The sequence below is a fragment of the Oryza glaberrima genome, chromosome 10 (genome assembly GCF_000147395.1).
Source record: "Oryza glaberrima chromosome 10, OglaRS2, whole genome shotgun sequence".
Taxonomy (NCBI): domain Eukaryota; kingdom Viridiplantae; phylum Streptophyta; class Magnoliopsida; order Poales; family Poaceae; genus Oryza; species Oryza glaberrima.
Window position 1 is genome coordinate 9,818,512 of NC_068335.1, and position 72,089 is coordinate 9,890,600.

General features: G+C 43.3%; 4 protein-coding genes and 1 pseudogene across 4 annotated transcripts; 2 read left to right on the forward strand and 3 right to left on the reverse strand.

Annotated features, from left to right (window-relative positions):
- Nucleotides 1–6,490: 6,490 nt before the first annotated feature.
- LOC127785821 (G-type lectin S-receptor-like serine/threonine-protein kinase At2g19130) lies at nucleotides 6,491–8,905 on the reverse strand. Its single transcript, XM_052313203.1, has one exon. It carries the CDS (start codon nucleotides 8,903–8,905, stop codon nucleotides 6,491–6,493), a length of 2,415 nt encoding a protein of 804 aa, XP_052169163.1.
- Nucleotides 8,906–22,546: 13,641 nt separating this feature from the next.
- Nucleotides 22,547–25,876, forward strand: LOC127785755 (uncharacterized; annotated as a pseudogene).
- Nucleotides 25,877–42,229: 16,353 nt separating this feature from the next.
- Nucleotides 42,230–46,074, forward strand: LOC127786418 (uncharacterized). The gene is made up of 6 exons (XM_052313827.1): nucleotides 42,230–42,508; nucleotides 42,615–42,771; nucleotides 43,388–44,041; nucleotides 44,152–44,338; nucleotides 44,840–44,930; nucleotides 45,319–46,074. The coding sequence occupies exons 1-5, from the start codon at nucleotides 42,432–42,434 to the stop codon at nucleotides 44,866–44,868; spliced, it is 1,104 nt and encodes a 367-aa protein (XP_052169787.1). The 5' UTR covers nucleotides 42,230–42,431; the 3' UTR covers nucleotides 44,869–44,930; nucleotides 45,319–46,074.
- Nucleotides 46,075–46,282: 208 nt separating this feature from the next.
- LOC127786419 (CASP-like protein 5A2) lies at nucleotides 46,283–49,100 on the reverse strand. Its single transcript, XM_052313828.1, has 3 exons — nucleotides 48,601–49,100; nucleotides 46,918–47,050; nucleotides 46,283–46,811 (listed from the first exon to the last, which is right to left on the reverse strand). The coding sequence occupies exons 1-3, from the start codon at nucleotides 48,885–48,887 to the stop codon at nucleotides 46,620–46,622; spliced, it is 612 nt and encodes a 203-aa protein (XP_052169788.1). The 5' UTR covers nucleotides 48,888–49,100; the 3' UTR covers nucleotides 46,283–46,619.
- A 3,086-nt stretch (nucleotides 49,101–52,186) lies between these two features.
- Nucleotides 52,187–59,342, reverse strand: LOC127785776 (probable mixed-linked glucan synthase 7). Its single transcript, XM_052313171.1, has 2 exons — nucleotides 59,145–59,342; nucleotides 52,187–54,665 (listed from the first exon to the last, which is right to left on the reverse strand). The coding sequence occupies exons 1-2, from the start codon at nucleotides 59,321–59,323 to the stop codon at nucleotides 52,358–52,360; spliced, it is 2,487 nt and encodes an 828-aa protein (XP_052169131.1). The 5' UTR covers nucleotides 59,324–59,342; the 3' UTR covers nucleotides 52,187–52,357.
- Between the last annotated feature and the right edge of the window lie 12,747 nt (nucleotides 59,343–72,089).

Here is a 72,089-nt window from a genome sequence, read left to right on the forward strand (position 1 = left end):
CCCCTCCCTCCTTTTTGGCTGTGATATATATATATATATATATATATATATATATATATATATATATATATATATATATATAATAAGTCTATTTTACGTCTCTACTCTTTGGGCCATGCCATATAATAAGTTTATTTTCCCTCCCTATTCTTTGTGACGTGCTTTACATATGTTTGAGAATAAGTCTGTTTCGCATCCCTAAACTTTGGGCCGGGCCATGTCGTCCCAACGTGCCGAGGAAGCAGCCCAAGCATGGCACGGCTGTTGGGCCGAGCCGGCATGGGCACGACCGGAGTCGGACCATGCCGTGCTTGGGCCGGGCCAAATTTATCGGGCCTTGGGCGGGCCATATGGCCATTGTTGGGATTTCTTAACGACATTACTAGAAATATAATTCCCAGCAATGGCGCAGAAATACTTCTGGTATATTATGGTTACAGAGTATATCTGCAAGCGCACGGATATACCATTGTACCATTTCACCCGAGAGTATTCCAAGGGTATCGTATTTATTTTATCCCGTGGGAAGATCATGTAGAGAGCGATTGACTAATAGTTTATATATTCCTTGTGATAATCATATTCTAAGCAGGGGTTAAGATAATCCAAGGGTAGAGTGACACACAAGCATTAACAACTCATTCTCATAATAAATGATCTAAGCTAGGTGGAAAGAAAAGAGAAAGAGAATCTATTCCTATACCTCTAATATACATAATATACATATATTCTAGTTAACTGATATACTAGCAAATACCCTCTATCCGATGCCCTCCTGGTGCTTCGAGAAGCTACCCCTGACTGCCGAATTCCTTACGACAGCACGTCATGACCATACAACCGGGGCTAAATACGGAGGAATACCCTCCCCAGGGAATTAACTTAGGATTATATATAGGCGCGGAGGAATACCCGTACTGAGCTGTCACCATCAGCGGCCCACCTCTCATCCGCAATATATAACCCCAAATAATGATATCCCGTAATCTAGACACCACGCCTAAACTACCAGATACTACTCTAATATCATCGTCATGACATAGAGTAATTGCATATGCAAACATTATACCCGCACCAAAGCATCTCCCAGATAAGCTAGCCGTATATTCAGTATAACATGAACATAATGTAAAGTAGGTACTCATATACTTAGAAAGTATTTCAATACCATAAATGTATATAGAAGAGTATTCTAATAAAAGTACAAAGCTTACAAAAGAGGAAAGGAAAGCTGCTAAAGCCATACCCGAACTCTTCTGAAGGCTTCCAAACTCCTGATTCCTGTTCAATTTCTATTCCACCAGCTAGATACTACTAAACTAAACTTGAGAGAAATGAGAGAGCTCTTGCTTGAGGTGTGTGTTGAGTGAAGAGAGTGAGCTCCTTATATAGAGGTAGTTATGACGGTTGTGGAAGGGGAATTGTCCAAAGTGCCCTCCAACCGTCATTGGGATGCAATCCTAGACATCCACGCCAAAACCTGGATCCAACGGCGCTAGGATTGGTTCGGCCGAACCAGGTTCGGCCGAACCTGGGGCTGGCCCAATCTAGCCCAATTTTGGCTGGTGGCTTCCTCCATTGCTTCACTCCGCAGACTTGTGAATTTTGGCCCAATTCATCGTGTCAGTTCTGAGTTCTTGGTCTATTCATACACAAGTCTGGTTCTCGACATCGTCCGATTGATTTATCGCCTGAATTGATGTCGATTCTCCTCCACTTTAGTGTCATTCCCTGCAAGAGGTTAGTATACCTAATACTAGTGGAAGTTTATTATTCTAATAGATATATGCATTGCAATCATCACTAGTTCTCCTCTATTTTGGTAATATTGACGGTCAAAACTGATCGATAACGACCGTCAACGGCCATCTATAGTTTAAGGTATGTATGGTGCAAGTTTGTTACATTGCAAATACTTTTCATCTATAGTAAAAAAGACTTTCACTAATTGAATAATCAAAATTTTAATCTTTGGTCAATATGATATAGCAAAATACCCATTCATCAATATATGGAATAGACATCCGATCGATTTGCGAGGCTATGGAATGGTGTATATAAGGTATTCTTCGTGTGATGACGCATGAGGTGAGCGCAATCGGGTTCAATGTTATATATGATTTCTGACTTTTTTTTGCCATTGTTTTGTTAGTCTTATTTCAGTTTGTCTTTTAAATTGGTTGAGTTTTTATCAATTATAAAAATTGTCTTCACCTATTGCTACACGCATGCATTTTTGCTAGTGAATACTAATAGGTGAAGAGCCATGATCGTTAGTCATGTCGGCCATGCCCTATGACATGATCGTGGCATCCCAATTCAGGAAGCCCGGCACGTCGTTGGGTGGTAGTGGTCACGAGTCTTCTTCTAAAACATTGGGGGCACTACATGATGAATTGTTGTGCTTACTTCATGGGGTTCGGTGGTGGATGATTTCTTTGGTAGATTCAAGATGATAAAGATGAGCTTGGTGCAACACTTAGGTCACTGTCAGTAGACTGGTGAGAAAAGAAGTCATAGAATACATGCAGACAAAGGTTAATGAATGCATGGACAGCGGCAATTGGGGAGGACTCACACAAAGCTAAATAGTAGGGCGTATTAGCAATAAATCATTTTATAGGGGGGAATCTTAAACTCAAGGAGATATTTGGGATGGATTTTGCATTTTTCCATTCTAGTTAACCATGGAGCTGTTACGCGCCGAGATGATGGTATGGCAGCGAGATGGTGTAAAAGGGGTGCCTAGACTAGAGAGGAGAATGGTTGAATGGGAAGTTGCGGAGTGGGTATCAGGATCGCTCACAATCGCCCTTTGGGACTAACAAGAGTTCTTTCCCACACTACAACATATTCGGCCTTCCTTGACGGATTGCCTTTGACAAATAGGGAATATGTCATTGATGTTTGATAAATATTAAAAGAAGTCGGCATAAAGTTCCGCCTCAACTGATTCTAGTGATGACTCAAGTGTGATCGTAAAAATTGGTCACGGAGGCAAACGTGGTCATCACAAATACCGTGAAATTCATCATTAGAATCAGGGATATCACATGCGAAAAAGTATTGTGTCATAGGAGAATTGGTAGGCAAGATCCACATAGGCCCATAGCAAGCTAATCCCATTTGTAAGTATGAGATTGTACGGTGAAATTCATCATAGACTACCCAGGCCCCATAGCAAGCAGTTGGGCTAGCACGCGGTGATGAAGTTTTTTTTTCATAGAACTAACCAATAATAGTTGTAAGGAGGTCTCACATATAAGTATGCAAAAACCTTAGAGGAGACAGTTTGTCATGTGTTTATTTTGACTGTGTGTGTTTGTCCGATGTTTACTTGGTGAAATGTTTGCTAATTCATACACAACTGTGGAAGAATTGGCAGGCAACTGATTTTTGCAAGTTTGTTACAAGACTTATAGTGCGGACATGGTAAATAAAGGGTTTTACTAGAGTCCCTTCATATAAAATCTTTCTATCGTATAAGCATGTTGCATTTGGTGCACTTCTCAAGTTGTTAGCGAGAAGAACACAACGAACTGTCGCCACTGGGCTCTGTTTCACTTGCTCCTAGCCGAGTCTAGGATTCCAGGATCGACTATCCGTGTTGGATGGATTGAGCGGAGACCGGACGAATTAATGAAGGATGAAAAAAAATCAATGTGCCTCGCATGGCAGATCTGTCACATGTTTTGTTCCCTCGCATGGCATCGAGTCATTGGGATTGATCTAAAATGTATATAATGAAATCTCAATTGGAATCTCATGCCACTAATCGAGGTGGAAAAAACCTTATAGCGACGGAAGAGAGCGCTTGGTGACGATCAGAAAATTGCAAACTTTTTAAGTAGGTTAGATTTGATCAAACCAAAATTTGATCAAACCAAAAGAAATTTGATTAGAAAAAAAAAATAAAAGCGACGTATAATACAAAATAAAGGTATTATGTAGTTTTCTGCTACATTCATTTAAACTAGCCATAAATTTGATCATGTTTAAGATGGTTTATTAGTTTACCTTAGCTCTTAATAAGGTTTTGATATAAGTTATTTTGTTTATAAAGTATTTATACTTGGCTAGAAACCTCCGGAAATTTTCATATGGTTAGCCCATTTGTGATTTTGTTTTAATACATGCAATCTTTTGATCCAATGGCCATTATTTATCTGAACTCTTTATCTGACGGCTAATATATTTTTGATGATGTGGCGCATCCCGGTCCCAGAAAACTTGCTGCTTCTGACGGCTAATATATTTTTGATGATGTGGCACATCCTCGTACCAGAAAGCTTGCTGCTTTCCCTATATAAGATAAGATTCGTAGTTTTATTTTATTTATAATTGACAAAAATCTATTCCTACTCACAGATCTTGAGTGTTTTTTTTAATTATTTCCTAAATAAAATTCCCGGCCAACGGAGTCCGGAGCCGTCCAACAAGATTGTTCCTCACGCCGGCGTGCCCCCCGCCACCGCGCGCCATCGCCGTAGAGGCTACCACTGGGACTTCGAGGTCGCTCCTCTCTCCATCTGGGCCGCCGCCCCCTCTCGCGCACCGCGGCCTCTCTCCCTGCCCCTCGCCCTCGCCACCTCGCTGATGGCCTCCGGCTGTGCGGCGGCGGCGGGATGCTGGCTTCTCCCAGCCGATATCTAGGCCCTGATCCGAGAGGTGTGTTCCTCATCTGTAATGCCTAAAGTTTTCCTTCGCTTGTTGCTTGGAACCTCCCGTAGATAATTTGTGAGAACCATACACGACCTGGTAATTTTTGTTTAGGTCGGCATTGAACGAGCTTTAGATTTTGGGGAAGCTTTCTTAATTAGGTGAGGCTGGTTGTTTGCTAATGTTAATTTTGAGAGTGGATTGCGAGATACTTTAAATTTCGATGAGTCCACAAAAATGGGTATTTGTATTGGTCGAAATTAAAAATATTCTGTTTGGATAGAATCACAATTTGGAATCAAATATCAAAATTGAGTTCAAATTAATACGGTGCGTCCTACTCCTACTTATCGTACTTTGGACGCTAAGATGTGTTCTTTTGTGCTCTTTGGTGATAGATTTTGACATGGATCTATGAATATGGCCAGCAGCACTAAATTAAAAGGTGAGGAGAGGCTGGATAAGCCCAAAGGGTGCCCCCACGTCTCTCCGTTCTACAATGCCGCCGATCCTATTATCATCAATGGCAAAGGGATTGATCCCTTTGAGCTGAGTGAAGGTATGGATAAAAGAAGAGTGGCTTCAATTCTTCAAAGTTTCACTTGAGGCAACCGAGAGAAACCACGCTGCTTCACAAGGCAATGGCGATTCCAATACGGGCAGTAGCAGCCTCTGGATTCTAGATTCTGGAAATAAAAGAGGTATTGCTGACCATAATGTGAGTAAATGAACGAAATCTTTTATACTGCTGGTGTTATCTACTTGGTTCAGAGTTTCAGACAGGAAATTGCACCTAGTCCTAGGTAATGTGTGATTGTTTTGTTAGCTTTATGAAGACATCTTATGTCCAAATTGCTCTGACAGAGGGCATTCGTCATGCTATCTGGCCAGCCAGTAACATTTTCAATTAAAATATCTTGAGTTTGTTTTGCATAAGTTGTCTGCTATGTTAATTACCAATCATAATATAACATATCAGATCCTGCACGATGAAAGCTGGCCAGGAAATTTGCTTTGTACTTTGTACTCACTGTCTTATGTGGCAATTTTTCTCATTAAAATTGGCCAGTGTTCCCATTGATGGTGCCTCTGTAGAGTTCTACTAATACTCAGCAGTGCAGGATCTGAGTGATCCATTATGTAGTTATATCATCCATCGTAGCAGGAGTAATAATATCATCCTACAGTTATTTTGAATCATCACTTCACTCATATCATGATTAAAGATGAAACCCTTCACTTGCTTAGGGGCGATAGGTTGTGTCAGTATATATGTTGGAAAACATAAAAAAGTTAGTTATCCCATATAAGGAGGTCCAATCTACTCCAAATGGTTTTGTTTGGGCCTTGTAGAAAGGGTACAGCACTGGATTGAACTTTGCAGAATATGCAAAAACAGTAAGTCATATTAAGTTGTGCACATTCACTTGCAATTGCTATGTTAGTGCTCATCCTAGCCCGTAGAATGTGCTTATTTCCTTGGATCAGCAGTTAGGCTGCATATTTTTGTTAGTCTATATCCATTACTGCTTCACATGCATGTCATCTGTGCATATATCAGTATGACTTGCAGGTTGTCAGTACATTTCTCTATATTGGACTCAACAATGTACTCTCAACTGGGAAGGAAATCTTCCTGTGTTGTTAAAAGCATCTCAACTGACAAAATGACAGGTCTACGGTATGTATAACATGTCCTACTGTGTACAGACACAGAGATATGGATCTTATTATGAACACTGATGTTTCTTATTTTCTATGCCTAGTTTTCTTGAAATGAGACAGAAACTATAATTTTCTCATACTGGAAATTACAAATTAGCATACAAATTTACGGTAAATCTAAAGATGACAGTGGTGTTGAATGTGAGCCTCCTGTGATAGCATTCAGTAGTCTTGGCAATGGTGGCATTTTGAGTTCTAGTACACCCTCTAGGAATTGCACCACCTCGCCCATTGTTGGTCGATCAAACTCACTGTCTTGAATACACCAACATGCAATTTTGCAAACTCTTTCAGCCTCCTCGAGATTCACATCACCATGCAATTTTGCATCCACCAGATTTCCAATCCCTCCATTGATAAGCTGGCGGGCGACTTGCATTGGAAAATAGGCCGAATGGTCACCATCCTTGAAATATTCTTGACTTGAGTTCCTCCTTCCTGATAAGATTTCAAACAAAACCATTCCATAGCTGTAAACATCAACTTTAGCTGTAACAACTGTTCCGCTAATCCATTCAGGGGCAAGATATCCAATCGTTCCTCTCATTGTAGTCAGAGCATGACTAAATTCTCTCCCCAAAATCTTTGCCATTCCAAAATCAGCAATTTTAGGAACGAAAGATTCATTGAGAAGTATGTTCTCTGGCTTGATATCACAATGTATAATGCAATCTCGACAGCTATCATGCAAGTAGGCAAGGCCTCTAGCAACTCCAATAGCTATTTGGTATCTAAGATTCCAATCCAAAACTTTATCATTATCCTTAAATAGTTGCACATCAAGGGAGCCATTTGGCATGTATTCATACACAAGTAACTTCTTATCACCTTCACAACAAAGCCCAATCAATTTAACTAAATTGATGTGCTGGATCATTCCAATTGAATCCACTTCGGCTCTGAATTGTTTCTCCCCTTGGCATGTGCCGTCAAGCCTTTTCGCTGCAATGGGAGTTGACTCATTTAGGTATCCCTTAAATACAGAACCAAAACTGCCTCCTCCCAACTTTTCTGAAAAGTTTTTAGTTGCACGCTGCAGATCAATATATCGAAATGCAGTAATACCAATGCTGCCTTGATCATTTTCCGCTCCGCGAGCAAACAGTTTCCCTTTTCTCCTCCAAAACATCAGTAGAAGGATCATCAAACAGAAAGCAGCAGTGCTTGCACCAATGGCAACACCAATGATGACTCCACTCTTTTTCTTCCTTTCCGCACTTTGCACCTCATTTGCAGCAAGGCGAATGTAAAAGTTATCACCATTTCCGTCAGCAGAAGCATCAGACTGTTGCCTTACGTTATACAGCTCATCATGCCAAACAGAGCATCCACCTTTCCCATAGGAATATGCAGTACAGGAGCAGTTGCTCAAGCAAACATCTGAGCATTCATCTTTACTTGCAGCTTCCTGCACATGCATGGCATTACGGGGCAATATAATGTTTTGCACATAGTAGAACTTATCGCTGAAACCTGTCTTGTTCATAGTACTACCACAATTTAATGGAGTATTCCTCATACACCCTCCTGTTCGATCTTCTATCTCCCAATCCTTGGGTGATCTTATAGAGAAGCCCTTCATACAGTCGCAGAACGGATCATTGTTGTCATTGCAGACTGTAAAAGGTCCACAGATTGCGTAAACATCGCAATGAAGTAAGGGCATCCTGTAATTGATCAACCAATCCTGCAAGCTGTCCAACCATACACCTGCCAAACCTCGCCCATTGACATCTATTGCGGCATGCGTAATTGCCTTCTCATTGTTCAGAGTATATGTGAGGTAAACCTCTCTGTCATTGTTGACAAATGTGAAATTGGGTATGGTGGCACCAAACATCTCTGGTGCTGAGCCAAAAAATTGCCCATTCCAATCCCCACTGGACCAATATGTTACAGTTGAGTTCCATACCAAATGACCAACACCATTGATATCAAATTCCAAAGAGTACAAACCAGCAGCCTGGTCAATTGAATTCTTCCTAGAAACAAGGCGGCGGTTCAGGCCAGTCACCTTGTTCCAGCCGATCTTCGCATCGGCAAAAAGGCTATCTGTTGGGTAGTCGAAGCTCTGCCAGAAAACCATGGATGAGTTTGATGAACTCTGCAGCACAAGATTACCATCGTTCAACAGCACAACAACGGTGCCGTTGGTTGTGGTGTTAACACGGGTAGACCATATGATGGACTTGGTAGCCTGGTCCATGATGACCATGTTTCCGTCGCCGGATATTGTTAGCTCCGGTGAAGCGGGGTCCACCACTGGGTTTTCGCCATTGGCGGACCACAGTGGAGTTATCATGGGGAGCTTGTTGTACCATATGCAAAGGTAAGAGTTGCGGCTGGTGTAGGAGGAGTTCTTACTGTCCATCTTGAAGAAGCCGAGAGCGAACTTGCTGTTGTTGGAGATAAGCCTGTCACCGCCGGCCAGTGTTTGGCCGGGTGACACCGTGTCCGTAGTGGCATAGCTCGTCGGAGGGTGCAGGGAGAGTAGGAGGAGGAAGCCAAGAAGGACAGACATGATGGACAGGACAGTGAAGAAAGGGAAGGTTAGTGGAGGACTGGAATTTGTAAGGAATATGATCGATTCTGACGACTGTGATGCAATGTTTCGAAGCCAGACCAGTTCTGTGTTTTTTACTTAGACAATATCAGTTCTATGATCAGTTCTGTGATTTTTTAGACAATATCAGTTCTGTGTTCAGCTCTCAGAATCCAGGTCAACGTGATGGTGTGGGTGCACGTCCTAATCAGTCTGTATTAAGAACTGACAGTGGGTTAACCTCGATCTTAATAATCTTCTCATTGGTCAGACTTAAACAATGCATCGTTTTGACTGCGTAATAATATGTGCAAACTATTCAAGAAATATGTTTGACATCTCTTCCAGCAACTTCCAGTTGAGTTAATCTTTTAGAGAACCCCTTTTTTTTAAAACTTTGCAGTTCAGTGGAAGTTCTTTCACAACATCAATGCAATGGGCGCTGCTTGTTGGAGACTTCTTCTTCCATTTTTTGGACCAATATATCATGCTTTTATCTTCAAAGGGAAAACTTTATCCATGCCAAAGATTTAAGCACTGATGAGATCAATCTGATATTCTTTTTCCAACAGGAAATCAATCTCATGATGTTCACAGATTTGGGCAAAAGCATGACCACGCGATGCGATACAATGATGCCAACTTCAAATCATCAAATGGGTTTTGAATTTGGCACTATGAGAATGCTGCATAGTCCAGTACATGGCCGACAAAAAAGTAGTCCAGATATGCAAGAAGTGAAGACTGAAACTGAATTAGGGGGAGTCAACCAGACGAGTAAAAGAAAATGTTCAGCACAGGCTTCATATCAGAAAGAATGACGCGCATTGCATGTTTGCATGTGCGCCTGTGTGTGTTGACTGTTGACGCTGAGCCGCAAATCTATCTCGTGGTCACGCCGAGATCTGCAATTTTTGGAAGTACTAGCTGGTATAAAGCCAAGAGCATTTTTAAGAGTGGGAGGCAAAGGCATTTTCTAATTTGAAACCACTTTGGATTGCAATCGGAGAGCATACTGGAGTAGCTCTTTCTTTCTTTTTTAAATAGGCTAAAAAATACCCGTGCGTTGCAACGAGTGAAGGCTATTTTAATCTTGTTATTGTTATATGGTTTAGGTAGGATGAAATTTACTGTGTTAAAATCGCTTGGATATATATTTTGTTAGAAAATCATGAGTTGTAATTAGGAGTCCGATCGTCTTAAGTTGGCATACGAGCTTTTTTTAATGAGCTTTTTTTAATGAGATTTCTTATACGATTCCTTTTGTATTTACAAAAGTGAACGAACTTAAAAACGGGCTCAAATACTGATCTGTGTTTCCAAAAGCGAATGAATTTAAAAACTGACTCATACACGGATGGCGTACCAAAGTACCGGCAAAAATATCTTCAATTTTTATAATAGTAGAGATTAAGCTAATTGATTTTTACCGATCTGTCCTATATAAAAATTTAGTCCATATAATACAATTAATACTTAAGTTATCAAGTCATGATAAAATAAAATATGTTTAGTGATTTTTTTAAATTACTAGAAAAACTGCCCGTGCGTTGCAACAGGTGAAACTATTTTTTCACTGAAATTCACTGTGAGAATTCATTTAGATATATATTTTTGTAGAAAATCATGTTAAGTTAGGATGCGAGTTTTTTTTTAAAGAATTACTTATACGACTCCTTTTGTATTTTCAAAAGCGAACGAACTTAAAAACCGACTTATATTTGGATGTGTCAGGGTTACGGATAAGGTATACCCTCTACCTTTGGATGTACACTATACGGCAATACGGTACATCGGCGCGTGTACGGACGTTCTCTGTATACGTTAAGGAAATTCATCTCGAAGTCCACCAATGCAAAGGTTCCTACCCGTATAGGACTGGGTTGTCAATATATCGTGCAGAGTCCGATGTCTCCGAGTCCTACTTGGAGACCACCTGACCTGCGATATAAAAGGGACCCCCCGGGAGGACCTAAGGGATCGAATCTCATAGCCAACACAGCGACCACAGCCTACGAAGCCAGAGTTTGCAGGAGCCAAGTCGATCTCGTCGGTATCATCGAGTTCTGTTATTCCCTTTGTAATTTATGGTTCTCTCCATATAATCCCATATCAACTAGATTAGGGCTATTACTATTAAGATGCCTGAACCAGTATAATCTTTGTCTCTTGTTTCCTTGATGTCATACTACGTAGATCCTCGTACCAGCGTACCCCAATACCCTCTATATCCGGTCTACGGGTACCCACCGTCGACAGTGGCGCGCTAGGTAGGGGGACTTGGTGCTCAAGGTTCTACTACTATGACATCAAGCTTCGTCGACAACATCATCAACACCGGCCCCATTCAAGGAGTCCCTACTTCAACAATGCTGTTGTGGACTCAAGTCGGTGAAATCGTCTTCCCGGTTTACACCACGGTACCAATCTCGGCTGGTCCATCAATGACCGGTCCCATGTCGAAGGATCCTCTCGCCGTAGCGGAGAACGGAACATCGACGTCATACAAGCCTGAGAAGGTTCCTAGTACGGCCAAACCTTGTCCTTCCGACAAGAACCGCGAGCCGACAAGGACAACTTCCGAGGTAACAAAGTCCTGGTGTCCTATCCACAAGTCCAGGAAGCACAACTTGCAAGCTTGCTGGGTTTTTCTCAACGTACAAGCTGAAATTCATGCTTGCAAGGAGCGTGGAATCCAGCGTACTTCTCCAACTCATGATGTCTATTGTCCTATTCACAAGACGAAGAATCACGACTTCTCAAGCTGCAAGGTCTTTCTCCGCGCCATGAAAACGACGCTTCCTAAGGTCCAGCAGTCAGGAACCTCCCTTAAGGATACAGACAAGGAACAAGGAGCGACATTGACCTCGGATCGATTTGTTGGAGTAATCGACATCGATCCCCACGAGCCATCAGTCCTACACTTGCTCGAAGACTATGGCTCGTCATCTGACAGTACACCACGCGACGTGTTTGCCATCGATGGGACTAGCACGTCTGCACACGCTAACGCATAGGCGGAGAACCAGACGGTCACGCCGGCCCAACACCTTGGCACCGTCAATGCAATACTGAGAGAAGCTCCCTATGATCCCGTGCTTAACGATGATCTCGCACGATGGACAGAACGACTACGGGAATCGGTAGCTAATCTCAGTAATGCGTTCGAGGAGGGTGCAACCAGAGCACAACCAGAATGACCGACAGCTGACGGTGCCGACGGCGAACCACCGGAGCAGCGGACGTCGCCTAGACGAGCTACCCCTCCACCTCGCTGCACCGGCGATCTCCGCGACCATCTGAATGGCCGCCGAGAAGCACGACGCGCGCGAGACAACGAGAATCGTTCCTGACATTGTGTTTCTTCACGACATCGCGAGAACGAAGAGCAAGGAGGCCGCTCGAACGAAGACCAACACCACCATAATCGTCACAACCACCGCGACCGCGACAATCGCGAACAGCGGACACCAGACGATGCTGGTCGAGGCCGTCAACATGACGGTGATGATAATGGGGATCGGCGCCAGGACAACAATGGTGGACGACGACAGAATTCTCGAGAATCTGAACGTTGCCCTCAGAATCGCACACCGGAGCCGAGTGAATCATCGTCATCATCATCATCATCTTCATCTTCGTCATCCGATAGACATCCACGGAGGACACACGATCGCCGAAAACCCACCGCCCCCAGCGCCGGGTGTAGAGCTTTCAACCGTTCTCTACGTGATGTTCCATGGCCCAAGAGATTCCGACCTGGAGCAATAGAGAAGTACGATGGGAGCACTGACCCTGAAGAATTCCTCCAGGTCTACTCCACGGTACTATACGCTGCCGAGGCAGACGACAATGCGTTAGCAAACTATTTGCCAACGGCGTTGAAAGGTTCTGCGTGTTTGTGGCAGATGCACCTCCCACCCTACTCGATCTCTTCATGGGCAGATTTGTGGCAGCAGTTCGTCGCTAACTTCCAAGGAACTTACAAGCGCCACGCGATCGAAGACGATTTACACGTGTTAACATAGAATCCGGGCGAATCTTTGAGGGACTATGTTCGGCGCTTTAATGAGTGCAGAAATACGGTCCCCGATATCACCGATACTTCTGTGATTCGCGCTTTCAAAACCGGTGTCAGAGATCGCTATACTACCCAGGAGTTGGCAACAAGGCGAATCACAACTACTCGAAGGTTGTTCGAAGTTGTCGATCGATGCGCCCATGCAGACGACACACTGAGATGCAAGAACGACAAGCCAAAGGCAGGAGAAGAGAAGAAGCCAGCCAAGGACGCACCCAAATCAAGCAAGAAGAAAAGCGACAAGAGTAGGAAGAGGAAAGCTCAACCGGAAGTCCTCGCATCTAAATACGAGCGTCCACCCAAACACCCAGACCCACAAGGCAGTGATACGAAGAGAATATGGTGCCCCATACACAAGTCGGACAGACATTCTCTGGAGGAGTGCCTCATCTTCAAAAAGTCGCTGGAAAAGCAACTGGCTTTGGAGAAGGGCAAGCGAGTACGTGTAGTCGAGAAGGCCACTGAGGCAACCACTCAGGACTCAGACTCGGCGTACCTAGATTCCGATCTTCATGTCTCGCACATCTTCGGAGGTTCCACAACGTACTCTTCAAAGCGAGAATACAAAAAAGTGGAGCGTGAGGTTTGTTCAACATGGTATGGGGTTGCACCCAAGATGAAGTGGTCTGAACAGAAGATCGAGTTCTCAGATGAGGACCGCCCCAAGGCTGCTGTTATCCCAGGACGATATCCGATCGTGGTTGAACCCACTATTCGGAATATCAAGGTAGTGCGAGTCCTCGTCGATGGCGGCAGCTCCATCAACCTTCTCTTCGCCAGCACCTTGGACGCAATGGGGATTCCACGAAGCGTGTTGACACCTACCGATCAACCCTTCTATGGAATCACTCCTCAGTCTTCGTCCAAGCTATTGGGCAAGATCACGCTTCCTGTGACTTTCGGCCAAGCGAGCAACTTACGAACACAGCAGATAACATTTGATGTTGCTGAGTTTGACACAGCATACAACGCCATCATCGGAAGAACTGCACTCGCGAAGTTCATGGCCGCATCTCACTATGCGTATCAGGTACTCAAGATGCCCGGGCCGAAGGGAACAATCACTATTCAAGGGAACGCAAAGCTGGCGGTCCAATACGACAAGCGAAGCCTCGACATGGTCGAGCACACGCCCAGCCCACCCGCCACAGCCGAGCCACCCAAGAAAGTGATCAAAACGACTAAGACGTCGAAACCAGACGGCGCAATCAAAATCGTTCCACTCTCCAGTGCCAACCCCGACAAGACAGTCAAGATCGGGGCATCACTGAATGAGAAATAGGAACTCGCGCTCATCACCTTCCTCCACGACAATGCAAACATATTCGCTTGGCAGCCGTCCGACATGCCGGGGGTCCCTAAGAAGGTGATTGAGCACAAACTCATGGTGCGACCCGATGCCAAGCCAGTAAAGTAAAAACTGCGGAGATTTGCACTACATCGAAAACAGGCCATACGAGAAGAGCTCGATAAACTTCTCAAAGCTGGTTTCATCAGAGAGGTACTCCATCCAGAGTGGCTAGCTAACCCAGTCATGGTGCGGAAGGCCAACGGGAAGTGGAGGATGTGCGTCAACTTCACCGACCTCAACAAGGCGTGCCCCAAGGATCACTTCCCTCTCCCTCGAATAGACCAACTAGTGGACTCAACAGCTGGTTGCGAGCTGTTAAGCTTCCTTGACGCTTACTCTGGCTACCACTAAATCAGCATGGCAAAAGAGGACGAGGAGAAGACAGCATTCATCACGTCGTTCGGTGTATTCTGCTACGTTAAAATGCCGTTTGGACTGATAACCGCAGGAAATACCTTCCAGCGTACGATCCAAGGGGCACTTAGCGATCAGCTAGGTAACAATGTTGAGGCCTACGTCGATGACATTGTTGTCAAGACCAAGACAGGTGACTCATTCATTGATGATCTACGGGAAACCTTCGATAACCTCAGACGATATCGCCTCATGCTCAATCCTAAGAAGTGCACGTTCGGGGTACCGTCAGGCAAACTGCTCGGGTTCCTCGTCTCTGGCAGAGGAATAGAAGCAAACCCCGAGAAGATCAATGCAATCGAGAACATGAAGTCGCCCACAAGACTCAAGGAGGTACAGAAGCTCATCGGATGTATGGCGGCACTAAGTAGGTTCGTCGCTAGGATGGGAGAACGAGGACAACCTTTCTTCGCTCTGCTAAAAAAGCAAGACAAATTTGTATGGACACAGGCAGCCGAAGAGGCGTTCATCGCACTCAAGCGCTACCTGTCAAATCCCCCTGTACATGTTGCTCCCCAACCTAATGAAGAGTTATTTCTCTATATTGCCGCCACGCCCTACTCTGTGAGTACTGTCATTGTTGTTGAAAGAGAAAAGGTGCAGAGACCAGTCTATTACGTCAGCGAAGCTCTGCACGACGCGAAGACAAGGTACCCACAGATCCAAAAACTGCTCTACACGGTAATCATGACGTCAAGAAAGCTACGCCACTACTTCCAAGCCCACAGGGTCATAGTTATCTCCGCTTTCCCTCTTGGCGAAGTCGTGAGAAACAAAGACGTTGTCGTCCGCATTGCGAAATGGGTAGTCGAGCTAAGCCAGTTTGACGTCCACTTTGTACCACGAACAGCCATCAAGTCCTAGGTTCTCGCCGATTTCGTAGCCGATTAGACTATGCCTGAAAACAGGTTAGACAGTCAGACCGACAACGAAACATGGACAATGGCGTTCGATGGTGTGCTCAACTGCCAATGAGCAGGTGCGGGGTTCATCTTGACATCACCTTCGGGAGATCAGTTCAAGCATGCAATTCACCTTAACTTTGGGGCGACCAACAACTTAGCCGAGTACGAAGGGCTACTCGCTGGGATAAGAGCTGCAGCCGCACTTGGGGTCAAGCGACTAATCGTAAAAGGGGATTCCGAACTAGTCGCAAACCAGGTACACAAAGATTACAAATGCTCTAGCCTGAGTTGTCCAAGTATCTCGCAGAAGTCAGGAAGCTGGAAAAAAGATTTGATGGGATCGAGGTCCGACACGTATATCGCAAGAACAACATCGAGCCGGACGATCTAGCACGGCGTGCGTCCAGACGAGAGCCACTCGAACCCAGCACCTTTCTGGACATCCTGACAAAGCCATCAGTGAAAGAGGCAAACGACGAAGATAGCCCAGTCACCCCCAACATTAGCTCGGGGGCTACAGAGGCAGAGCGCGCCGTTGCCGACATCGAGACCACGGACGACTGGCGGACCCCACTCATTAAATTCATAAGCAGCGACGAGTTACCCGAGGACGATGCAGAAGCCGAGAAAATAACCCGTCAAGCAAAAATCTACTGTATGATCGGCAACAATCTATACAAGAAGGCGCCAAATGGGGTACTTCTCAAATGCGTCTCGTCCGACGACGGCAAACACCTCCTCCTCGACATACACGAAGGGGTTTATGGGTCACATGCCGCCGGTCGTACATTGGTCGGAAAAGCCTTTCGACAAGGATTTTTCTGGCCAACCGCCCTCAAAGACGCTTGCGACATGGTACAACGGTGTGAAGGTTGTCAATTTCATAGCAAACACACAAAGCTACCAGCGCAAGCACTGCAAACCATCCCTCTCACTTGGCCGTTCTCATGCTAGGGGCTTGACATACTCGGTCCATTCCTACGAGGACAGGGCGGCTACAAATTCCTATTCGTGGCAATCGACAAATTCAACAAATGGATCGAGGCAACACCCACGGGGGAAATCAAGGCCGACAACGCCATCAAATTCATCAAGGGGATATTTTGCAGATATGGATTGCCTCACCGCATCATAACGGATAACGGCTCCTAGTTCATCAGCGCCGATTTCCAGGATTACTGCGTCGGACTGGGAGTCAATATCTGCTTCGCCTCGGTTTCTCACCCTCAGAGTAACGGACAGGTCGAGAGGGCAAACGGCATAGTACTACAAGGGATCAAGACCCGTATCTACGACAGGCTCATGTCACATGACAAGAAGTGGGTCGAAGAACTCCCCTCGGTACTATGGGCCGTGCGCACCACACCGACAACGTCCAACAAGGAGACACCCTTCTTCCTCGTGTACGGTTCAGAAGCCATGCTCCCTACCGAGTTACGACATCAGAGTACACGAGTACAGAAGTACTCCGACGAGGATCAGGAGGAATAGCGAAACGATGACGTGAACCAACTCGAGGAACATCGAGAACGAGTGCCGTTAGGGCAGCTAGCTACCAACAGGCCCTCCACCGCTATCACGAGAAGCGCATCCGAGCATGCATACTTTTGATCGGCGACTACGTCCTCCAGCGAGTTCAAAGCCAAGCAGGGCGAAACAAACTCTCACCCAAATGGGAAGGACCGTACACGATCACACAAGTCTTGCGGCCAGGCGTATTCAAGATTGCAGACGGCAACGGTTGCGAGTTAGCAAATTCGTGGAACATTGACCAATTGCGTAAATTTTATGTATAAGTCAATAGTATCCATACTTGTAAGACACCTTACAACTTCAATAAAGCCTGTTTTAAGATGCAGATTTCAATCAAAGTGTCCCTTCCCGATGATCCCTTACCCAGGTGACACCTAGCGTTGAAACCTATCCACATGTCCCTTTGCGCCGTCTTGACAAGGCCTCCGAGGAACCTAAGGGAACTTCGGTTGGGGACGCCCAGAGCTGATAAGGCCTTGTCAGATCCTTCAGACACGAAAGACCATGTAAGATCTGGTCGTGTAAGAGTTCTCGCCGTGCGTATTAACCAAGCCATGTAATCGGAAATGGATTTTCCAACTTCACGGCTGGGGGCTAGGATCAGTGCTTATTCAACTAAGGCAAGTCAAAGGTCTAAGAGCCTTATCTTCCGAGAAGAATTCTCCGACGACAAGGCTGGGGGCTAGGGAGAGTGTATAACTCAAGTGAATGATCGAAGTCGCGAAGTGAGAAGACACTCGTACACACCACATCCAGAGTAAGAAAGCTTAGTTAGATAGACTTCCTTTCTATTTCACAAGTATTTCTTACAGGTCGCAAAAAATTCCAAAATATATTACACTTTTTCTAAGATGCTTGTCACAGATATACAAAGACTACCAGGAAGGCCAACGCCAATCCATCGACTGGAACTCCACCAGCGGCGCCATCGACTTCGCCAGGTTGTCTACCTCCGCGGGAGTCCTCCGAGAACGAGAAAATCCCTCGTGGAAGAACTCGAGGTGCAACTGCGGACAATGATCTCGTATACATGCCAGCATGTGCCCTTCGGCATACCGGCTCGATCGACAGCACTCCTGCTTCAGGGCCTCGTCGATACGCTTGCCGATGCCTTCGAGCTGAGCGCATGCCCCGTTCAGCCACGAGATATAGCCGGCCGCTGACTCCTCGGGATTCCCGCGAGGTACTCGGAGTTCCCGGCAGATGACGACCATGGCTGTGCAACAACTCCTGAGGTACGAGTTGAACCACACCTCGCGACCTCGGAGTGCCTCCACGGCCCGGTCCTTCTTCACTTCCAACATAGCCCTCTCAAGTTTGGCGACCTCGAACTTCGTCCTCTGGCATTGGATGCGACGGTCGCGATCAATGAGCGACCTCTCGAGGTCTGCTCGGCAAGCAAACAACCAAGTTAAGCTGCTCTCCTTTTCCGAGAGCACGGCAATTTAAGCCAATCCAGATAGAAGAGCAAAGGAGATGGAGACAAAAAGAACCAACCTAAAGGAATCGTCGCCATATCCTGGTTCACACCGTCCTGCGGCGCGTACGGCTCGAGTGCGAGTACCGGAGCGATTACAGGCAACTCAGGCTGCCCACGCTGCTGGACATCCTCGACATCAACGTCTCTACAAGCAACACAAAGTACTCGAAATCAAGACGCTAAGGGAAACTGAGGCGATAACTGCATACAGAAAGGCAGTTGGAACCAACGAAAGTTTTACAAAGCGCGATTGGTTAAGGGGTACAGGCAAGTGGCGTCCCTACTCTTCGAAAAGTGGGAGAACGGACTCCCCCAGATCGCCGACTTCTTCCATCACATCCTTGCGTGCATCGCTAGTCGCCCCCTGATCCAAGATCTTCTAGAGATCGAGTTCAGGGTGCGCCAACCTCACGCACGCGAGGACGTGGCACGCCTCGGTGTTGATCCAATTGGACGTCTCTTCCCCGATCCTGGCCACGTGCTTGGAGGGGATCGCCTCCATCGCCGTCACCAGTTCCGCGAGCCAAGACGTCAATGAGAACTCGTCAGTGTTCGCCGGGATGGTAGTCTTGACACCACATTCCCTGGCGAGCTGGTGTAGGCCGGTGTAGGTGACCCGCAACGAACCTCGGATCTCCGACAGGTTGTTCTCGAGTTCCGACATGCGGTTCTCGAGCCCCTGTCGTTGCCGCTCGTTGCCGGCCACCAGTTCCCTCATTTTCTGGAGGTCCTCGTGGACCTCCGCCAAGTCACGCGCTAGTTTGTCGTCGCGCTCGTTCGCCGACGACGCCGCCGCCGCGCTCGCCTCCGTGATCTCGTGACTTATGCCGCGAGCACCAGCCTCGAGGAGGCGCCTCGTCTTGACTTGGAGCTCCTCCCAGGTGAGGACAGCAGTAGGCGGGCCTTGACCGGGCGCAAGATCGCTGGCAAGGCCGCTGGGCGTCACCTCGCGGCTCCTGGGCACGACCACGACATCGGTCGAGGCCACTGCAGGAGACGCACTGGAGTTCCCTCCAGACCCCTCTTGCGCCGCCTTCGCCCGCGACGCCTTACGAAAGACGGCCATGTTAGTCATCATAACAAAACGCCAGAACCCGATCAAGTCAAGGGCCTCAAATCTCGTCCACTTCTCGCCGAGTGTCACCAGCCTCTGCTGTCGTGGAGGTGGGGGAGATGCCTCCGAGGCCTAAGTAAACCAAGTACGATATGAGGGCGACATTTTTCGACTATTTAATCGATAACCCAAAAGGCTTACCGAGGGGGTGGGCGCCTTCCGGCGGTTGCAGAGCACGGAGGAAAACTTCCTCCCTTTCCTTGGGACGTAGCAGCGGCGATGGCAATGGCCGCGTCGGACGCTTCCTGGGCAACGCCCTCCTTCAACGAAGCCGCCGCCTGGTGGTCCGCGAGCGGCCCGATGATGTCAGTCAAGGGGAGAGCCTGCACAACATGAAGTCACGATGTGATCTAAAAGTTAAAATGTAAAGGGTCATCGATTACACTCACGTTGATTGTGGCTTCGCGTTCAGCCGCCTCTTTCTCGCAAAGAGGGGTAGGGGCGTTGCTCACCGTCGTGGGACCACTGATCATCACCTAGGCAACACGGCGCTCCACGGTTGCGCTGTTCAAACCTGTAGATCGAGAACCAAATTTCGATAAGTCAGGAGGAATGCGCATCAAAGGAGAGAAACCCAGAATACAAGAAAATACCTCGAGGAGAAACCCGGGTCGCGTCCTCCGGCCCAGAGTAGTCAAAGGCTGGATGGGCTCGAGCCTGGAGCGGCTGGATTCGTCTACCAATGAAGTCAGCAGCGACTTCATACCCCGACAACCCTCGTACTCGGAGGTCATCGATGATATCGATGAAAGACTGTAGGGATGGGGTCAAGGCGGGTTTGGCGGTCCAAGACGGAATCTTGTCTGGTTGGCTCCTCAGGAACAATGAAGACTGGATCCGAATCTTCTATCTGAAGATAGAACCACCTCGCCCGCCATTTGCTACGAGAAGAGGGGCACTGGAAAGGGATATATCGCGACTTCAGGCCATCCCGAAGTCGAAAACCAATACACCCGGATACCTTTTTAGGTTCCATCCAGCGCAACTCGTAGTAAAAACGGAAGAGGTCAAGAAACGGCTCTACCCCAATGTAGGCCTCACAGAGATGAGAAAAAATGCTAAGGAAGGATATGGAGTTGGGGTTCAAATGAAGTAGAGAAAGACCGTAGAAGTTCAAGACGAGAAGGAAAAACTCAGAAGGCGGAGGAAGAAAACCACAGAGAATGTAGTCCTCAACCGCAACCATGCGGCCCAGGACGGGTTCAGGTTCAGTACCTCCCGGTTCCCTCTCCATAGTCCCGCGACCAAGGAGAGCACCCTCCTCCTGCAATTTCTTCAAGGACGCACTGCTGGAGGTGGACTTGTCAAGGTCCATCGCCGTTGGAGATCACCGGAGAAGAAGCCGAGGCGAGCGAATTAGGGTTTACGTGGAAGCGGAGAAGACGAAGAGCGTTTGGAGGCTAGAAAGTTTTCGCACTAGCCGGACTCCAAAATGGATTCCCAAAACTCTCTTAAATAGGCGCACTACCGACGATGCAAATTCCAAGGAAAGGAGAGAGATGGCCGCCGGAAATTTCTGGGTCCGTTGCACGAGGCGGTTTCTCGGACTTCAATTTAAATTCACTCATAACCATTGAACTTCGCCTGGTGTTGTCGATCACTCCTTGTCTCTACGATCCCCACACCAAGATCGACCAGTCGAGAACGACAACAACTCCGACATCAGAAGTCGCGATCGGTTATAGGAGTTTATTTAAGCAGAAGTCGGGGGCTACTGTCAGGATTACGAATAAGGTATACCCTCTACCCTTGGATGTACGCTATACGGCAATACGGTACATCGGCGCGTGTACGGACGTTCTCTGTATATGTTAAGGAAATTCATCTCGAAGTCCACCAATGGAAAGGTTCCTACCCATATAGGACTAGGTCGTCACTATATCGTGCAGGGTCCGATGTCTCCGAGTCCTACTTGGAGACCACCTGACCTACGATATAAAAGGGACCCCCCGGGAGGACCTAAGGGATCGAATCTCATAGCCAACACAGCGACCACAGCCTACGAAGCCGGAGTTTGCAGGAGCCAAGTCACCGGGTGATCTAGTCGAATCAACTCAACTACGATCTCGTCAGTATCATCGAGTTCTGTTATTTCCTTTGTAATTTGTGGTTCTCTCCATATAATCTCATATCAACTGGATTAGGGCTATTACCTATTAAGGGGCCTGAACCAGTATAATCTTTGTCTCTTGTTTCCTTGATGTCGTACTACGTAGATCTTCGTACCAGCGTACCCCAATACCCTCTATATCCGGTCTACGGGTACCAACCGTCAACAGGATGACGTACCAAAGTGTCGGCAAAAATATCTTTAATTTTTATAATACACTACAGCACGGTAAGCAATTCGAGGCAACCTATTTGAGGCGGATTAAAGAACACTGTCTCAAAAACTTATTTTGAGGCAAAGACGTTGGCCTCGGTTTCCTTTGTTGAGGCAGATGTACCAGCCTCAAATATTTTGAGGCAAATTTTTGAGGCGGACTTAATGTGTTGCCTCAATAATACTTTTTGAGGCAATGGTGTAGCCTCAAATACTAAAATTGAGGCAGACCAAGCTTGCCTCACCTAATAGAGCCTCAAAAAAAATTTGGGCTACCAATTTTTTTTTCAGCTTAATGTGTGAAATTCTCTCCAATTTTTTCACTTCCCCTCTTCTTTTTTCACAGTTCCTCCAATTTTTTTAATATTCCCTCCTGTTTCCACCGTGACCCCTTATCCACCGTCCAATCACGATCGATCTGACGGCTCTCGTGAGCTTCACCATTCTGACCTTCTTCCTCCTCCTCCACCCACGCCGCCATTTTGACCTCGCACCCACCTGTGCCGTGCGGCGGCAGAGGATCCACCTCCATCTCGCTCGCGTGCAGCAGAGAACCACCATCTTTGGCCTCATCTCAGGTGATTAATCTGACCATCGTTGCTTCTCTTTTGTTTTCTGTTGCTATGCTGCTCCAAATCGAGGGGATGACCTGCCCTAAATCCATGTGTTTTGCTGGGCTAGCCCCCAAATCTTCATGTCTTCCATGGTCTCCTTCCTTCCCTCCCTAATCGTCTTGCGACAGCTGCGGCGGCAGCAGTGCTGCGGTGCCTGAGCAGCTGCCCTTGACCTAGAACTAAGAACTCAACATACAGCGATCTAGAGTAGCTCCCTTCCATTCATCGTTTGGTTGTTCATCAGTAATCCATATGTTCAGGGAAAAGTGGTGTTGAAACTATTATTTTCTTCTACTATTTTTTCCTTATGAAGGTTAGATGCAATGAGGTAGATAAGTCAAGAAAGTATTCTTGTCTTGTATTTAGGCTTGGGAAAAGGAGCTTTGTGATAGAAGCTTGGCATTGTTGTGGCCTTGAACATCAGGCCCTTCCTAAAGAGCTTGACTGCTTTTCATTTGTGCAGATTCAGAGTATGGAAAACCAATCAAGAACAAAAGAAGAAAACAAATCAGTACTAGTTTTATTACTATTGTTTCCAAAAGTAGCTATTTCTTGTCAAATCCACTTCTCCACCAAATACAATTTATAGTTCTCCTAAATAGATAGCAACAATCCATTCAAAAAAAAAAAGATAGCAACAGGTTAAGATAGCTATGTTTATTTTCCTATTCTCTGATCATGTTAGTTGGAATGCTTCATGATTGGTTCTTTGGATTTTGTGTTGATAATCGATCCCGAGTATTATTCTAGGTTACGTTATACTGCATGTACTTGTATTTGGTTATCTTGTTAGGATTCTTTGTGATATGTGGGCTATTTTTAGTACCATGGATGTGACATATTAATTTGTATGCAATTGATTTATTCAGGTTTCTACTGCACCTAGAGGAAACATAGCTATTTGATGTCAACCTGTGACCTATTTGCTTTCCCACTCCCTGCTGCCAACTAGCTTCAGCAATTATTTTTACAGAGGTAATTTCTGAACATATGGCAAATCATCTATATTTTCTTTCTTGTACAGATTGTTAAAAGCTTAGCATTTCCTTTATGTGATTTTGCACTGTTGGAATGGATGCATAGAACTTTTGGTACATGTATGGACTGAATGCACTTTCTGTACAGATTCCTAGCATGGACAAAAGCTGGTTGAAAAAACCTAGGTAATACAGGGCTATAACTTACTAAAGCACTATTATACTAGCTAGAGGAATTACATATATAAAAGTTGTAACATTAATAACATGACAACTGTAATAGGTGGACAGATGAATATGAAGAGGGCTTAGCACAGTTCTTGCAGTTCGCTTTCACTCATTCAGCAAAAGACAACAGTATTCTTTGTCCTTGCAAGAAATGTATGAATTGTCATTGGCTAAATACTGAATTAGTTCGCGAACATCTAATATGTGATGGATTTATGCGGGGTTATAGTAAATGGTTCTTTCATGGGGAGGGCTCAACTTTAGATAGAACCAATGTTTGCATGGAGTCAGAGACAGAAGGTCAGCAATTTGATGATATGGTTGAGCTGAATAACATCGATTTTACTTCATTTTTCAAGTCAAACTGTAACATATCTTAAGTCTTGTAGGATTCATTGAGAAGGGTTGATGCTACATGTAATGTACAACAGGGGGTAGAAAAAGATGTGGACAATCACAATTGTACCAAGCAACCAAAAATGACAAAAAAACGTTGTGGAGAAACAACAAGCAATCATGCCACAAGTAAACGCTCTAAAGTTCCAACTGTGATCACTCAAATTGCTGCTGAGGTTTGTATATGGATATATGGTATTTATTTGGAACGCACTATATTACCACCATGCATTTCTGTTGCTTAATGCATGCTAATAGGTTGACAACAGTAACATCTTCTATTGTGTAACAGGGGGTACAGAAGCATATGGCCAGGTACAATAACAACAAGCCTATTGAAATTGAAGGGGCCAATGTGGGAACAACTAAACATGCTAATGTCAAAAGGGCAGCATTAGCTTGTGAAAATGTGGTTAGTTCTTTTTTATTACTGCAAAACAGTAGCAACTATTCTACTTTCTACTCTGTAATAAAATCTGATGTGGCCACATTTTGAAATAGGTTGGAAGGGATGTCTTTCTTAAGAGAATTGTCCGTCCATATAACCGTGTTGCAAGAGCTACTATTCAAAGTCAAGACCCCTTAGAAATGGTCGGAGGAACAATGCTGGGAAGGGAGTGCTACAAAGTAGTGATAGACAGTCTTATATGTGGAGATGCTGATTGTTCCGGCCGCACAGAAATTTGAGCTATATTAGAGACGCTATTGGTCATTGCATTGCATGGCCATCCCAACTAGTATGTTCCTTTCTTGGCTTCTTTATTTTATTGCTTAGTTTACATAGCAAGTCTAACATGGTAAATATTAATTTGAAAGGTTGAAGAAGTGTCACCTCAGTGCAATGGGGAAGTGACAAAAACAGGTATATGTGCCATTTATGTTGGGTATATATAGAGTATTTACATCATTTTTATTATGGAAATTTCATTGAGCAAAATATAAGTATGCAAAAGATAGAAATGCTATTGTAATTTGGATTGCCATATACTTTAAAACCTCAATAGGTGCAATCTATTTTACATAGAAATGTACTTCTGTTCAAAATGTTTAATCACAGGTCTCTAGCATTTTCTTCTCTGTATAATTAGTTCCTGCTATACTTTAGATTGTTTTGTCAATTTTTCTTTGGTAGTAAACTCAATTTGCATGCTCATGATCATATTTTGTGTTCTTTATTTAAATAAAGATAGTGACATTGTTTGTTTTAACTGAATTTTACATATTTACACTCTAGGTGCTCGAGTTTCTCTCAAACGGTGATGATTGTCGATCATGTTCAACTATAGAAAATTGGCGAGAACTTCTTAGCAGAGATAGCTCAAACATGAGCAGTAATTATATATCTACACTTTTGAGTAGTTGATTGTCTCAACACTTGTAAATGCCACATATGATTTGGAGTTCAGACATATTAGTTCACTTTACATGTTGTTATAGTCTAAGTGACGGATGAGATGCTATGTATTATTTATTGGACATGTATGATTAGATGTAATGCTAATATATGAAATGAAGTGATTTGGATACTATTTAATTTCTTATTGTTTCAATTGTCAAGTTTTCATGATGATGAAAATGTGTATTTCCCACAACAATAATCTAGGAAATATAATTAATTTGATGCATCCTACATTGAGGCAGGTTACAGTTGCCTCAATTTGTTTTGAGGCAGCAATAATAGCCTCGGTAGCGTACCCTAGCATTGAGGCATGCGGTCTGCCTCAATCAAATTCTGAGGCATACATGGTTAGCCTCAAATACATCTTTTAGAGGCCAACTCTTATGCCTGGCTCAATATACTATTTTGAGGCAGGAGTATTCAAGGCAGTGCATGTTGGTCTCAATACATATTCTGAGGCGGATTTTTTAGGATTTTGAGGCTGATTAGCTCGTCTCCAAATGTGTACCATCCTGTAGTGATAGCAGAGATATGAACTATCAAACAGTGTATAAAAAGTCAGTCAAGAACGTTATCTATACTTCTTTAAAAAAAATAGTAGTGATGATGGTGGTTTTATTGCTGCGTGCACCACGTACTTCTATTTTCTTGTGAGAAAAAAATTACAGGTGGGGCTAGCAGGCCCATATCCATATGTTAAACATCTCCTACCAACTATCTATTATTTTTAAAGGAAAAAGAATAATGAGGGATTAAAAGGTCTATATATCAGTAACAAATATATGTAATTATTAACACATTGGTATATACAAAAATAATGGTTAATGATATTTTTTAATTGTATGTTATATATGCTCGTCTGAAGCGGACTCTTGAAGTGATTAGACTCGTAAGCTACGGATGAGCTGCCGTAAAAATGAAATAAGGACGTATGGACAGATAGGCTTAATCATCCCACAAGATATATAACCGAGACAAAAATAATTAGTACTACCTTGACCTTGACTATGGCCTTGCGAACATGTCGTTCAAGTCATCCCTAACCATAAGTTAGATGAGGATTTCTGATATGATGACGCGTATGATCCCTAAAAAATAGGGAAAAAAACGAAACGCGTGAATAGAATCACGTAGCGTTGAATATCTGCTGAAATATGGAAATAAAACATGTTGTTTAGTACTCCCTCCATCCTAAAATATTTAACGCCGTTGACTTTTTTAAAAATGTTTGACCGTTCGTCTTATTCAAAAAATTTAAGTAATTGTTAATTCTTTTCCTATCATTTGATTTATTGTTAAATATACTTTTATGTATACATATAGTTTTACACATTTCACAAAAGTTTTTGAATAAGACGAATGGTTAAACATGTTTAAAAAAGTCAACGGCGTCAAACATTTAGAGATGGAGGGAGTAACACAGTAGGAAAAAACATAGGAACTTTAACACTCAAACAACACTTCTTTTCAAACGAAATGTTGCTTCATTCTTATTGAAGATCTTTGCGCTTCATTCTTTCCTAATTTTCCAGGCTATGAGCATGAACATTTATTTCGGGCCTTTTCTTGTGGTTGCATCCGGGCTTGTTGTTCGTTGTGTCCACAAGTCCAATAAGGATTGGCTCATGCTCCAATTGAAGATAATTAATATGACCATGCCGCAGCCTTATTAGAACTCCTGTCTAGATTTGCTTCGAGATTGGGCATTAGAACATCAGGTTGTTCATTGTTTCCAAATTCCTGAAACAAAGTTGGCAGAGTAGTAGTCGTTTTGCCATTCCCTAAGCTGCAGGCAATCTGTAGTCCATACCATGTTTTGTAGCAGCAACCAACCGAAAATCTTGCACTTTGTCGGGGCTCAACTCTCCCAAATTGGCCTTACCGATGCTGATTCAATTATTCCCCTAAATTGTATTTGGTAAGCAGAAGACTAACGACCATGATGTCTTCCTCCAAAATTCCTAGAAAACTACCCACTACTCTCTCGGGCTGACAATATTAGTCGTTTTGAATAAGTGTAAAGTCAAACTTTAAAATATTTGACTATAAATAATTTATAAAATATTTATTTTAAAAATATGAAAACCATATGTGTAGATTAGTCTTGAAAAGTACTTCAATAAAATCATATATTTGTTGATTTTTCTATATATTTTATAATAGAAAATAGTTGTCAAAGCTACTTTTTGGAGACCGTACCCTTGTCCAAAACGATAAGTATTAACAACCCGGTGGGAGTACATAGGAATTTCAAATGAATTTGCGAGCTCCATTTCTTTGTTCCAAAGGATCAAATTTCTTTGTTCCAAAGGATCACATGAGAATTCAATCATCCAGAAATCCCTTTTTTTTTGTTTGTTCCGATTTCCAAAGGAAACGCCTAAATGGCTAGGTGATGTGATTCTACACCTAATTCAAGATTCACCTCTAGATCTTGGTTGTCCACCAGTTGAAAACTTGTGCAGATTTATGGATATTCTAGCACTATGCTGGATCAGGTCATATGTGATGGGCTCGTACCCTTACCTATGACAGGTTAAGCCATCGTCACAGATAAATGGTCACTGATGACTTTGAGTCATATGTGATAGGTAAAGTTACCTTTGACGGACCGCAATTAAAATCCATCACAGGTAACCTTTATCTGTGACGGGGAATTATTTTAACTTGTCATTGGTGATCTTTGTCTATGACAGGTCATAACTGGGACCTATCACAAACGTGAAAAATAGGGCAAAAAATAAAAGTGCCGTCCGCCTAGCTAATCACTAACCTTCATTAAGCATTCATGAAACACAAAAAGCATCACATTCATATTCATCTGGGCATAAGATAGAATCACAAAAATCATCACAATCAGATTCATCTGGGCACAAAACAAAATCACATAATCCCAAATAGAAGAACTCCCCTGCCATTAGAGGCAGAGGCGGTGGCTGGCCCATGGCGGAGGCAGAGTCGATAGCTGGTGCCTGAGGTTGAGGAGTTGGCAGTCGGCACTCACGGCCGAGAAAGCAGCCTTCGGCATGCGGACGGAGTCATCAGCCAGCACGAACTAGCGGTGGCGGTGAAAGGGTTGTGGTTGCGGGCGCGAGCGCGAGCGGTGAATCGAGAGAGAGATTGAGAGAGAGAAAGAGGATGGGGGGATCGAGAGAGGGGGGGCGGGTTGAAGAGATAAGGTTCAGTTGGATGGGGCGAGTAGATAATGTTACACTAGTTACCAGTGACAGGTAAGTCATTTTAGGTTATTTCGTCCTTTTTTCTGATGTACTAAATTTATAAATATGTCATAAGTGTTAGGTTTGTGACGGGCTGACAGGTGAGCCCGTCAGACGTTTCGGGTGCATATATGGACCCGCCACAGATAACCCCTTATCTGTGATGGGCCTGCGCCTGTAGCCTCATCTGTAACGACATCTAGTCTAATCCATCACATATGAGGGTATCTATGATGAAGTATTTTGGCTCGTCACAGATAAGCTATCTGAGATGATCCGATCTAGCGTAGCGTAGCATGCTAGAATTATGAGTGTCTGTTCCAACAATATTCAAGCGTGTATAGAGAATGCATCCGTGTGTATGCCGGTGAGTGTACAGAGAGAACTTGGTTGGTAACTGGTTAGTGGCCACAAATTTTTTGCACTTCTTGTATCTACTCTATAAAAGCACAGTCGTATTTCTTCCATTCCAACACCATCAAAACTGCTTCCCACCCATCCTACGTATTAGAAATTAAAAACAAAAATACATGAAAAAAAATTAAACGATGTTCCTCGTGTCCCGTTACAATGTATGGGTATGTGACTACTCCCTCCATCCTATTTTAAGTGCAGCCATAATTTTCCGTGGACAACTTTAATCATCCATCTTATTTAAAAATATTTTGAAAAAAAATTAAAAACATAAGTCACGTATAAAGTGATATTCATGTTTTATCATCTCATAACAATAAAAATACTAATTATAAAACAATTTTAAATAAGACGGACTATCAAAGTTAGACGCGGAAACTTATGGTTGCGGACGGAGGCTCCGTCCCAGAATATAGCAACCTAAGACCCTTCTGTCCAGATTCGTAGTAGTAGGATATGTCCCATCCAATTATAGGTTGCTATATTCTAGGACGGAGGGAGTACTTCGTACCATATGCGAAGTCTTCATCAATGGATTCCTATTCTATACTCCCTCCGTCCCTTGATATAAGAGCATGTACAATAGCAGACTATAAGCCAACTACAAACATATTTTAAAGAGATAAAAAAGGAGAGAGAAGAGCAGCGGACTATAAATCTGTAGCCACCTGCAGCACGGGCTCTAAGACATAATGTGTGTATGACATGTGAGGCCAGATATTAATAGTATAGTAAGCAACTATTGTATGAATTGGCTATAAATGATTTGGAGCTAGTAGTTGGTTGTACTATTAACCTTACTCTAAGGGATTTTGATATTTTGCTTGCACTGTTTGACCACTCGTCTTATTAAAAAATTGTGCAAATATAAAAAATAAAAAGTTATGCTTAAAGTACTTTGGATAATAAAGTAAGTCACAAATAAAATAAATAACAATTCTAAAATTCTTTGAATAAAATGAACAGTCAAATATTGTAAGTAAAATATCAAAATAGGGACGGAGGGAGTATTCTTCTGCACTCTGGTCTGCATGTCGCCCAAAAATGCTTAGATGGAGAATGGCTGCATGTCAAACACGTTTACGCATTCATTATTCACCCTACGAAGTACGAACAAAGTCAAGATCAACTGAAATATTTTGTTCTCGCAGTTGTGCTATTTTAATATCACCAGATGTTATTTATCGTTCAACTAGCCAGTAGAATATTAATTGTGTCAATGGTTACACAGTCAGGTTGCGTAATTTAATTTGTTTGTCAGGAAGCATATCTGCTTCAGATATCCGCCATGTCTGCTCCAGATATCCGCACGATCAAAGGCTAGTCGGCCAACTCTGCCATGAAAGATGCACATCAGAAATATTTGAAGGTTGGAGCAAAGAGCCCAATGGGCCACTAACCAAGGTGATCTTGAACTTTTTTATATACTTCATTTCTTTGTGGAATTTGCGATGAATTTGCAAGCTCCGCTTCTTATTTTTATATATTTTTAATTGAATGGGCAAGGTTAGATATATTATATTATAGATAATTAAAGTTTTGACAGAGCAGAACTGCAGAAGTCAATAGAAGTACTCTCATTTTTTATAAAAAAGAATAGAGTAAATAAAATAACAGAAGGCATATATAGCACAAACTCCTCAACACAACAACACGAGAGAATTGAAGGCACCTCAACGATGCACCTAAACATTTTTTTTTATTTATCTCATACGTGCCATTTCACAATGTTATTGTGAGTTCAATGTTGCATTTTTTTTATAAGTTTATATTCCCCTACCTTATGAGTTATGACCATAATCATAATTGAGAGACCTCCACATCCATATAAAAATTCCACCAGTAAAAGTTATCTATTATACAAAAAAAATTTAAGGGACGTGCAGAATTGCCAAAATCAACGAAATTTTTTTATACAATGAGGGACAAAAAATTACCCTTCTCTTTCTGATAAACCAAAACGAATAAAAAAAACTTTCATTCTACCAGTCGAGCACTATTCTCGATTTCTTTCCAATTTAGTTGAAACTCATTCAGAAATCTCAATAGTCTAATTCCTTCAACTTTTGCCAAAATTTTCTAAAGACGCTACCAATTTCTAGCATTTGCTTTAGGACATTATTATGATAGTTTGTACCTTTGCGTAGGACACTCTAGTTGTGTGGTTTTTATTCAAAGAAACTTCAAACATTATGTTAATATATAATGTTCCAATGGAGAAATAAAACTCGGCAAAAAAACAATTTTACCATTGGGCCACCTTCCAAACTTTAAATTGGTACATATTTTTGCCAAATTTTAATATATGTTGTAAATTTAAAATTTATCCTAAATTATGGAATTCAAATACATTAAATCTTTTCAAAAAAGGAATATTAATATTTCCTGGATTTAAAAAATCTTTATTGAAATATTTTATTTTTTGTATTTTTGGATAACTTAATTTTTTGACAAGTTTAAAATCAGCTAAAATTTGTTCAAATTTGAATTATGCAAGGTGACAAAAAGCTAAAAATATCTTTTGTAAAGTTTAATCTCTCTACTAGAAAAGGACATATCACATATATATAATTAAATAACCGTTGGAACTATATTATCATATGACAGTCAGAAACTAAATTGTCATATTACACAGTCAGAAACTAGAGTGTCCTAAAACAAGTGTTATAAATCTATGGAGTCCTATAGCAAAAATTTGTCTTAATCTTTTTTGCAAGACAATAGTCTTTTGTTAGTAAAGTTCCTGTGATTAGGTATTTTCAACCCTTTTGGCCGCCATAGTTTCGTTTCCTTTTTTCTGTCATGTATAAGACTCTGTTCTGTTCTGCTCTTTTGGCTTTGTTTAAAAGCCAGGCAATATAATTGCCTGCCGTAAAAAAAAAAATATCGGCGTGGCGGCCAGCTCGGGGATATGATCATTAAAAAAACAAAAGAAATCAACTCACAGTATATCATTTTCCCGGGATTAACAAGTTCAAAAATCATGAAATTTTTAATCCGGAGGTTAATATTTCCCGGGAAAATCTTAGGTTAAAAAGTTGAAAACTCGAGACACGCACTGAATTTCTCTTCTCCTCTTCTTGTTTTTCCTTTTGAATAGGAAACAAATGAATCTCTGTTGGATTTACTGCAAAGCCAGTAAGCTTCTACACCGGCCGCACCACCACAGTGACAACGACATCCGTGCTGGTTAGAGCCAAAGAAATTTATCAACGCGAACCACATGTATGGAATCAGATAATGGATGTCGACGCATTATACTGCTGGAATATATTTAAGGAAAAAGTACAAATTACCCCCTTGAACTATCATGGTCGTTCGAATTACCCCCTAACCATAAAACCGGACATTCTTCACCTCGAACTTTCAATACCGGACGAATTACCTCCTTGACCCAAATCAGAGCGGTTTTATCCTACGTGGCATACACGTGGCAGTCCAATCAGCATTTTTTTTAAAAAAAATAGGTGGGGTCCACCTATCATGCCTCCACTTCACCTCTTCCTAATTTCTCTCTCCGTTCTCTCTCACTGGTGTGCGCGGGCGCAACAACCGCGCAAGTGTGGAGCGGTGGGCGGACGACGACGGCGCTCAGGGGCGGGCGGCGGACGGTGGCGAGTGGGGGCGGCGCAAGTGGGGGCGCGCGGCGGACGGCGACGAGTGGGGGCGGCGCAAGTGCGCACGGCGGCGCCGAAGCCACGGATGACGGCGGCGCGTGGGGGCGCGCGGCGGACGGCGGCGAGTGGGGGCGGCGCAAGTGCGCACGGCGACGCGGGGCCGCGGACGACGGTGGCGAGTGGGGGCGGTGCAAGTGCGCACGGCGGCGCGGAGCCGCGGATGACAGCGGCGCATGGGGGCGCGCGGCGGACGGTGGTGCGTGGGGGCGCGCAGCGGACGGCAGCGTGCGGGGGCGGGCGGCGGATGGCAGCGAGTAGGGGCGGCACAAGTGCGCTCGGCGGCCCGGCACCGTGGACGACGGCGGTGCGTGGGGGCGGGCGGCGAACGGCGGCGCGCGGGGGCCGTCGGGGTCCCGCATCATCTTTCCAGATCCGCGCGGCCTCCGCCCCCGTCCGCCGCCTGTCCCGCGCGAACAAGCTTGCCGGCCCAGCCTTCTCCCTCGTGCGCTGTCGCCGCCGCCGGTGCCCCCTCGTGCGAGCGCGGCGCCGCTAGGCTGGAGCGCGGGAAGAAAGCGACGCCGCCGTGTGCCTCCCTGTGTGCGCACGGCACCGTCGGCCCCAACTAGTCCGCCCCCGGCCATCGCCGTCCTCGGTCCCCCTCCGCTGCCCCTGGCGCTCAAGCACTGATGCAACTCCTCGCCGAGGCCCACGCTGCGCTCTGCCACCGCCACCTCATTGCGTGACCTCTCCTCTTTCGCCGCAGCGACGTCCGACTCCGGCGAGGCCGCGCTACCGCCACCACCTCCGCGTCACCCTCATCCCCCACCGCCGCCGCCTCAGTGTCACCCGTCGGCCGCCGCCGCCGCAGCTCCGTGTCGACCGCCTCCCGCCCGTGAGAGAGAGGAAGAGTGAGAGAGAGAAGAGAAGAGAAGAGAAGAGAAGAGAGAGGAAGAGTATGACATGTAGGTCCCATTATTTTTTTAATGAATAGAATGTTGTCTCAGCTGCCACGTGTACGCCACGTAAACCAAAACCACCGCGGATTGAGTCGAGGGGGGTAATTCGTCCGGTTTGCATAGTTGGGGGTGAAGAATGTCTGGTTTTGTGGTTCAGGGGGTAATTCAGACGACTGTAATAGTTCGGAGGATTCATACTTTTTCCTATATTTATCTTTGGCCTTAATCTTGCTTCTCTTCTTTTTCACGATCTGCATATGACGCGTGGTGCGCCATATATAAATTCATATTGACAACTTGCGTGAGATGGTTGTCCTCCACTCGTGGTGGATGTTTTTCACAAGTCACGAATTCACAACTCAGCCTTCGATATACTCAATTTTGTTTTTAATTAAAATGTTCGTACAGTACACGACGATTCCCACCTTGAGCTCAGCCGCTCGAGAAGCATTTCTGTACGGCTACCGATTTGATATATCATATAACACGTTACTATAAATTCAGACATATTCCGAGGGAGAATGTTCGTACCCGATGAAATTTTTTATAAGAGTGCCCCCATGAATTTAATCATTTACTGTACAATACCTTGTTTTGCATGATATATTAATAATATCCTAGGTTTATATCTTGGACTAGCAATCTCTAATACCGATTTTCGGGTCCAAACCCTGGTCTTTGATTGGTCCACGTGGCGCAGCGAGAATTCAGGTTGCCTCTCCTGAAATCGTGCCACGTGACGTCCCTTCCTTCGGCGGCTTTGCCCGCTTGCTCCCCCTTTCGCGGCCCCGCCTCTCCCCAATCCCCACCTAATAAAAGAGAGGAAATAAAAAAAAAAGAAAATAGTTCGCACTCTGCCCTCTCTCCACGGGCCTCGCCGCCGCCGCCGCTTCGCATCCTCTCGTCGTCACAGGCTCGCAGCCGCCACCTCCTCCGCTTAGTGGCCGCCTCTCCCCCTACCCCCACCTCTCCTCTCGTCCTCGTTGCCGCCTCTCCCATGACGTCCCCGGTGAGAGCAGGGCGAGGCCCTCTCCTCGCACGCGCCGGCGACCCTCCTTCTCCTCCTCATCGTCGCTTGATGGGGGCGAGGAGCTCGGTGACGGCGCGCAGGGACTTGGGGAGCAGCACGCCGGCAGCGACGAGATCCGACGAAGACAATGCCTCTCCCCTCTCAAGCTCGGGACAGCATGGCGACGGGGCTCCTCGAGCGGCTGCGGCTCAAATCCGGCCCGCCGCCGTCCCCTCCTCCTGGTTGCTGGCCTCGTCCTCGCCGTCGCCCGGCCGCGACGCCCACGGCCGGCCGCAGCGTCGTTTATTGCTGTACCACTTTGAATGACACCACCGGATTTGGACTGCAAGTCCACCTCGCCATCACAGGCATACTACCTCTACCTGCCATGTGGATTTTGATGCAGGGGCAAGATACCATGGATCTTGGGGAGATTTAAGCTCTTTAATTGCTACGTATTGCATTTGTTCAGTAGGATCTTCCTTACCGTGGATCTTGCATGAAATTTGCTGGTAGGAATGCACATCTTAATTAACAGATTGTGTTGTTTATTAGTTTGGGTAATGGTCAAAGATTAAGGGAAAAAATTGAGCATAGAAGAGAGAGTTTTACAAGTTTTCGTATATTACATTTTAGGGAGTCACAATATAGTTAATTTTAGGTAGGAGGAATCAAGAAAGTGTCATGTGGTTTAAAATAGAAAATTGCATCCTTGTAGAGAAGTGTCTGTGGAATTAGTTTAAAACATACACTTAGTCTAGCTGAGTGGTTTTTGTTACTGGTTCTTGCTTCTGGGGTATGCAGATTAGTGTTGGTTAGATGATATGTGAAACAAATACTTCATTTTCCGTGTTCTCAGGAGTTCATTTGCTGGCTTGGACAGACTATCTGAATATTTGCTAAGTTTCACTTTTGGAAGCCAATAATTTTTTTCTTCATTGTATGAACAACTAAAACTGAATAAGCAGTTGGAAGTAATCAAATTGTTGTTGGCTGGTGAATGTGATTTGTAGTTCATGAAAATATATAGCATATCCATCCAAATATATCTGACAGCAGGACTATGCATTGTGCTAACAAGTAGAAAAAGAGAGTTTTTATTTGTTGTTGCATACTTGTCATGTCAAATATCAGGTTTTTATTTGTTGTAATTGCTTACTGATCATGTCAAACTTCTTGTTTTTTTTCCATGTAATAATGAGAATGGAAGGAGATGAGTATTTCACTAGCTTGATGAATGATGACAGCACTGCACTGAGTCGGGAACTTGGGGTTCTCTGAATAGCCAGACAAAATTGCAGCCTTTGCTGATCGTCGAAAGTACTCTGTCAATGGTTGTCATGGCTTGTCATGGCAGGGTAGCAGCAATCTTGTATTATCTTAATACTAACTGGTTGCACTTGCAAATATCTTCAGAGATGAGCTAGGAAGCACTATCATGTAGATGGTATATATGTATATTTTCTGCTTTTATTTGTTTACAGAACACCTGTTTATTTCGCTATTAGTTCAGAGAACTGTTAACACATTTCCGTGCGCATTTGTAATGATCCAGGGTGATAGCAGGAGGACCGGAGGAGGCTTGCATTCATATTATCAACTATTGGGATGAATCTGAGATATGTTTCTCAAGCTTCAAAATGATAATATAACGACATTAGTTAAACTGGTCTTTAGCAATGTATGAATCTATCTAAAGGCTACATAATTCAGTTTTTTGTATGGAGGGAGTTTTAGAATCCATTTCAGTGTGATAATTCTCTCTGGTACCTTTCTTTTATGCATATATTCAGATTATTTGTAATATGATGTTTACTACCGTGAATATTGAGTATTGGACTCAATGTTCAATGGAAACCCATTTTTCATGTTATATATTCACTCGCGCGTAAAAAAGCCACGCGTGTTTTCTAGTAATATCCTAGTTAGATATATGACATTGAAATGTTCTCGACAAAAAAAATTTGCTACTTACAATATTTGCCTTTATAAAATATCATATTGATATATGCCACTCCAGTATATGTATATATGTATTGTTTATTTTTGAAATAGGAAAATGTCTGATTTACTTCCAAAACTATATTTATGTTCATCTAATTTATTCCCTCAAACCACAAATATAATATAGACCACACCCTAAGTTGTTGAAACAGAATAAATTGTTCCACCAGTTAAGTAGAAACAAAATTTGTGGTTTTATGTGCCATCATATATGGTGGTGGCTTGCACATAAAGTAGGGAGGCCCACCTATCAGACCTACCTCTTTTTTCTTCATCTGTTTCTTTCTGGGAACGTATCCTCTTTCTGTCTAGCTTCCCCTTACTTCCTGGATGCCTATGCTTTGTTCTCCATCCCCTCACTTCTCAATGTTCTCCCCTCCAAGCTTTGACTTTTCTGTACCTTCTGTTTAGTGTAGAGTCCCACATTAGTGTAGAAACCATGGATTTGCACATGTAGGACCAAATTCATCTTGATCAATGGGGTAATTTGTCTCATTTAAAAAGCTCAGAGTGTGTTTTATGTACTAATATAGTTTAGTGGTATAAATCATATGTACAGTCATTCATAGGTAAATCATAATATTTTTCTTTCAGTTACCACTGTGAATTTCATGACCACGATGACCCCACTAGTCGATATCCTCTGCTATTGTGTCGTCATATAGCACCAACAGATTGATGACGAATGAAAAGGTTCAGTGAGCGGTGTGCTAGCAAGCATACCACTGGTGATGGTGCAGGTTGAGTTACACATCCAAATCTATCAATCCATTTGGTAACTTCCACCACGCCCTACAAGAGATCCAATTGGCACTATATTTCTTCTTGATCTCCATTACATCCTATCACTTGCTTTGATTCTAGGGACAACTTTAAAGGGGTGAAGAGAATACGGAGGGTATATGCGCTGCATGTTAGAATTTAGAATCATTCACCATACAGATTTTCATCAATTTTTTTATGGAGATTTAGCAATAGAGACTTGACCTTTCAACATTGAATTGCTTATTTTCCTTTTGATCAGTGTCATTGTATCGTTTTTTCGTTCACCTTTGTTCTATTCTGTAGCACTTAGATTTTGAGCTCAGAACTTTATAATAAGTGGTCGTACGTACCTTACCACGAAGCAAAAATCGAGTTTTTATATGCCCATTATAAAAGAAAATCACATCCCCGTCTCTCAACCTCCACCATGCCCTGTGCTTTTGATCATGAAAGTGTTGTCATCCTTCACTACGGCAAAGTAATGGTAAAGCAGCATATAACAACCCAAAACTAAAAAAAAAAAAAAAGACAAGACAGGACAAGTAAAAAGCAGATGCATGTTATATCCACTCTCTCAAAATCAGAAAAGATACCCTACTTCCTACATTCTGTTAGTGGTACCGTAGGATTGCGGCTTGCCAAAGTGAGGAAGTTATCATGAGTTAGGAGTTAGGTTTTGCAGCCTCATGGTAAATGTGTTCTGTTGTTAATTTAAAAGCTGGTATCTTTTTGAAAATTAAGATTTTTGTCCACATATCTGCCCTAAAACCTAGGAGTGGTGGGATATACTCCCACATCATTTTTTCTACACATTATTTTTATATTATTAAGGGATTAGCTATTGGGCTGTCGACAGTTTTTAAGGGTCAAAACTTTCAATTTTTTTCACCTCAAGATATGTAATCAACGGACCACAGGAAACGGGTCTGAACCAACTGAAAGCACGAAACCAATCCGTTTAGAACATGTGGGCCCATTAAGAAACCCTGAATAACTAGGCACACTGTAACTAAATGTAACTATAACTGAGCTGTAACTACTCTGTAACTAGGTTATAACTGGACTGTAACTAGTGTGTAACTAGGGTGTAACTGGACTATAACTAGTGTGTAACTAGGTTGTAACTGGACTGTAACTAGTCTATAACTAACTTATAAGCTCTATTTAACTGGAATATAATTAAACATTTTTATGTAACTAAATGGAAAAACATCAACGATGGAATTTATGTAACTAAATGGAAAAACATTGACGCCTCCATTCTCAAGATGAACAACAATACATGCGTGCGAAAATCAACGAATCAATTCCCCTAGAAATCTAGGAGAAGAACACCAACCAAACATACAAACGATTTATAGGACAAACATGACGCAGGATCTGAACACAAAACATCACATGAACGCACCAAAAAGTGGAAAAATCACATGAAATTTTGAGTAGAGAGCGTGAGGCAGAGAAGATCGCTGCGACCGCGAGGAACACGAGCAGCTGAAGGGGAAATATCAGCGAGGAAGCGGGCAGCGAGAAACCCACCGGCCGACGGCGAAAAAAATCGCCGAGAGCTGCATCTGGCGGGGTCTCCGCCTCCGCCTAGGCCACCTCTCCTCCAAGAAATTTCTGGAAAAAGGCAACGTGCAGCTATACACGCCAACGGGTAGCACATCTATTGGTCATCAGGTTTGGATCCAATAGAAAAAAAATCTCGCACGAATCATGGCGCTAGATCGAACGGCCATAAAATCGAATGTTTCTGGCCTCCAAAACTGTCGACAGCTAGCTAGCAAAACCGTATTATTAATTAGTAGGAGTACCTATGAGATAAGAATTAGGTTACCATAAAGTAGAAGGTGAGAAATTAAACCATAACATAAGCAGCCGTGACTATTTATCTGCTCTTTTCGTTTTGACTTAAGTTCTCGTAGATGATTCTTTTCCGACTGTCCCGAAGCAACAACTCTTACAGATAGACAGAAAACCATGTAAACAGAAGCGCTAATAACATACTTCCTCTATACTAAGATATAAGGAATTTTACACATTGATCCAAATTCTCTAATATTATTGACTGCACCGGCCATCCCGGCCGTTTCCTACAACCCAATATGCTTTTTTTAGATAATAGAATTAAATCTCGGCGTTTGCTCAAAGAGTTACAGCCAATTATTACACCAGTTCAACCAAACTCAAACTAACAAAACAAAGACATAAAAACACACTCCTCACAAAACAGGAGCACACACAAGTTCTAAAAACACACTCCTTTCAAAACAGGAGCACACACAAAAATTTAAAACTCCAACCTAAAAGAAGAACATATGATTATTGAATTATATTTGTGAATCTCCAACCAAAGTTGGCGAAAAGCTGCATAACCGTTGACTCAAGATTACGATATGCAACTTTTACTAGCTTGATATCATCATCACACTTTAATAGTTGAGCCCATGACCGAAGCTAATATGTTGCCATGAAAAGAACTTGCATATAAGATATAGAAGGTGACTTGCCAAAAACCATATCATTTCTACACAACCATATGACCCAATGCAACAAATAACGGATGCTCCAACAAGAATAAGTTACTAGTTTTTTTATCCATTCCCACAAGCCAATTCTCAAAAATATGAGATATACTATGTGGAGTATATAAACCAGAATAAAACTATAAAGCTCTCCAAAGAAATTTTGCATAATGACACTCAAAATAAATGTTGAATAGTCTCATTTTTTATGCGAAAGCAACATTTCATACTACCATGCCAGTTCCTCCTAGCCAAATTGTCCTTTGTCAAAACAACCCCTTTAAATAGGTAACACATAAAATCTTAATCTTAAGTGGCATATTAAGTTTCCATATGAATTTATTCTTCTCAACATAACCATTATTAATTAAAGCTAAAAACATAGAAAGCATCAAGAATTAACCATTTTGATGAAAATTCCATCTAAAAATATCATTCTCCCCAATCAAATGAATATGAACCAATACTGTAAAGACTAGCAGCTCTTTTTACATGTCTACAGTGCCCTTATACATGCTTGAGGTTTTTGACTCAATGCAATCATTGTTTGAAGATATAATTTGTAAATTAACTAAAAACGTAAGATCAAATAATTTGACAGATTACACCTGCTTCTGCTATCCTAGAGACTAAATAATGAAAATAGTCTGGTACAAAATTATGTTTGGGTCTATAACCCAAATTATAAGGCTCCCATCCCTACAGCTTATAGCCACCATCAAAATTTCAATTAATTTAATTTTGAAATTGATTGTAAGTTTTTTTCTCGTAGTTTTGCTTTCTAGTACTTTAAAATAGCTAAGAACACATTATAAAGATTTTACTTATAATTTTTTACTAATAAACCGTATGACTTGTAATTAACATTAGGACAACCGATGGCACCATAAGTATTCTAGTCACTCACTCATACATCATGTCTCTGCAATTTTATACCCTCTTTAATCGAGTACACTTATTTACGAAGATGTAACGTGTAAATTAACTCTACCACGTTAATCCCATCTCGAAGGCTCTACGACTCTTCGAGCATCATTACTAGTCTATTTCATAAATTATTACCTCTTGATTACATCATGGACTTAAGTCTCACTTTGTCTCATTAATTAGCATAAAATCCTATGACAAAGAGAAATGTGCCAGTGATAATATCGGAAGGACGATGAGGTTCCCCGTTGGAAGACCTAAATTCCTAAAATGCATGTTTGCTGAAATAAATATTTGTATCCTTAGTTTCAAACCATGGATGTATAAGCTGACGCCGTCAAATATGCAAATAAATACTACTCCCTCTGTTCAGACTATAAGTTGTTTTAATTTTGATTAAAGTAAAACTGTTTCAAATTTGATCAAGTTTTTAGAAAAAGTAGTACTTCCCCTGTTTCGTATTATAAGACTTTCTAGCATTGCCTACATTCATATAGATGTTAATAAATATATATACAGACTACTATATATATTCATTAACATATATATGAATGTTTACCATGCTACAAAGTCTTATAATATGAAATGGAGGCAGTAATATTTTTAACCTAAGACTAATATATTATGAAAATATATTTAATTATAGATGTAGTTACCTAATTTGGTCTTGTAAATATTATTATTATATTATATTTATATACAAACTTAGTTAAATTTGAAAGGGTTTGACTTCAACCAAAGTCAAAATGACTTACGGATAGAACAGTTATTTTAATTCATTGGTCGTTTTAGGCACAAAATTATACACCTGTATTTCCATTGCCAGGAGTCCCACACTCCCACTTCCCAAGTGCTGCCGATGAGACCCGATTCATCAGAAAGTAGAAATTCGGTACTTCCGATTTGGTACACGTAGCAAGTTAACACACCCAACGCGGCACGACGACGCTTCCACGCAACAAGGCCCCTCCTCGCCCACGCGTGCGCCCCTCGCCCACCACTCGGACTCGGACCGCATTATTATTACTTCATTTATTAATATCATCCACCAAAATCAACTGCCGCCGAAACCTCCCACCCAAAAAAAAAAAAAACACGAGAGAGAGAGAGAGAGAAAAAAAAGGCGAATAATTCCGCTGTTGCTTCGCTGCCTTTTGCCTTCTTCCTCCTCCTCTCCACCACCGCCACCGGCCGACGCATCTCCGATTCGATTTCGCCTTCCCACAAATCTATCTCCCCCCGAGTCCCCAGCGAGATGGCCACGTCGTTCGACCGCTGGGAGAAGGACCCCTTCTTCCCGGCCGCCGAGGAGGTGCAGGAGTCCGCCGACCGGTGCGCCGCCTCCTTCCTCTTCTTGCCTTTCCTTCCGTGCGCCTCCGGTTTCTGATTCTGGTGTTCTTTTTGGAGTTTTGAGGGTTTGGGTTTTTTGCTCGTGTAGGATGGAGTCGGTGTACAGGAGGTGGTTGCAGGAGAGGAAAGAAGTAGGTGGCGGCGCTGTGGAGACGGCGGCGGAACGTGGTGGTGATGGATGGGGGCGAGCCGCCGGGGATCTCCGCCGCGAGCTGCACACGGCGCTCGGCACCGCCAAGTGGCAGGTTTGAGCTGGGCTACATCCGATTTAATACTAGGTGGCTGGTGAAACGATGGGATTTTGGTTTGACTCGTTTTGGGTTTCTTGGATTGCTTGGGATGAGGGGGATTGCGCGGAAGAATTGGAAAGATTCGAAGTAGTTTGGTTTAGGAATTAGGATGTGAGAATAAACCAAAGTATAGTTTGTCCGTCTTCTAAGCTTAAGGTTCCAGTTATTCTTGAAAAAAGTACTAAAGCTTTGACTTTGATGCATGTGCTTCGTTGCTTTCTACCTTTTTGGTTCTTCTATTAGAGCATTTGTTCATAACGATGGCTTGCTTTTCGTTGACAAGATGGACTATGCGTTGATTTGTTTAGACTTCAGATATGGGCTTGACACCAATTCGGTATGCCATGGCATCCCTGTTGTACTTGAAAGCTTGCTTTTGGTACTTATGCATAAGTAGAAAACGGACAATCGGGTCTTTTCTTTCTTGCAAATAAAGGTGTCATTTTACTTGTGAAATTTTCTGCTAAAGGGGAACACCTAGTACCAGTAACAAACCATTGATTTGAGATGACCTATCAAAATATGAGGTCTGAATTTTAGTGCTGATTGTGGTTTTGTTTTCTTTTGTCAGCTTGATGAGTTGCAGCGGGCTATTAAATCAAATTATAGTGTTGTGTTAGCTGGCAAAGATACTAGAGCTCGGCATGATGACTTTGTTTCAGCCATTGGGCATCGTATCCTAGAGGTGGAGAAGTTCTTGAAAGAATCCAATACTACTGAAGGGCGTGGCCCTCTTAGCTGGGTTCGCTTGGATGAGGGTGAACGTGAAGAGTTAGCTCATTTCCTTTCAGCAGGAACTTATCAAAAACGTGATGAGGTGGTTACAATTACATCTGCTGGTGACATTGAGGTTGGTAGCAATGCAAGAAGGGTGAAAAAGGGTGTTTCAATTGATAGTTCGAATGATTCTTCGGGCTCAGCAGAGTCAGGTTTAGTGTCAACTAAGGAGGAGACAGCTCCAGGTCATAGGAGAACGGCAAGTGCCTATGCTGATATTGGATCATGGACTATTACAATTCCTGATGAGGCCAATGGCATCGATGAACAATCATTTGATGATCTGCCCAAGGTACCTTTGGTTAAGAGCCCTAGCTCTTCTGTATTAATGAATGCCTTCCAATCAAAGCCAAGAATGAAGACAAAGAATGGAGCCAAGAAGTTGGCTGGAGCTGACCAACAGGATGTTGTGGAAACTCTTCCTCTGACAAATTCTCGCTCGTGCCAGGTGTGGGAAAAAAAAATCTGAATTGCATTTTTCTTTTCCAACGCATTATTTGTATACTATTAATTACGTACATAGCAATGTTCTAAGCCAATGTTGGCTTATTACTTTAGGGGTTTGATGGGTTGTTTCAAAGAAGCAAAAGTTGCTTGAGCACCTCTGATGATGAGGATAACTGCAATAAGAAACTTTATGGTTGCCTTGGTGCATTCCGTCGGCTACTTCAGAGGTCTCAGTATCAAGTTCAATATGGACGTCCTATTCAGCTACTTATCCTAGCAATTGTTGTTTTACTAGTCTGTAAGTTACTTTTCCTATTTCCTTCATAATGTTAATTTGATGGGACCTTTATCAAATAGAGGTGAAATACAGATTGTTTCAAGCGTCTGATTATACATCACAATGCCTTTACTTTGCTAGTATCTTTAACATATTGTATTGTTCATGGAATTTGCTAATCTAATGTTTTCGTAATTTAATTGGCCTGCTAGGGCTTGTCGCCATGGTGCTATATAACATAAGTTTTGTTTTGCACCAGATTGAATCTGTAATTGACAACACCTACTTATTAAGGACACGGATTTTGACATTTTGTTTCCATTATGTTGAATTTTGACCCATAAATTGTTATGCCATTAATTGATCACTTTTTCAATTTTATCTCATTTATATCTTATGTACTGTAGTATTTTTCTATCTGTCCCAAATGTTTCAGTTCCTAGTTCAACCAAGTATTTTGAGTTTGTTATATGATTGATGAGCTCATTGAACTCACTATGATTTGTTTTGTGTTTGTTTCAGTAATTTATGCCATGAAGGCAATTTTGTGACTGTTTTTTGATCAACTAGTGTCTCACGATTGACTTGCACTTCTTCATCAGCAGTCTGTAAGGTATGCTTATGATTTGTTTAATGTAATTTGCAAGACAATGACTGCTAATTAGATTTTTTTACTGTGTTCAACTGATATTTTTTTTAACTTGCCAAATTTCTGCAGTTGTTTTTTGTATATGTTTTCTTAAGTTGATCTTTTTCTGCGCATAAAATATTCGGAAATTTCTAAACTCTTTGGATAAGAAAAACATGTTACTACTATATAGTAGGGCAATACGAAGCTAGGTGTACGCTTTGATAAATCTATAATTCAAAAATATGTTCATAGTGTTAGCCCTACTGAGTCCTTTGTGATGAAAGTTGCTTATACTTATCAGTCATATTGAGGAATTTCTAAGACTAGCACTGTTCAGCAGATTTATGGACATCTTTTCCTTATAATGCAGGTGTATGACAATTCATAGCTGATGAAACTAAAAGGGAAAGTGGTATTGTTTCTCTAGCTAGTTGAATGCCAGTGACAGTGAACACTGTTTTGTATGTTCGAAGGGATTCTATCATAACTCGCAAGATTGTCTTGGCTATGAAGAAACAACCTGACATGGGAAGCACAACATTTAGCAACCCAATATAGCAAAATCAGTGAAGGATTGATTGTATGGACCGGCAGATCATTTCGTGTGCCTTAAGCCCAGAGGAACTGAACAATCATCTTCATATACCAGTTTTGCTGATGCTGCATCTGCAACATTTTAAACAGTCTGGTGCAGTACTGCAGCCTTGTTAACCTGTGCAATTCAGCAGTACATAGAGCTAGAATGCTGATGCTACAACTGGCAAACAACAGTTTTGTGCACGCAGCTGTGGGGTTTGCCTGGATAATTGAGTGGCATCTCCATGTACTGTATTCCAATTACTGATGTCTCAAGTATAGTGCTAGGTGGCATGAACTTTGCTGAAGAATTTGAGTACCTATATTTTGATGCTATAGATTGGCTTGGAGAAGGCTGAAAATTCATCTATTAACACAAGTATCGCAAGAGCTGCAGGACTACAGGTCTTGCAGCCTGTACAGATGGTTGTGTTTTGTACACTAGAGGTGCAGTTTAGAAGAACAGAAAAATTCTTCTGTTCTTAGACATTGGAGTAATTTTTACCACACGATTTGCTTGTAACCTGTAAATAACTACTGCTTCAAATGAGCACCTGTTCTTACAAATTTGATAATGTTGGGTGTCGGTCTGCACTGCAACATCCAAAAAACCTTTGTAAGTAAGCACATGTCAACAGCTTGAAATTCAACATACTTCTGATAAAACGCACTGGTTCATGTTGCGTTAAATTCACATGGTTACCTAGTTCTCGGAAGAGCTACTATCCTGACACTGATGATGCAAAATGTGAACTGCATTTTTCTCGGGAATGAAGATCACATCAGAATAATAAAATGACATAACAAATCGGCACGTTGAGCTCTGTGTTTTCAGATCACAAAAAGCTTCTTACAAGAAACATGCCGTTTTCAAAAAAAAAATAATAATAAAAAATGCAGAGCTTCACAACCACCCTCTTGCAGAACAAACTAACCCCTATTTTGTACAAACAATTCGACACCAAATTTCATTACACAGGCATTCATCAACTTGGTCGTAGTATAATTAGCTGCACTACGTTTTCTCCTGGCTGTTGCACCGAGTGATCTGGCTGACAAACAGCCCAAAATTATGTCTAAATACAAGCTGTGTCCTCATCTGGAGGCCATCGACCAGAAGTTCAAGACGCAGGACGGTGCAAGTGCAAACCAGCTGATGAAAGCCATCGCGGTTGCAGTTTCGAAACTTGCACAGTGATTGTTTGCGCATATGTTCAGGTCATTGCCAATGAGCACGGTGATGCCTGCTGATGCACATGCTGCACCTAGGGTTAGTGTCCCTGTGATCTACAAAAATCAATAACGTTGTTCAATAGGTATTCTATTTATGAAAAAGTAAAAAAGGATTCTTAGCAAAAATGGCCCCTTATTTATAGAAAGATAAAACACTAACCCCATCTCCGATGGTAAATATACACACAGCCTGTGGATTCCGCAAAGAACGCTTCACAAGAAGTGCATAAATATCAACAACGGCTAGTGAAAGGCTCCACAAGCATTGCAAGATGGCTGCTGCAACAAGGTAACTGGACCAAAAATAGAACCACATTAGTAAATTTAGTGACTTACTGAAGAAAGCTTTGGATCTTTATGGTACCGAAGTATGTCACAATGAAGATAAATGAACATACTTTTAAGACTAAACATGACCCCTGATGTTAAAAAACAGTTTCAACATGCTCCCTTCAGAAGCATGTAATGGTTTTATATTAGTTCATTATGATCAGTACATTATGAATTATGATAGCAAAGATGCTAAACAGAGTTCGCAATTTAAATAGCGAAATGCAACCAGCAAACAAGATGAAGTTAAAGTTAATGCATCAAGGAAAATGGCTTGACTGAATTGGAAAGGAGGCAAAAATAAATGCGAAATAACATGCACAATTTTGAGTTCCTCTTTCAGGTTGCCAAATTAAGTAAAAAAAGGCATACAACATTTAATCCCATAGAAAGATATCAACACTTTGTCCCTTTTTTCCTGGAAAAATAACACTCAACATAAATCATAAGTAATCAAGCAACAATAATGGTTTCTTCTAGAATTAATTCCAATATCATCAATAGAGTCAACAAAAATCGTTGATTGTCATGCCAGGAACAAAAACCACAAGGGAATACCACAGAAAATCCACAACATAGGCACCTAGCATGGGGTGACAAAGAGTCTAACTTTGTGCATAACATGCATCGACAAGGAATCAAACTTTGGTCGCTAGTGACAAATTTAAAGAGCCATATCAGTTGGATTATCCAATAGTTGGCGATTGTTTAGATTATCCCTGTTCTCATGTAGTTGTCATTTTCCCTCTAACTAAAGCATAACGGGATTAACGGCAAGTCTCAGGCCTGAACCTCTTATCATCTCCGCTGCCTCCAATCAGTGCCTGAGTGCCCACTGAAGGCGAAAATTGTTGTCTTGAACCACTAACCTCTAACATGCATGGTTGTAGTTTAGTTGACGTAAAGTTGGACAGTCACCACATATATCTCGATTATATGCCACCCAAATGCGCAGCAGAATAACATGAATGCACCTTACACATTAGAATTGATGCTCTAAGAAAAAGCTATTCTACAATGCTATTACAAGAGTAAATGTTAATTTGCTCGGCTAACAAGGGGCTCGCTTAAAGTTGATCGATAGGCAAGATAAACAAAAAAAAATCAGAACCAACATATCTTTGTGTGCATTCAGCTGAGGTAGTGTGACCTAAGCAGTGGGTTGTGGTAGAACTTACAAACGGTATTCTTAAGTTCCATTTCTTCATATAAACATGTTTTGTTCTCATGTTTCGTAAGTACTCCGTAATATATATATAAGACCAGGATGTAACTGAACAGAACAAATTAAGTGCAAAGTAGGCGACTAAATTTGTTGGACTAATTGAGCCGCGTGATTCGAGGGATCCGCCTAGCCAAGAACATGCTAAATTAGTAGTACTACCATTTCGGTTCCAAAGACCAAACTAACAACACACACCAATTTCAATCCTAAAAGGGCAAAGATTTGGTAGGAGAGGGGGACCAGACAAAGGGGGGTAAACAGAATCCAAGGAAGCTCGAGCGGGCGCACCAGAAGGCGGAGACGGAGGGGAAGTCGTCGGTGGAGGCCATGACGGCGAGCGCGGCGGCGGCGAAGAAGGCCTGCACGAGGCGGAGGCCGAGGCCGCCGGGCGTCCCGGGCGCCCCGGGGGGGTCCTTCATCCGCACCCCTCGTGGCTGCGCGTTCTCCCCACCATGCGCCGCCGCTCCACCTCCTGCTCCAACCCCGGCCTCCACCGCCACCGCCGCCGCCGCCACCGCCAAAGCTGCCGGCGGCGGCGCCTCCACCGGGTGCACCACCGGCCGGCTCGCCCGCATCTGCTCCCCTCCCCCTCCTCGTCGATCCAAGATCCCCTCGGCGCGGCGGGCGGAGAGGATTAGTAGCGCCTCCTCCTCCTCCTCAGCGGCATCCGATCTCGCCGAGGCGAGGTGCGAATCGGAGGAGATTTAGAGGAGGAGGGCGTACGGCCGGCGTCTCTCTCTCTCTCTCTCTCTCTCTCTTCTTCTTCTCTCCTCTTCTTTGGCTTCCCATGGAAGGGAGGATGAGGAAGAGTTGGTCACTACAGTGGCTGGACAGTGGGGCCCACAGGTGGGATTGTGGAGAGTGGGCCCCACCTGTCAGTAACTCAATGGGGGATGGCTTTTTCTTTTTTTTTACTAAATGGGTTTGGTCGTTTGGAGAACGGTTTGGTGAAGCAAAACAGCGGATTGTCTATTCAGGTTGAGAAACTTTGAGAGAGGGAGAGAAATAGAAATTGCATTCAACATCTAGAGGATCATAACGATTCCTTCAATCTTTTAAAAAAAATGAAACTCTATTTAGTTTATCTCAATGTCTATACTGGTAGAGTCTAACTAAATTTTTAGTTGGGATAAGATGGTTCTACTTTATTATAAATCTTTTATAGTTTATATGGAGGTTCACAATTTCCTAGTGAACATATTCTTGTGTATGGACACTAATTTATTTGCATGACTATGTTAGAATAATTTGCAAGTGATCTATAACAGTGTACTTTGGTGACTAGGGATTTATCTTTGTGGGTGTGTGGATATAATATACATATTTGGGATTTTTATGTAATCGAATAAAAAAACTATAGCATTCCGTTTGTGCTTAGAAAAGGTGTTTTGCAATTTGACATTCGGTAACGAATGAGGAGATGTTCGATAAAAAAGAGCGAGGAGATTATTGTATCTATTTAAATTTAAATTATAGGAGATTGTATCTATTTAAATTTAAATTATAGTTATCACAGCGTTATATCGAAAACAAATTAGTTACCATGGAACTTTCGCTTTTGAACTAAGTTATTATTTTCACAGGAAATTAAGGAGAGGAAATTCATTTTGGTGCATGTGGCCCATGACTTTTGAGGCTTTGGTGCACGTCAGCTCATCAACCGTAGCAACTAATTATGGATGAAGATCTTGCAGCTCTAAGGTACATTGTGTACTCGTGGTGCGTAATGTTTCGTCGTGATTTGTATATGCTCTTAATTACCATCTCCAAGATTATAGTCATCCCTTAGCTGGCAGTTGGCACGAAAGATGTGGATATCACATAAGCTACAAGCATTAATTAGGAGTAATCTGTGACACATTTGGCATCGTCGTCCTGGAACTAGCAGCTAAAATATTTCTCTCAGAAAATGACTTGAAGTAGAAAAAACACTACGTTTGCTTGATCAAAAAGTTTACCGCCACGTAACGAACTAACGATTAATTTCTTTTGAGAAAGTCAGTACATTAATTTGTTGATGATGTTGATGATTTTTTGATTGATTAGGAAAAAATGTTATAGAAAATTTATAACATCTATATATAACACCAGATTAGTTATTATATGTAAAACCAAATATATATTTTGATAACATGTTTATTTTTATTAAAAATAATATTACGTTTTTCTATCTCTAAACTTGTTAAACTTAAACAAGTTTGATTGTAAAAAAGCCAAAGCGACTTATCTCTACTATTATAAAAATTGAAGATGTTTTTACCAATATTTTGGTAGGTCAATCGTATTTGAGTTGGTTTCAAAGTTCGTTCGCTTTTAGAAATATAGATACGTGTTTGAGTCCGTTTTTAATTTTTTTCTCTTTTAGAAATACATAAGGAGTCGTATAAGAAATCTCTTTTAAAAAAAATCTCACGCTAACTTGGGATTCTTTTAGAAATACAGAAGGAGTCGTATAAGAAATACTTTTAAAAAACTCGCATGATAACTTGAGATGAGAGGGAGACACCTAATGGGAAACTGTTTTAACAACTCGAGTGGACGTCCAGCTATTTTTGCATATCATCTAAATCGTTATGAAAAAAATTAAAAAAATATGAACAAGATAGATCAATATGTAATATATCAATCCACAAACATGCAAGTTAAAATTCAACTTCTACAAATTGTAACAAAAATAACAAACAAAACTCAAATTACTATATGTATTTTTACAATTAAATTTGTTATTTTTGTTACAACTTATAGAAGTTAAATTTGAACTTAAATGTTTGTGGAGTGATATATTACATATTGATCTATCTTGTCAATTTTTTTGAAAATTTTTCATAACTATCTATTTGACATGCAATAAACGGGAGGACGTCCACTCGTGTTATTAGAATCCATCTCCGACTCCTAATTGCATCATAATTTTCTAAAAGTAATATCCAAACAAATTCCCACGGTAATTTTCACCCTATCTAAACCGTATAATAACAACAACAACAATAATAAAACTAAAATAGCCTTTACCCGTTACAACGTACGGATATTTTTTTCATAAAACATACGAAAGAGTAGTAGTTTCTAACAACAAAACTTATGCACCATCCTCTTACTATAAGCTTTGCACTAGTACACAAAACTCTCTGTTAGTGGTGGTTCGCGCTAACATGCAGCCAGCAACTAATGTCGAAGCTCATGCACACTTATTTTTCTAGAGGACGCTTAATTACAGCTGCACCTAGCTTGAACACCGTTGGATCATCGATCCTCGCGATTCGCGAAATGACATATATAGATGGAAATACGATTGGAACACATAGCTATAAGTCCAAACCTTGGGGCATCCACAATGTGCATCTAAAGTGGGTAGTAAGAAATAAAATACTACTCCTACTACCAGGTTGTATACATTATGAGAGTAGTAAGTAGCTAATATTAGGTAATATGCTTACTACCTAGTCATAAGGAATAAACAAATGATTTCTCTCATCTTTCTCTCATGACTAGTGATTGTGGGGTCCAGCTTACTACCTACTTTTGTTATTTCACCATTGTGGCTACAACAACAACTAATACCCACTGACGCAGGGCCTACCCTTATTCACAAAGTAGGTAGTAAACATTGGTGAATATCGTGTGGTAAAGAGCCTTCAGAAAATAATTTCCCTTTTTCAAGGCTCGACAACATAGGCTAGTTAAAAGCAGGTATTTTAAGAAGATAAATAAGGAGAGGGAAGAGAAGCGGGCTACAGATTTATAGCCAGCTGTAGCACTGTGCGTGTATGACATATGAGACCATGTATTAATAATGTAGTATGTAACTATTATATGAATGAGCTATTAGATTGGATATAAATAAATTGAAGCTAGTAGTTTGCTATGCTATTAAACTTCCTCGTAACATCTTGTAACACCATAGAGAAAAGAAACAATGAGCAACATGGGTTAAAAGTGTAACACCCCAAATATCTATACCATTTAGCTTCGTGAATTCCAGCTTAATTCCTAGTGAGTGAAAAGTAGTAATTCTGTAATTGTAGGGTCGAAATTGAGAATGCCTTTAAGCCGTATGGAATTGTAACAAGAGACAAAGGAAGCGGACGGCGAGGTAGGCGACGACGGCGAACAGGAACAGAATGGGGCGCACCGCCTTGCTCCGGCGACCCATCAGCCCGAGCGCGAACGGGTAGAGATGCACCACCACCCACACGTTGAACGCCACCGGGAGTGCCGCCGCCGCCGCCGCCGACGGAGCGTCCCACCACCACCACCGGCCACCACCACCCGCCGCCGCCATCGACGCCACGTTCACTGCCAGAGCCGCCGCCGTCGGCGCCATCAGCGCCGTCCACCTCACGGCGTACAGCTCCGCGTACTGCCTATCCTTACCGGCGACCGGCGTCGCCGACGACGCGAGATGCTTCGAGGTCAGCTTGAACGATATTTCCTTCCCCGTCGCGACCTTGAGCGCCACCTGCGCCACCGCGGCGAGGTACGCGCTCGTCGCGGACACCATCCAGAACTGCTCGTTCCGCCACCACTCACCCAGCGCGATCCCCGACCACCTCGTCTCCAGCACGGCCACCGCCGCGAGCGTCACCATCAGCGCCGCCAGGAACGCGACGTACGTCGGTGTCGGCGCGGCGTTCCAGCCGCCGCCGCCGGCGATGAGCGGGATCGCCGGGAAGAGGCAGTAGGCGATGAGGAAGAGCGACGTGAACGGGTACACCGTCGTGTTGAGGTAGGCGGCGCGCTGCAGCGGGTGGAGGCGGCGGCGGCCGCCGGCGAGGAGCGCGTTGTTGCGGGAGAAGAAGATCTCGAGGGAGCCCGCCGCCCAGCGGAGCACCTGGTGGAGGCGGTCGGCGAGGTTGATCGGCGCCGTGCCGCGGAACGCGTCGGGCGCGGCGGCGTAGTAGGCGGAGCGCCACCCTCGCCGGTGCATGCAGAAGCCCGTGGCCACGTCCTCCGTCACGGTGCCGTACACCCAGCCGACGTCCCTGCCCCACGCCGTCCCGTCCTCGTACGCGCACGACACGAGCGCACTCGCCTCGGCAATGGCGTCGCCGTCGTCGCGACTGTGACTCTGCTCCGCCCGAACGGAGGCTAGGAACGGCGCCGACTCGCCGAACTTGGCAGGGTCCGCGGCGACACCGCCGCCGGGCGATCTCCAGCGCGGTGGGTCGATGCCGTAGAGCGCGACGCGGCGGAACAAGCAGCCGGTGCCGACGTAGATGGGGCCCTGGAGGCCGTCGAGGCCGAGCTCGGTACAGTCGAAGAAGACGCGGTTGTGGTTGGCGTAGCGGTCGCCGGGATCGACGCCGTCGAACCGCTGCGGGAACTGGACGAACGCGACATCGCCGGCGTCTTTGGCGCCGCCGCCGCGGCGTTCGATCATGAAGCAAATGCCGGCGCGGAGGGCCTGCGAGTTGTTGACATAGTGGTCGCAGTCGAGGTTGAGGATGAAGGGCGCGTTCGAGAGCACGGCGGATGCGCGCAGCAGCGCGTTCATGGCGCCGGCCTTCCGGTGGTGTGCGCGGCCGCGGCGCTTCTCGCGGCACACGTACACAAGCGCCGGGAGGCGCACGTCGACGGAGGCGAGGTCGATGAGCTTGCTCCCGTCCGCGACGCCGAGCTGTGGCGCGCTCCCAGCAGAATCGATCAGTACCTGCACAACTCCGGCGTGGTCATCGGCCGCGCCGCGGCGCCGGCGGCGCGCGTCGGCGGCCTGCAGCGCGTCGATCCGCAGCCGCATCTCCTCGTACTCGCGGCGCACCCGCCTCCTGTCGCGCACCAGCTCCGGCCACGCCCTCCCCTTGTAGCTCCCCCTCGCCACCACCCTCGCCTTGCCGCCACCACCGCCACCCTCTCCGCCGTTGAAGTACGCCTCCGGGTTCCTCGGCTCGACGCCGTGCTTCCGGCAGAAGGGCACCCACAGCGCCGCGAACCGGGCCGCCTCCACGACCGCCCCGCGTGTCACCTCCGCGCCGGCGTCGTCGGAGACGTAGCACGTCACCTTGCCGGCGGGGTAGCCCGCGGCGAGGATGGACAGCACGGTGTTCGCCGTGGCGAGCGGCGGCTCCTTGTCGGGGTCGGCGGTGGTGACGAACACGTCCATCGCCGGGAGCAGCGTGTCGTCGTCCAGCGCCGTGACGTCGACGGCGCGCCGGACGGGCATCGTCTTGGGCAGCTGGTCGAGCACCCACATGAACGCGAACCAGAGCTCGCCGGCGATGGACGCCGTCCAAAATGTCGCCGCCTTGCTCATGCCGATGCCGCCGGCGTCGGTGGAGCTGATGGCGCGAGCAGCGTAGGTGATTCTCCACTTGAAGAAGAGCACGAAGATGGCGATGCGAACAAAGATGGTGAGCCTACAAGTGCATTGTCAATAGATGTGATTACGGTGAGTTCGTACTCCAAGTTCGGAACTGATCATTTCTTCTGCATGAAAACGATGTACTTCCTCCGTTTCACAATGTAAAACTTTCTATCATTGTCCACATTCATTTAGACGTTAATGAATCTAGACATATGTATGTGTGTAGATTTATTAACATCTATATGTATGTGGGCAATGCTACAAATACTTACATTGTAAAACGGAGGGAGTAGCTAATTAGACTATGATTAATTAAATATTAGTTTATTTTTTTAAAAATAATAGATTAAAATTATTTGTTAAATAGACATTCGTATTGAAAACTTTTATAAAAGAAGCACAGTTTAACAATTCAAAAATTCGAAAAGAGTTTGCTCAAGAAAAAGAGAGTAGGAGTTGGAAAATAGAAGTATGAAACATAGCCTTAGGGCATCCTCAATGCTTTATATTTAATAGAGCAACAAGATGAAACCCACGTTTCTATATTCTTTAGTTTATAATGCATATTACAATGTATATGGTCTCTTCATAACTATAAGATGGGCTCACTAAGAAAAAAAAAACCTTCATCCACTCAGAATGGAAGTGTACATGCATGCTACAAAGCCTTATTTTTTTTAAATTCTTATGGTCTATCTTTTAAGCTTAAGGTTACCCTTAGCACTATTCTCTTCTTAGCTCATCTCCCAATGTATAAAAGTATAACAAAAATTACTACTTTATTTGATAAGATTAGTTTTCATGTACATTGTGGTTGCCCTTAGTCCGTCAGTGACCCGCTCATTGATCTAAAATGCAAGGATCCAACAATTGTCAAAACTCCCAGAATTGGAGTTGCCATCAATTTTTAATAGCAGTGCACTTTGCCTCCCTGAGACATTTTAACTTGCATGACATTATAATTAGAAAAAAAAAAGCAAAGAATACAGTGGGTCCCACATGTTAGTAACATAGGGGATCCATTCTTCTTTTTTTTTTCTCTGTCAAGCATTTCTAGAAACACTTTGCGTGCAACAAGAACACATCATCGAGGTGAGGGAATCAACAGCAACAAGTTGTTTAGGCTTAACTCTGTCATTCGGTCGGTGAGCGGCGGGGGAAAGGAGGGCACCTGCACTGTGGTGGAGACAGAGGGGTGGCCGGTGGCAGCGAATTAGATGATGGTGTCGGGCAGGCGTATAGCGCGATGGTGACTCGATTGAATCCAGTGAGGGCAAAATGTCGTGGAAGTAGATTGTGGCCGCATGAATCCAACAGGGAAGACAGTGATTGTGGAGGTGCTCTTGTTGGTGCAAAACGCGACGGTAAGAGGCAAACAGTTGTACATGAGAGGAAGCTCAAGTTCCTGGTGAACCACTACATTGATCACCGCCATTATGGAGGGTAACGGACACAAGCTAGGAGGAACAAGTTGTGACACAGTAGGTTTTACGAGAAAACTCACTACAGAGAGATCGACGAGGGTGGAGCATGGGATGGCATCAATGGCGGCAACAATAGTTTTCAACGTTTGTGGCCGCGGGAGGACGAGGATGGTTGCAGAAGAAGAAGAAGAAGCCTGCCTATTGACTAATATTCGTCTTTAGAATGAATGTAGCTATGAAGCCCAATCTACTCTCGATTCAAGAGAGGGCATAGTCGTATGGGCAGGGTGTTTGTGGGGAGCTGCCTTGGATATGAGGAATTCCTCAAATCTAAAAAAAATAGAACAAAGGCAAAGTCCATGACGAAGATCTTTCTTTTCTATCAATAGATAGAAATGAGTATTCGTTACAGGGATAGGATCCATCTGCTCTCTCTCTATTTTCTTTGATGCAATTTAGAGAGAAAGAGCAGTACGAACTAGAAAAAAAAAGATAATCGGGAGATGATTAAAAAATAGATACATAGACATCTAAAGTAAAGGGATGTATATATTATTCCTATATATATCATCTATCTATGAAAAAAGTAAACAGAGTTCGTTTTTGGGTTCCCCGAAGCCCCAAATGGATTGGATCGTTTCTGCTTCTGCCAACGAAATGAAGGCCTCGCCCCTTCCGAATGCTTCTCCGATCCTGAAGTTCTCGCGAAGAGAATAAGATGCAGCTCCCTCTCCCTCTGTCTTTTTCCGCTTTGCTAATCTTCCCCTCTAACGCGGGCCGAGCCAGGCTTAGGCGGGCGCGGGAGGAAGAAATAAAGTCGAAGAGTGTCTTCTCCTTTGTCCTTTTTCAGTGCAACACAGGAAAGCACCCTCTTTTTGTAATCCCTGCAGCTTCCCAAAGGCTTTTTTTTATTGAACGCATGGTGTAGCTAGGACCCCTCCAATCATGTTTGAGCCTATGTTCACCCGGGGCCCAAAAAGGAGAATTCCGGAATGCCTGCAAACGTTCAGATAAAGTGCATATCCCTTACCACTAAAGGAAAGGCTCGACGAAGGGGGTGGGGGTGGGTGGGGGATTTTCCGGCTCGACGAAGGGGACTTTTAGAGATATTGAGATGTTGATTTGTTTTTCATCGAAAAGGAAGAAGGCCAAGGGGATAGTTGCCTTCCTTCAGACTTTGCCTGCCGACGTTCTAATAAAGAATTCCGGCTCGGCCCGGGAAAGCACTGGCAACAACATAAATAAAGGGGTCCATGTAGTTGCTGCACCCGCCCACTGAGTAGCAGGTTTAGCATCTACTGCAAAAGAGAGATTGAGTCTGAGGGAGAGGGGGGTTTTCTTGGGGCTCGAGAGATTGAATAGATAGGGCATCACAAATTGTTAATTCGCCGCTGGGGAATTCACATAAAAGGGAATGATTTATTCTCAACTAAAAAAGTGCTCTCTGAACCGAACATGAAAGCTGTAAGTAAGTGAGGAGGAGGCGACGGCTACAATGTCCTTGAGGATGAGGTCCTCCTAGTACACCCGCTCTCTCTGGCCCCTTCCTCCTCTCGTCCTCTAGTGCCTCATCCACCCACTCCCTCTCCAGAAGCACACCTCTAGCATTGGCGCGTCCCAAGAGTTCCATCACTACTACCACTAACGTTTTGGCCTCGCCGACCACCCTCATCAAATCCTCAGCATGCGTGAACGAGAGACAAAGAGAGGGGGGAGAAAGAGGTGGTGACAAGTGGGCCTTAATAACGGTGAGGCTGGTCCATGGATGACTCAGGATAGTCAACATGCCAACAAGCAGCTAAATAATGCATTAAAAAACTTTCCATATAAAAGTTCTTAGAAAATAAAAAATCATTTAAAAAATATTTAATTAATTATATACTAATGACTTTTTTCCATTTCATTGATCAGCTCAACCAAAAAGCTTGAGCAAACGGGCCTATGAATTTTTATTAATGAAACACAATCGTGACGAAGACACTCATATAAACTAGATGATTCCCCCACGCTGCTGCGGGAATTGGTATAAAACTTTTGTTTGCAAATTTCATGATAAGAAATTTAGAAGGCATTGGGTATATATAAAAATGCTAGCTATAACTTAAGTCAAAATAGAAATACACAAGATTATAATTTATAAAAAAAAACTTGACATATAGAAAAACAAAGATGATATTATGATAGTATATATGTTGATAGCGTGAATAATCGATTATTGAACTGTCTTGTCTTGTGATCAAAACAGACATGCCCTATATAGGCATAGTTCATTTTTCTTTAATATAATTTAGAGACAACCATAAATGTATATGCTAGTCTATATATGATATATGTTCATTAATTAAGAATATATGTACACAAAATTAAAAAGAATATGATTTGGTACCATACCGTTTAGCTTCATGCATGGCATTGGTAGTCTATTGTTTGCTTGGTTAATTGAGGGTTGCATGGTTGTGCATAATGGGGAGAAATAAATGTACGGGATGAGTCATGTATCACTAAGAGAAATTTGAGCCAACCAAAATAAATCCAATGGTCAATAGTAGAGTGACTTTGGGATGATTTGTTATACGTTAAGTTTGGATCTAATGGACATAGATATATAATTAAGGTGATGTGGAAGCACCACATGAGAGGAAAATTGTAATAATAACACTAAGAGATTAATTCTATAGGTTATATAGATACATATATAATAACCCTTATAAACATATACATACACACGACACATATCTAACTCTACGAGCACCTTCAAAGATTGGATCAATATATATGTTAATAGTGTCGAAATCACCACAAATGCCACATCACACAAAATCATACTCAAAACAGCCAACGACGAACATAATTTCTCTAGTTTTTTTAAGGACTTCTTTTTAGACGAGGCCAAAGTTCATGAACCGAAAACAACCACTTTAATTATTTTGTTGGTTTTCGTAGCACTTTGCTAAGATATAATTAAGTTGTATAAATATGTATAAGTTTTTGGTTCACCATAAACATGATGATCTGAAACACAACATTCGTGTGTCGTAGGTGCACTACTACAAATTTAAGGCACCTACAACTTGATGGTACACTCATATATGTATATATACCCTCACCTGTATAACTTGATGGTAGTTGTCGAGATGCGAGTCGTCCGGACGAGCGGCGCCCTCTCGTCGCCGGCGGCCAGCTTCGTCTCGGACTCCGGCGACGCCGCCGCGGCATAGGCATCCTTCTTGGCCGGGCATGTCGCCGCCGGCAACCTCTCAGTGGCCAAGCCTGCTGACGGCGGCATGTGCTCTCTCTAGCTTCAAATATATTCCTAATGCATTCGAAAGTCCCAGTATAGGGCTAGCTAGCGATTTATATTCGTGCAAAAATAATGCGTTATCACGTACGCATTAATGCACACTTATCCCCTGTACATGTTGGTTTTTTAATTATTCATAAACATATCCTACCTTTTGCTTTGGCTAATTAAGTGGCGGCAACTTTTAGGTTCTTGTGTCATGCAAAATGTTAAACAAGCATAGCCTAGTGTTGATATATTTCCCAAATTTAACCGAAAGAAGTCAGGTGTCTCCTTTGGAACATCTAGAAATATAGGCGTATATATAGTATATGATTGTCTAATTTTGAGCTTTGACTCCATTAAAAACATTTTGATCTTTGACTAACGATTAATCCAATAAATCTAGATTTTTCCATAAAAGAATGATAATATAATTCTTCTTAGTTATTACTATGATTTCATAACCATATAAGCGAAATTATATAAGAGAAATTTATGATGAAATATTCCTTTTTAGGACAGTCAAGAGCTATAAATGAAATGTGACGTATATATCTGATATTCCCCAAAACAGTCTGTATAGGTGGCACAATTGTGTTTTGTCGCCTTGTCAAATAATTTCACCCCTAGAGATAATTAAAAGGTCTCGCATGCTTAAATATTGTTTCTTCTACAAAATATGAAAAATAAATGTAAAGACGGTTTTGGCCGTCTCTATTGATCACCACTATCTCATAGACATGGTTAGCAACCTGTCTAGGGCAATGGTAATACCTTAGAGATGGGTCTTAGAACTGTCTGTGATTACATATTATAAAACATCTCTGATTTGTCCTAATATAAGTCAAACTTCTTTATATATATTTAACTAAATTTATAGACTAATTTAGCAACATCTGGAGAGATGGAAATAAAACATAAGTCATGTTTGTCCTAACTCGTATAATGTGTATGTACACATCTCCATAAGACATATAAGACATGTGATCCACTATTGAAATAAACATAACAATAAAGGTGCTCATGAAAGTAAATATACTTCAGGAGAGAGAGATATATGAAAGAGAAATAGAGTGTGGGACTTAGATGGTATGCTGGGCCCACATGGTTGCACTTTATTGGGTTGGTGTTGGTACTCACCCAAAATCATCACCTAGCATGGAAGATGTTGCAAATATTATTCTGACTAGAGAATGTCTCGAGTTTTACTATGACCTATATAGATGAATAAATATGAAAAAAATTATAAAAATAAAGTAGTGATTATAATAAATTATAAATGATATGAGATGTTTGTATGAGTTTTAAGACATATTTTTTTATTGAATAATGATGAGGCTTGTTTGCATGTTAAGTTTTAATGGGTTGTAGCTATATGTGTGTAGTGTTGTATCAAGTTCTCTTCACTTGGTAATGGTAAGCAAGCACACTATATAATCATGCATGCTGTTAGTTGTAGATCCACGTAATTAGTTTAATGCATTTCTTGCTGACGATCGATGCATGGAAACAGATGGAACTCTCAAAGTGTACTAATGCAGAATCCACTTTGCATCCACCAAACATGCAACTGGACTTGGCAAACACATATTCCATTCAAGAAACGGAAGAGCCTTCCTACGCACCGTCCACTGATCATCACTACTCTTGCTGACAGAAACAAACGAGATGCCCGCATCAGTTATCAAACTAACAAAGTATAAGTAAAACATTACCACGAAAGAACATATTGACAAATCTATTAACTTAATAAATTAACAGAAAATTTAGCCACCATGTCCTCTCACGACTTAGAAATTCCCACAATTAATCAAGAGTAAATTACACTAGTGGAACAAGTTAGGTAGGTGGATACGATTTAGTGGAACAACTTGTAAAATGTAAAAAAAAAGGGTATAAATTTGGTAATCACGTGCATTTTGATAAAAACACTGCTACATATCTATTATTCATCCTATTAATTTTGTTGTTTGTATTATATGAATATGTTTCGTAGTGCTCATCATCCGAAACAATGAATATTTGATTAGTCAAATCGCTTGAAAATTATATTAGTTTGCACTTAGTTTTGACGGTCATTATATTTTTTCAGTTTCAATTCGATAGGTTGTTTCATTATTATAACCATGCAAATGCAATACATTTAGACACTTGTCGAGAACTCGAGATAGCCAAAGTGGCTGCTTTTTCTACATCAACGTAAGGTTTTCGGTAGGATTTTTCGTCTGTCCCTTTTTTTCGCATTTTTTCTTTTTTTCGCCGCTTTTTCTTTTTTTTTCTCTGTTCCATCCTTTTCCTTTTCTTTCTTTTTTTTCACCATTTTTTCTTCCCTTTTCTTGTCACCTTTTTTTCCCCTTTTCTTTCATCCGCTTTTTTTTCGTTTGTTTTTTATCTAGCCTCATATTGAATTAAAAAATGATTCCTCACTACTCCTTCATTATTTTTCCCATATTTTTCCATTCAAATCCGCTTTAATTTACCGGATCTAATCTCCATTTAAAAGTCACTGGTATATCAAAAGTTCTCAACCAATTTTGGGAGATCGAGAAATATTCAATAAGATTTGATGGGATAAATTGGTTGATCGAGAAATATTCAATCAGATTTGATGGGATGATTGGTTTAGCATCGTACGGATATTCAATCAGATTTGATGAGATGATTGGTTTAGCATCGTACGGATACGAGACTGTTTCCAGATATTGAATACGACAGTCGGTTATGCGAGCTAGGCCTACCGCTTTACTTGTGGGCTAGGTCAAATAGAGACAATGCAACTGCTTTACTTGTGGGCTAGGTCAAATAGAGACAGGCCAAACAGAGGAAGGTAACGGGCTGGACTAGGAGGGAGGTAACGGGCAGGACTAGGACTGAAAAGGAAGGAAGAAAGATCCAAAATAAAGAGTATAATGTATGCTATACACAATTGTTTTTAGCCGTTGCAACGCATGGGTATTTTTTCTAGTAATAAATAGATAGATATCAAAAATGGCAAAGTGCACAAATATTTTTAATTCTAATAGTACCAACATTGCACCAACATCCTAATCCTAAATGAAAATTGCAGAAAGGGCTAGATAGTTAAATATAAATTCATAGCTAAAATAGCTACTTTGGTCCAAAACAACCCAAGAAGTGCTTGCGAAACGCCTCCTTGAGGTTCTGCCGGGTGCCGCTCTTGCATGGCTCATCGTCATTGTCGACGCTGCATTTGCAGATCATCATCAGGCCATCCAGGTCATCCGGCCCGAGCTCCGTGGACATCGTCGCCGCCGCCGCAGCCTCCTCGACGACGGCGACGTTGCAGTGGATGGCGAATTCATCATCGGTGCTGGACCACTGGCTCGCCAGGACGTCGTGGCGGATGAACGTGAAGCAGCAGTACTCCGCCTTCCCGGTGCCGTGGAACGACGTTGCGTAGCTCCTCACCTCGTACGTCGGAGGCACGCATGGCTGCAGACTGACCATGCGGAACCGGACGTTGGTTCGGATGCCGCCGGCGGCGGCGGCGGCGGTGCCGGGGTCGGCGGCGTGGAGCTTGAGGCACACGGTGGAGTAGCCGTTGCCCGAATATTTGCTCGCGTTGAGGTGGAAGAAGAAGCTCCAGGTGTGACCTGCGGCCTGGAACTTGCGGCCTGGAACTTGGACGACTCGATGTCGTATTTGCTGCCTTGGTGAGATTTCTTGATCGCGTTGCGTACTTTGATCTTGAGAAGGTTGCAACCGGAGGTGGCCGCCGACATAGAGGTGGCCGTCGACGCGGTGACGACGTCCTTCGTCGGCGACGACGACATGGCAAGATAACTAGTAGCTACCTGGTGGTGTGATGGAAATAACATGCTTGGAGACATTGATCATTTCATCAATTTAAATGCCTAATGCTTAGCCGCACGATCAACATGTGTTGGATGAAAAGATGCTTGCATACAACAACCTCTGCTGATCGAGTCAATCACCTAAAGACTTAGTTCTCACGTGAAGAGAGAACGTGCGCTTGTGGCCGTTTGGCGGCTGCGTTTCTCACGGAGCCGATCCGGCTTTGACGCGGAGGAGCAACGGATTGAGCGTGGGCTGCTGTTCAGTGTTAGCTCTATATAGGAGTCAAGGAGACGTCCTTGAAGGATACAGAACACAACAGCCATCTACTCTGAAATTCCTCTACTGCCGCCGTGTTGCGTCGCCGTCGGTCCAAGCCGGCCGTTGTGCTCGTCGTGCAACGAGCATCCCGGTGAGCGGTGTCTCCGAGCCTTCGCCGCATTCGCACCTGCACGGGGGCGGTGTAAAGGTTTCTGGGCAGCGTATTTCTACGCGGCCGATCGACATCATCGATTGACTGCACTACTTCGACTCGCTGATCTCCGTCGATCCATTCAGTGAGTGAATTCTTTCGTTTACAAAGGAAAGGAACCAGTGCATTTCTAATCTAGTTTTGTTCGTACATGAGTTTTGTATATGCATGGTACTGTTCATCTAGATTAAAATATTGTGGCTAGATTACCATTGTGATTAGCCTAATGACCTACTTGGCTTGGTTATTTATGCCTTGTTTGATATCTAGCATGATAGAATTTATGAGTTTTTCTTGTCCTATCATGTCGCAAGTAGGTTATGCTTGCTGTATATGCTTTCAAATAATAATGCTTGGAATAAAATTAATGGCTAAGTATGCATTATTTCCAACAGCAGCAGTGGTGGTGGTCGACGGCGAGATCAATCGGGGACGAAGAACTCGATGCAGGGTTAACGTTGGTTAAATGGCACACGTTTGACGTACGTACGCCCGGCTATATGCCTATCCGTATTGTATTTTGGTTCGGATCATGTATAGAAGAAAATTAAGCCTGGTAATTATATTAGTAGTATATCTTTATCAACTTCGATAAAGCAGTTGTTACTGGGATATACGTACGAAGCAGTTAATATGCAACACAAGTTACTACAGCTATTAGGTCAGTTAATTTTAGTTGGGTTCCGATCGGATGCACACCGTTACAAACGTTACGTTTAGAGACGGGACAATATCAGGTTGTTACGGTAGATAGGAATAGTTTTAATGTTTCCATGGTCCATAATCCATGTTTGAGTGGGTTATAAAAATTGAAGATGTTTTTGTGGTTTGTTATCCGTGTTTGAGTCGGTTTTAATTTTATGTTTTGGTTTTAATCTATATGTCCTCTCTATCTCTCTCTTATTATAAAAATTGAAAATGTTTTTATATGTCCTCTCTATCTCTCTCTTATTATAAAAATTGAAAATGTTTTTGCCGGTTTTTTAGTACGTTATCCGTGTAAGTTTTTAAGTTTGTTTGCTTTTGGAAATACAAATTGAAGATGTTTTCGCGATTCGTCATCCGTGTTTGAGTCGATTTTAATTTTATGTTTTGGTTTTAATCTATATCTCTTCTCTATCGCTATCTCTATCTTTTCTCCACTATTATAAAAATTAAAGATATTTTTACCGGTATTTTGGTATGTCATCTGTGTATGAGTCGGTTTTTAAGTTCATTTGCTTTTGGAAATACATATCCATATTTGAGTCGGAGTCGGTTTTTAATATCGTTTACTTTTGGTAATAAAGAAGGAAACATAAAAGAAATCTGCTTAAAAAACTCGTATGCTAACTTAAGACGATCGGACTCCGAACTGCAGCTTATGATTTTCTAAAAAGAATATAAATCCAAGCGAACTTCCACAGTGAATTTCATCTTAACTAAACCATATAACAATAATAAGATTAAAATAGCCTTCACCCGTTGCAATGCATGGGCATTTTTACTCGTGGATTAAAAAGTATGGTACCGAAGAGAGATCTTTTAACCAGAAAGTACGTACTGGATAAGTTATTACACTATATATATCTATATATATCGTACTCATCTACCAAGTTTATATAGTGTAGACGCAAACTACTCACTAATAAAAAAAGAAAACAAATAAAGTCCAACTATATATGCAATTTAAAATATCTCACATTTTGAATAACAATTAAAATAAGAGTCCATGTAGAAATTCTATTTAGCAAAAACTGAAATTGTGATTAAAAATTAAGAAACAATGAATATTGAGATAAAAATCCATGTAGAGATATAATTTAGGGAAAAATCTGAAATGCAGATTAAAATTCAAAAAATAAGCAATATTGAGACAAGAGTCCATCTCTAAGTCTCTGTTCCTAAGTCCTGGTTCCCAACTCCCTCCGCCTAGTTTTCCACGCGCACGCTTCCCAAAACTGCTAAACAGTGTGTCTTTTTTAAAAAAATTTCTATACGAAAGTTGCTTAAAAAAATCATATTGATCCATTTTTGAAAAAAATAGCTAATACTTAATTAATCAATGGACTGCTCTATTTTTCGTGCGCAGGAGATGGGTTACCACCCATTCCAGTGAACACAGCCTAAATACAATTTAGGAACATCTAAAATTAAGATTAAAAATAAATAATATTAACAGATATAGTCCATCTCAAAAATACAATTTACAAATAAGTAAAACTCCCATTAAAAAAATATTATGGCGAAAAGAATTCATGTGCAAGTACAATTTCGAAATATCTTAAATCCAGGTTAAAATAAATAATATTAAGAGAAAGAATCCACATGTAAATATAATTTTAAAATATCTTAAATATAGGTTAAAAATAAATATTATAGAGAGTCCACGTAGAAGTAAAATTTTAAAATATATATAATTCAAATAAAAAATAAACGTAATAGAGAAAAGAGTTCTGGCAGAGGTACAATTTAGAGATATTTCAAATTCAGTTTGAAAATAAATAAAATTAATAGAAATGGTCCATATAGAAATATAATGTAGAAACAATTTGAGCTGGAGTTAATATTATTGAGAAAAGATTTCATGTAGGAGTATAATTTAATAATATTTTAAATCTACATTAAAAGTAAATAATATTGACAGAAAGAGTTTATATTTTTTTGAACGACTCGCACGAGACAGTGCGAAGTTCTATTGATAGAGCAGGAAAAAATTACAAGACTACAACCCTGGAGGGTCATAACCAGGAAAAAAGAAAAAATATACCACCACCCACACATCGATATCGCCAACACCAGCCCAGGAGAAGACTAGCACCGGACCGGCCGCCGCTAAGCGTGATCGACCGCCACTAGACCATCAAGGGGACACAGACGGTATCACCCCCAGGGGATGCCAAAACGACGTCTTCAAGAAGAGAAGCGATGGAGAAACCGCCGCCGCAGTCCGTCGGGACTCAAAGGAGACAAGACTGGGCTTTCACCCGACAACCACCCTTTGAGGGGTGAGACAGCACGACAACGCCCTCAGGAGGGGGAATGAACCATTGTTGTCGGTCCAGCAGAGGCCGGACTAGGTTTTCACCTGCCGCTCATCACCTGCGAATCCACGGCTAACGCACCGATGCTCCACCACCATACAAGTTCTACCGACATGTGGGGCCCCTGCACCGGCGTCCCCCTCCAGCCAGCCTTCGAGCGCCGAAGACCGTGCCACACCCACCGATAGCTCCTCCTCACACCTAGGTCGCCTCCTCCACCGCCAGGCGCACCTCTCGCGCCAAGCCGGCCTCCTCCACTGGACGCGCCTCTCGCGCCAATCCGGCGTCCCTCCATCGGCCACGCCTCTCGCGCCAAGCCGGCCTCCATCTCCGCCGCCCGCGCCTCTCGCACGGAGTCGGCCTCCGTTGCCATTGGCTGCGCCTCTCTACACCAAGCCAGAATCCAACCCCTCCACCAAACGATGTCGCGCCGGCCAGATGCAGCCGTCTGCCATGCCCTCGGCTAGCCGTCCGAGTCCGCCATGCCTTCGGTGACCGCAGATGCGGTCATCACCACCGCAGCCACTGCTGCCGAACGCCCAGCCACCTCGCCGTCACCATCCTTACCTCGCTCCCGACTCCTTCCCTGCCTCCATTGCTATCGTCAGCGATCCACATCCGCCAACGTCGGCACCGCCTCCACGGCCACAGCCGCTATCGCCGCTGCCACCGACGCCAGCCGTCGGCTCTGCAAACCGCTGCGCCGCCACCCTCCGCCACCAAGCAGCCAGCTCGACGTCACCGCCATGCCCTTCGCCGCCGTCGCCAGCCGACGCTGCCGCCGTTCTCACCGCGAGCAGCAAATGCCGCGAGCACGGCCGCCGCCGCTGTCGCCAACTGCTGTCGCAAGCACCAAATGCCGCGAGCACCACTGCCGCTAGCACCACCTTGAGCACGTGTTGGTATTTTTTAACGATATCACTAGAAATATAATTCCCAGCAATGACGCAGAAATACTTTTGGTATATTATGGTTACAGAGTTCATCCACAAGCGCACGGATATACCACTGTAGCATTTCACCCGAGAGTATTCCAAGGGTACTGTATTTATTTTATCCTGTGGAAAGATCATGTAGAGAGAACTCAACTAATAATTTATATATTACTTGTAATAATCATATTCTAAACAGGGGTTAAGATAATCCAAGGATAGAGTGACACACAAGCATTACTACTCATCCTCATAATAATTTATCTAAGCTAAGTGGAAAGAAAAGAGAAAAGAAATCTACTCCTATACTTCTAGTATACATACTATACATACATTCTAGTTAACTGATGTACTAGCTAATACCCTCTATCCGATGCCCTCCTGGTACTTTGAGAAGCCACCCCTGACTGCCGAGCTCCTTACGACAGCCCGTCATGACCATCCAACCGGGGCTAAATACGGAGGAATACCCTTCCCAGGAAATTAACTTAGGATTACATATAGGCGCGGAGGAATACCCGTACTGAGCTGTCACCATCAGCGGCCTACCTCTCATCCGCAATATATAACCCCAAATAATGATATCCCGTCATCTAGACACCACGTCTAAACTACCAGATACTACTCTAATATCATCGTCATGACATAGAGTAATTGCATAAGCAAACACTATACCCGCACCAAAGCATCTCCCAGATAAGCTAGCCGTACATTCAGTATAACATGAACATAATGTAAAGTAGGTACTCATATACTCGGAAAGTATCTCAATACCATAAATGTATATAGAAGAGTATTCTAATAAAAGTACAAAGCTTACAAAAGTGGAAAGGAAAGCTGCTAGAGCCATACACGAACTCTTCCGAAGGCTTCCGGACTCCTGACTCCTATTCTATTTCTATTCCACCAGTTAGATACTACTAAACTAAACTTGAGAGGAATGAGAGAGCTCTTGCTTGAGGTGTGTGTTGAAGTGAAGAGAGTGAGCTCCTTATATAGAGGTGGTTATGACGGTTGTGGAAGGGGAATTGTTCGAAGTACCCCGCAACCGCCATCAGGAGAAGATCTGGAGCGTCCCTACCAAACCCCACATCCAATGGTAGAGAAATAGGTTCGGATGAACCACCAGGTGCGGCCGAACCATCAGGTTCGGCCGAACCTGGGGCTGGCTCAACGAGCCCACAATTTGGCTGGTGGCCTCCTGGACTTCTCTTCTCCGCAGACTTGTGAATTTTGGCCCAGTTTGTCGTGTCAATTCTGAGTTCTTGGCCCATTCATACACAAGTCTGATTCTCGACATCGTCCGATTGATTTATCATTTGAGTTGATGTCGATTCTCCTCCATTTTATTGTTATTCTCTGCAAAAGGTTAGTATACCTAATACTAGTGGAATATTATTGCTCTCATATTTTTGCATTGCAAGTATCACTAGTTCTCTCCTATTTTAGTAATATTGATGGTAGAAACTGATCGATACCGACCGTCAGCAGCATGACCGCCGCCGCCGTCTCCAAATGCCGCCGCGAGCACCAACAGGCGCGAGCACCACGGCGAGCACCACTGCTGCGAGGACCACCACAAGCACGATCACCGTCGCCGTCGCCAACTGCCGCGAGCCCCACCGCGAGCAGGACCGCCGTCGCCAGCCGGCCACCCTCCAGAACCAGTCGAGAGGCGCGGATCTAGGGGACATCGCCGCCGTCACCGCCGAGCACCGCGCCGTCGCCGCCACCGTCGCCATCGCCATCCCCGCCGCCGCCTTCGCGTCGTCAGCCACCGCCGCCGCCTGCGCGCCCTCAGCTAACGCCATCCCCGCCGCCATCGCCATCTCCGCCGCCTTCCACCACCGCCGCCCAGCACCACGCGCCCCTGCCTTCGCCGTCGCCCTCCCCGCTGCCAGTCGCCACCCCGCCAGATCCGGCTGGAGTGGCCCGGATCTGGCGGCCACCGTCGCCCGCCGAGGACGGCTCCCCCGCCCGCCCGAAGCGTTGTCGGCGAGAGGCCTCGCCGCTGCCGTCCGGCCGCTTGGGCGGCGGCGAGGCGGAGGGGGAGGAGGGGGAGGAAAGGGGCGGCTGGGTTTCCGCCTCCCGTGCCGCCCGAGGGGAGGACGACGCAAGAGGCCTTGTGTCCTGTTTGCTCATATTAATTGGGAAGCAGCCATGCAGGAGCATATGAACGAAATGTTGCCGCTGGTGACCTATGGCGGCAGGAGAGGAACACACAACTGGCTAACATCAGCTAGCGTGGTGAAGGTCGCTGCCGGTGGGATTGGAATTGGGATCCTCTGACGTGAAGTCAGAGGAAGGTGGTGACTGACATGTGGGCCTTAGTTTATGGGCTCACCTGTTGAAACATGAATTCGGCAATAATAAAAGCGGGTAGCACACGAGACCTAAAAGTGGATGGATGCGGAGACAAGGATTTAGACAGGTTCAGGCCCTCTCAATGAGAGGTAATACGCTACTCCTGTTTGGTGATTTGAATCCACCGGGTGTAGTATAGATCTGATGATCAGTTGTGTCATGCCCCCTAGAGGGACTCCTGCCCACCTTATATAGGATGGGGGGCAGGATTACAAGATAGAAACCTTAACCAATACGGTATCGGTTTCCTAAATCTATTTTACAATATTATCAAATCAGGACTTTAGGCCGCTCCATAATATAAAAGGAAACGTAATATCCAAGTCATGATCTGTTACATATTCCATAGATATAAGTTATCCCCTATGACTAGTCGGATAACCATGCCGTGTAGGTATGGGGTACTCATAATCTCCACAGTAGCCCCTGAGACTTTCACAGTCGAAAAGATAATATTCTCTCGAACTAATTACTCCAAAGCCGAGTGCTTCAATCATCTTTGCCATGGTCTCCCGAGTACTTTTACCAAATCTGAAGACTGTGGAAGGTTGAAAAATAAAGTCAGGTGCATCGACTAGATGCACCTAATAGGTGTAGCCCCCGACTATGTGGTTAATTAAACAAACCAAGCATATAGTCAAGGAATAAATAATCCAAGCAACCGAGTGGTTTCGATAATTGTAGTCAACTAAGCGACTTGATATTAATATGTAGCATATGCGGTGTGAATCCCCAAATAATATAATCCAAGTGATATACCGACTGCTTTGTAAAAATTGATGCGAGCAACCTAAAGTTGACTACATCATTGAAAATTCACATAGCAAAATAGCTATAAAAAGCTTGAATGCTATGAATAAAGAAATTTCCAAAGTATCGGGCATACGCCATGCGCACACTGCTTTAACAGATGTGCTTAAGTCCCTAAAAGACATATGGTTTCACCACACTAGGAAATATACGGCATATGTGGTGTAAAATCCGAGTAAATAAACTCATAAAGAATTTACCAACCGCCTGGAAAATGACCAAGATATATAATCAGCTTAAGCCATAATATTGGTCAATAAAAATGCACACTTACGTGGCAAAAAGCAACGATATTGTATCCAATCAATTGCTTAAAAACCCAAACAACACCTTGACTTATATAAAAAAGTCAGCGGGGCAGCTGTATAAAGCTTTACTGTTTGACACCTTTTAAGATGCATAATACCAACTCCTAAAAAATTGAGTAACTGCGGTATAAAAGGATTTTAAGGCATTGGGCACTTGATCACGCGCACTTTGGCTTAAGCAAAAAGTGCCTAAGTACCTAAAAGAACGTGATAGGCCACACCTGAAAATATGGGCTGCAGACATATTAGGCCTAGGACAAAAAATATGCCTTTGACACCCTTTAAAGGATGACGCATGTAACATGCTCCCGAGTGATAAATCTTCCAGGTGATATAGACCAAGTGTAGCTCATATGAATAGCTTCTGATTTGAGTGATTATCTCTTATGGGATACTCCAAAATAGATATAACAATTGAATCCCGACTGGCGCAAGTATTCGGTTGATAACCCTTACAGGAAATAATAAATAGTCCAGTCTTTGAGCATAGAAAATAGACCCATGATCATGAATTCATGTTGCATGTATCCGGAACAAGTCCAAATTGAAGGTATGATACTTGTGTTTGAGCTAATAAGCCCCTGAGCATATAGCTTGTCCTTTTGTCGTAATCATAATTGTCCATTGATGGTAGCTGACGCAGTTGGCATAGAGACAAGACGACCAATATAGAGATAATATTGCCCACCAGAGGTGGCAAAAATATTGGTGGTAGTGAAGATAGTGATACCAATCAAAAGTGATGAAGCATAGCCGTGGAGACAAAGAAACCAGTCGGCAGCAGTCAGGTTAGCCAACAATAAAGATGAAGGCGCCCAGAGATAAAGTTGTGTAGCCATGGCAGCGAAATAATCAGTCGGTGAAGAAAAGCTCAACGCTTTTTTCTTTCCCCATCGCCACCTGTCAAGCTTCGCCTCTTTGCCGATTCATCACTGTGCGCCTCTTAGATTGCAGTTGATGGCTACCACCAAGCTTTAATTTGCATCTGTTTCATATCCAAAAAAGAGGAGCTCACCGGTGCTATGGGCCGCCGTCTGCTACACA

Coding starts and splice junctions, on each gene's coding strand:
- LOC127786419 (XM_052313828.1), bottom strand. CDS start 48,887: ATGCGGGCGAGCCGGCCGGTGGTGCACCCGGTGGAGGCGCCGCCGCCG. Junction 47,051..48,600: donor CCCTCCGTCTCCGCCTTCTG/GTGCGCCCGCTC, acceptor TTTTTGGTCCAG/TTACCTTGTTGCAGCAGCCA. Junction 46,812..46,917: donor TATTTACCATCGGAGATGGG/GTTAGTGTTTTA, acceptor TGATTTTTGTAG/ATCACAGGGACACTAACCCT.
- LOC127785821 (XM_052313203.1), bottom strand. CDS start 8,905: ATGTCTGTCCTTCTTGGCTTCCTCCTCCTACTCTCCCTGCACCCTCCG.
- LOC127785776 (XM_052313171.1), bottom strand. CDS start 59,323: ATGCCGCCGTCAGCAGGCTTGGCCACTGAGAGGTTGCCGGCGGCGACA. Junction 54,666..59,144: donor ACTACCATCAAGTTATACAG/GTGAGGGTATAT, acceptor ATGCACTTGTAG/GCTCACCATCTTTGTTCGCA.
- LOC127786418 (XM_052313827.1), top strand. CDS start 42,432: ATGGCCACGTCGTTCGACCGCTGGGAGAAGGACCCCTTCTTCCCGGCC. Junction 42,772..43,387: donor TCGGCACCGCCAAGTGGCAG/GTTTGAGCTGGG, acceptor TTCTTTTGTCAG/CTTGATGAGTTGCAGCGGGC. Junction 44,042..44,151: donor CAAATTCTCGCTCGTGCCAG/GTGTGGGAAAAA, acceptor TTATTACTTTAG/GGGTTTGATGGGTTGTTTCA.